General features: G+C 27.4%; 1 long non-coding RNA gene across 1 annotated transcript; it reads right to left on the reverse strand.

Annotated features, from left to right (window-relative positions):
* Positions 1–5,515: 5,515 nt before the first annotated feature.
* Positions 5,516–24,773, reverse strand: LOC139427130 (uncharacterized). Its single transcript, XR_011638282.2, has 2 exons — positions 24,616–24,773; positions 5,516–5,739 (listed from the first exon to the last, which is right to left on the reverse strand). It is a non-coding gene; the product is annotated as an uncharacterized LOC139427130 (long non-coding RNA).
* Positions 24,774–72,089: the final 47,316 nt, after the last annotated feature.

A 72,089-nucleotide genomic window follows, 5' to 3' on the forward strand; every position in this document is an offset into this window, starting at 1 on the left:
TACGTTATAGAAATTGTCTAGCGAACATTTTATTTCCTATTATAGTCTCTTTAATATTTCTTTTGAATATTATCCAAAGAAAAAAACCCCTCAAAATTAAGGGTTTTTAATGCGAAGTTGAAGGGAATATTTTTTTTTCTCAGAATATACGAATTTATTGTTCATGTTTAGAAGTATAAATTTAAAATGTTTTGATGATAAGACCGAAATTTCCATTAAATATATATCTAAGCTATATCAATTGTATTATACATATTCCATTATCTGCTGAAGTATTTTTTTCCTTCAGCATTTTTCTTTTGCTCATTATCTAATGGAAAACATTATAAGTTTAGGTTTTTTAATATAGAGTTGATAAGTATAAATTTTAGGAATAATCGTATTTAAGTGACCGCGAATAAAAATATGACTTAAATGAATTGTGGAAAAAATTACAAGAGGAATTAAATGAAAAAAACTTAATATGAGGCTGAACCATATATTTTTTGTCTTCATAACAATCAAATTTTGTGTCCACCGAAAATGTCAAATAGTTGGTAAATAAATTTAAAAAATATTACTAATGTATCCTAATTAGGTGTAACTATATAGCAATTATAAATCTAAAAAATTGCAAAAATGTAAAAATATAAAACGAAAGAAAAGAGAGTTTACATTTTTAGAACGTTGACATTTTAAAACTATTGTAATTTCATAATTAGTGATATCTATTTGCTAGTAGCTTCGATTTATTCGATATCGTCGCTAAAATGCCTTTTTTTTAAGAACCCTTTCTGCTTGTGGTCAGTTAATCGTAGAACGTAGGAGCGATGATTTTATCTCCTATAGCTTATAAGAGCACTCACTCAGTACATCAAAAAAAAAATTTTTTTTTCTTTAGCTTTTATAGATTGTGGATGCGGATGATGAAATTAGGTTTTTATAACACGTTCATAGACGAGATACCATAATTATGTGTTCTTGCAAGAATTAATGCTTCGAAAAATTGTAATTGGTTTTCAAATAAATAAATAAATCAAAAAGTTAAAACTTGGAATCAGTTTTGCACTCCTGAAGTTTGCAGCATTTGTATTTATAACATAGGACCACGAGGTCAATGTTACAGAATTAATATTAAATATACTTCTGATGCTTCTGGCGATATACAAATGCGATTTATGGAATTTTTCTTTTCTTTTGTAAATACATTATGTTGTAGTTTAATTAAGTTGTACTGTGCGCCAAATAAAAAATAAAGCGGAACTTCCTAATAACAATACTATTTTTGCTAATAACTATATACTTAATTACAATATAATTGAATCTAATTGTTTGACGAATAAATTATTGCTAGTATAAATAAATTTTTGAAAATATTAAATAGTTATTAATAAAAATTCTTTGACTGTTCTGAAATATATGTTTGCTTACGTTATAGCTAAAGGTAGTACTTCCCATAAAGTGAGAGTTTTTTTAAATTTTTTTTTATGTAGATAACAAGTAACTTTGCCAACCAGAAATTACAAATGGTAAACTTTGCTTATCAAATTTCTAAATTTTTAGTGAAATAGGAAGCGATGAAAATAAATTTAAGCAGCATAAATAACAACAGAATAGGACTCCCATAGAAAATATTTAGTTATTTTCCTTTTTCCAATTTATATAGACGCGGATAGGTATTTTTTATTCAAAGTTTAAAACTGAGCAAAATAAAGCTAGTTGATTGTATCTAAAATAATAATAACTTCTGTTGGGAAATTTACCGTTAAATGGGGAAAAAGAGTTTTTTTTTCCTCTAAAATTCTTTATAAAAGGTTATTTTGAGTTTGCGAATTTACATATTTTTATAAGTTTCAAACTTTCTTCGCAAAAAAACCTCTCAGTATCTTATTTTATGCTAAGATAGCTGCCCAACGCATAAAGAAAAGGGAAGATAGATACACGTGAATAACTTGTGAATTAAGTCATCGGATTTTTATGTACAGTTGGGCAAAAAAAAAAAAAAATGGTTCACCCTGAATAACTTTTCATCTAAGGATCAGATCTTCACTTTCTAGGACTCATTCTTAATGGCTCAAGGGGGAGACCTCAAATATGCTAATTAATTAGTGATAACGAAACTTTAAGACACGAAATCAGAATAAACATAAAATCTGGAAAACATACACTTTTTTCAACGGATTCCCATTTCTGATCGCCGAAACATAAGGGGTAGTCGCAATAGATTGCGTGGAAATATGGTCCCCATAGTTTGGTCAAGAGAGTGATTCAAAGTTTGGACCCCTTAATGTCCAAATAAGTTTTAATAAATCTTTATTATTTTTTGTTATTTCATTAAATAATAGTCGAAATAATTTTGAATGGAAGGTATGCAATTTTTTACATCATTTTAAAGTATATAATTTTATATGGTAAAATGCAAAACTTGAGAGAAATTGGTTGAATGGTTCTTTAATCATATTTCCAAGATTACGGCTACCCCCTATATTTTGGGGATCGAAAATCCGAATCCTTCGAAAAGAAAGTTCTGTTCATCCAGAAAAGTACGTTTGTGTGTACGTACGAAACTTAAAATATCGTCTGCACTAATTAGCATATTTGAGGTCACCCCGTCGAATCATCAAGATTGAATCCTGAAACGTGAAAATCCGATCATTAGATCAAAAGTTGTTCTGGGCGGTCCCTTTTTTTGTGCATTGTACATAATAGCATACAATCTGACGTTAAACATTTGAATTAACTAGTCCTGACAAAAATTTGAAATTCAAAATGAGAAAAAAACATCCCTTTTCAATGATTTGTTTTCATTTTTATTTGGATAAGTTTTTAACCGTCAAAGTATCAAAAACAAAGAAGTAGATAAAAAAAATCTGAAAAATTTGTCCCAAGAGTTTGGAAAGGTGATGGCACGAATGTTTTAGCTTTTTAACGTTTTAAAGTTCCTTGATGCAATATAAATGATTTTCCTAAAACTATATAAGCGAGTAACATTTATAATAATAAACACAGTTATAAGGATTATAAGAAGTAACGGCATTCAGTGCGACGGTACTTTTTACCGTGAAATCCATTTTTATCGAAAAATGCTACTGAAGAAAAAAATCTAATAAACCATTATTTTTACAGTATTAATTACCGTAAAATCACTGAATCACTCTAATTAAATAAGTATTACTGTTAAAATGACAGTATAATATTTCACAGTAAGAATGGATTTTACGGTAAAATGGACTTTAAGGATGATTCAAGTGCCTGTTTTTAATATCGTAATTTGATACGGAATTTTTTACATTGCATCTGTAATCAATGCGAAAATCTGTATTTTTTATCAAAAACTTTCATTTTATCACATATATTAGTTAACTTTTTATAAATTTATTATTAAATACCAATTTTGTTATAAGTTGCGAGAATCATATAACTAAGATTTTTACCTCATTTGATACTTTTTATACAGTAAAATAACAAAATACAATCAATTTAATCAATAAGTAATTTGATACGGAATTTTTTACATTGTATCTGTAATTAATGCTAAAATCTGTATTTTTTTAATCAAAAACTTTTCATTTTATCACATATATTATTTAATTTTTTATAAATTTATTATTAAATACCAATTTTATTATAAACTGCGAGAATCATTAACTAAGAATTTTACCTCATTTGATACTTTTTATACTGTAAAATAACAAAATACAATCAGTTCAATCAATAAGTAATTTGATACGGAATTTTTTACATTGCATCTTTAATTAATGCTAAAATCTGTATTTTTTTTATCAAAAACTTTTCATTTTATCACATATCTTATTTAACTTTTTATAAATTTATTATTAAATACCAATTTATTATATACTGCGAAAATCATATAATTAAGATTTTTACCTCATTTGATACTTTTTATACTGTAAAGTAGCAAAATACAATCATAATATACAAACGAAGCAAAACATACGCGGTAAAAATACGCAATTGGCTGATATATAAAACCTACATAAACAAAGAAAAAAAAAATCCCTTCGCAAAACAAAGAGCCCATTTAAATAACAATGAATTTACTCTGCCTCGTTATAAAGACAGGAAAAGAAAAGCATCGTAGTTCATAAAGCCAATCAATCCATATTCACTAGAGCATTCTGGACTTAACTGATCCCGCTTCTTTTCCTATTTAGTGAAATTCTAAACCTGCCAGAGAATGAAGGCAAAAATAGGATATAGACTAGAAAGAAAAAGTGTAGCATGTTATTGAGCAATAGAATAAAAATCGGCTGGGTTTAAGACTTTCTTCCAACAAAGACCGTAGCCATTTAATGAAAAACGTTTCGTTTTTATTTCCGGATTACGATTCTGCTACCACATAGGGACGGAATAAAAATTCCCCCCTTTAAAAACTACATCGGAATGCGATAGGAAAGAAGTAAAGTTGTTTGATAGTGTGGGGAGGAGTTATAAAAGCGCAGTCAAAGTTAAAGAGGCAAGTGGCTAAAGTGCTGCGCCATCATGGGAAATACTGGGTAAAGCATAGGTTAATAACCCCTGCGGGTATTTTTAAGGGAATTTCCACTATTCTGGGGTGAAATCAGATTTTTTATATATTTTTTTACATTATCTGCAAACGTCAGGAAACGTTTGAGTGAAAGTTTGATTCTTTTACGTCTTTCGAGTACTGCTTCTTATGGGGAGAAAAAAAAATTAAAAAGTTTTAGGAGTTTTTTTTTCCCCTTTTTTTTTCTTTGCTGGTAAGGGTGTAAGTGAGGTGAGTATTTGAAAAGTTTCCGATCTCTTCACCTTTCTTTTCTTTAGAAAAAATTGAAGTTTTTCCTTCGAATGTGAAAAAAAGTAGAAAAAATAACGTTCGTTTTTATTTCAGAGTTGGGATTTTTTTTCCAACCTTTTTTTGAATAGGCTCTGTCCAAAAAAGTACATAAATGTCATAATATTCCAAAGAAAGCTTATCACGGTGAATTTTAAAGCCAATTAATCTTTTTGTGACGCTTATATTTCCGGAAAATTTGATAAAAAATGTCTTTTATGCGGAACCATATCATATCCTTATTTAACAAAAAAAAAAAGATAAATCTCCTACATTATATTTCTATAAATATTTCTCACTGAATAAATTTAAAGATACAATTACGGAAATTTTTTTTTGTTAATTTAGAGTATCCTAATTGTTTGAAAATATTTGTAATTGTTTATTTAATGTTTAAATAATAAAAACTCTAATTTTTAATAATGGTTTATTAAAATCTGTGTAAAAATATTCCATCTGAAGTATTTAAGAATTTTTTAAAATTGAGTGCATAGTCAAATAATTATTTTTAATGGAAATTATAAATAAACATTAAAAAATTATTCTTTCTAATTTTGTTCTCCTAAATAGCGTGCATTCTGTAAACATAAATTTAGGATTCCTGATATTTTAAATTTGTAAAGAATATTAATTTAGCCAAAGAAGAACGCGCATACAAACATTTTAGATTCAATATAAACCTAGTTAGTAAATAAAGTAAATATTTTCTCCTTTACTCACATAATATTTCTGTACAACATAAATTTTACTATACATAAGTTATATAAGATGTCTATGGGGCAATTATTCAACCAATCATAGCATGAAGCCTTTCCAGTTTCAATCCAATAGGTCGTTTCTGAAAAGTTAAGTCACTGCAATACTGACCTCCTTGCCTCCATCATGTCGTTGATCACAAAATCGTTGAGTTTCTATATCCATGACAGCATTTGACCCTAGTCGGGCTATTGGGAAAATTCATTACTTATTTATGTATATAATAACTTGCATGGTTATATGTTATATATATGTATATATAATTATATGAATGTACGGTATACAAAATAAATAAATAAATCAATTAAACACCCTGAATAACTTTCAATCTTCTGATCGGATTTTTATGTACTAGTTCGTATATTTTCCGAGAAATCAAATTTTTAATAAGTTAGATATTTCCACCAATTTCGCTCCAATTTTTTATTTTGCCATATAAAATTACCTTCTTCAAAATGATGTAAAAATTTGTATACCTTACGGTTCAAAATTTTTTCGACCGCAATTAAATAAAATAATAGAAAATAATAAATAGTTATTAAATCGTTTTTTGCATGGAATTATTTCCGGATAAACAAATTTTGTAATTGTGTGCAAATTTTTTTTAATTCGCTTGAAAAGTTCTCTAGATGTGGCGAAATAAGCACAAAGTAAAATTAACATTAAGGGGTCTAAGCTTTCGACCGTTCTCCTAATCAAACTATTGTAACCATATTTCCAAGATTGTAGCTAGATTGTATATTTCGGGGGTCAGAAATCATAATCCGTCCGAAAAAAAAGTATGCTTATTCAGAGAAAGTGTGTTTTTGTGTCTGATTTCGTGACTTAAAATATCATCTGCACTAATTTGAATTCACCCCTTTGAACTGCTAAGATTAAGGTCTAGTTCGTAAAAATCCGATCATTAGATCAAAAGTCATTCAGTGCTATGTTTATTTTTTGCACACTTTATGTGCTGTTATAAAAGCAAAATGAATTCCTGAAAAATCAACCTATATTTTTCTCTTCTGTTACTATTTGTTATTTATAATTATTTTAATTTCTCGTACATAGAAAGTTGTTGTTCTTGTCATTATATATTGCAAAAACTTTACAAAATATTTTTTTATTTTAATATGATATTATTGATTGATTCTAAAGATCATAAATCATGACTAATCCATAACTGTTTCTATTAAATTAGTTTTTTAAAGTTTTTATCTTTAAAACTTTGATAGATAAATTTATCCGAAATAAACAACATACCCTTAATTATTAGATCTAATCATGTAGAGAAAATGATGAAATAAAAAATAGAAAATCTGGTAACCAAGGACAATTCCCATTGAAGAACTTCTTATCTCTGAAATTTCAACGCTTACTGTTGATAAAAGTTTATACAAAAACGCAACTTTTTGAAACAAAATGTTCTAGATAGTTTGCCAAAAAAGATTAAAAAGTATCTGCAAATTCTCAAAGTAATACAGAAAGAGTGATTGATAAGTAGATATTTTCTCATCTTTTTATTTAAATATGAGATAAGCAGAATGACCTCTCTGAACCGTTTTTTTCTTTGATATTTGAATACATTCATTTGGTTTAACTGATTATTTTTTTAAACATCAAAATGAAAATTTCGTAACCCTTTTTAACTGTTGAACTTCTTACATACTTTTACGTAGCAATTCATGAATTTATTAATGCAAAAATTATTCTTTATAGTTATTATCTTTCTTCTTTTTGGTTATTCTTTATAGATATTGTTCTTTATAATTAAAAACGGTTTTGATGAAAACGTATACATTTAATTTTTTTAAAAAAACACAGTATGACACAGAACTGTTATTGGGAAGGGCAGAGGTTCGATCCTCACTTGAACCTCAAATTGTATGATACACCATCTTCTATAAGAGTGCTGTTTGCGCTATATAGCGCAGAATTGTCGGTTTGCAGGGCGACTAAATATAAAAAGGTTGGCGACTAAATATCAAAAGGTTGGTTGGCTGCCACGGACAGCCAATCATCATTTGTTTCGTCGAAAATGCACTCCGTGCTCATTTTAGCCCTTTATATCTCAACATTTCTGATTTTAATAAAAATTACTCATACATTAGAATACATCATTCTAAGCATGTAAAAAATAATAAAAAATTTACAACATAAAATAAAAAAAATTTTGGAAAAAAATTGATTGTTGCATTTCTGCAACCTTATGCAAAATGACAAAAAAGTGCTTGTTGCATTCCTGCAACATTGTGAAAAATGGCACTAAGATTGAAAGATTCAAAAATTTTAATTCATATGAAAATTTTTAAAACAGTTGTTACTTTTGTTGTAACAAAGTCCTACTCCACATTTCTCACAAATAGTTTGTGTAAATCCTTTGCATTTTGGATATTTGCATCTGATTCTTTTGTTAGCCCAATTAAGCCAGTGCCCAATATCATCTTGGCCCACTGGTTTTGGCCGACAATCGCCGAAATCGTCCTTCAAAATTTGTTGGGGCAAAGACATAGGCTTTTTGTGTATGTTGCAGATATGCAACAAGGTGATATAAAGGGTTAATACTTTTTTTTTAACGTATATGGAATTATGAATAATTTATAAAATTTAACAAATTACTTTATTTCATGCTTGTTTCTTAAAATGTTTCTTCATTTTAGAAATAAACCTTGTAATGTTAACCGTATTTTGAGAAATGTTTTATAAGAAATGTAGTGTATCTACCACTACAAAAGTACAAGTCCAATTCCCTAGTTTATAAGCTATGTTAACTCAATTCTATGTTGAGGTACCTTTTCCATAGATGAAGGTTGACATTGTCGATAACAACTCTCCCCACATTGGTGACCTTCGGACGTGATGTGAACATGCATACCTTGACAGAAACTCCCACTTCGAAATGAACACGCCTATCTTAACTGTAATAACCACTTCGATTTGAACACGCCCACCTCGATAGATTGATCACATTGAACAGTTGACTTGCTGCTTGTGACTGTGACATTGTCCTCTTCACGTTGTTGCTACTCAGTCTCGATCTCACACAACGTTGGCCTGCGTACACTCGACTGCTAATGGCAACACAGGAGCAACCACGTGAACTTCATACAGCTCTCACGATCAGCAAAAAGCATGGTGATCTTAATACAGCTCTCCCGGCTTCTCAATAAACAGCAATGAATCAACTATTGGTATCCGTTCATCGAATACTATCACGCAAAAAATTCTGGTGGGGGAGTACTGTAGTGTATCTACCACTACAAAAACACAATTCCAGTTTCCTAGCATAGAAGCCATGTTATCTCAATTCTATGTTGAGGTACCTTTTCATAGATGACGGTTGACATGGTCGAATTCTACTCTCCCCACAAGAAATGCCTTATATCACTAATATCAAAAGTTTTTTTAATTCCTTAAAATTTTAAATTTTTGAAAAAGTGACCATTCTTAAAAATGCTAATTGGCCAGTGAAGCAATTTCCACATTTTGCCCTATACTGTGAGCAATTCTGACCACATAGTCACAATTATAGTCTCGGAATTATGTAGCCTTAACCTCCATTTTCGCCCTGGCCTACAACGAGTTGTTGTAAGAATGTACTCTACTTCTTCATAAACTAAGAATTTAATTTTGAGACGGCAGTTTTTGTTAATTAGATGTTTGAAATTTGTTCGTGCTAGTGATTATGTGAGCTCTTTTACAGACTTTAATGTAAGTTTTATGAAGTTTATTTTTCAGCAATATGTTTTTTTTTTTAAATATTGAAAAAAACTCCATTTAAATGATTTATTTATAAAATTAGTTAAAATTTCATTACATTGTTGGTTCCAAAATATCAATGAATCTTCTTAAACAAAGCACTAAGGTAAAAGGTGTATCTAAATATAAATTAAAATATAAATACATTAAAAGTGTTCTTAATAGAAAGCATATTTTTGCGAAAAACTTTACTTTTTAAAAAACCACATTAATGAGCATTTTTATACTTTAAATGAAATGGCTGCAAGGCGATGTTTAAAACACAAAACAAGCATGGAAAAAACTTGGTTTATGTATTCCTATTATATTAATGTTAATCTTACCCCCATCCAGAATTCCCTGTAAAATTTTAGAACATTATGATATCCAGTTTTGAATAATAGGTACATATTATGTGAAAAGTTTTACTTTAGTTTGAAAAGAACATTTAGTGTCTTTTTTAAGTTTTAATAAAATGTTTTCCAGTGGTTGTTTGTTAAATATAGCAAGCTGTTGAAGCTTGACCTATTTGATTTTATTTTGTGTTAATCATGTATTTTGTGTATCATTATCCAGATTAAACACGTTATCTTAAAAAGCATGTATTTTTTTTTAACAAAATTTAAAAACTACTGTATCTAACTCTATTTAGGGGAGAGTCGGGTACCCCCGCCCACTGTCAATTTCATATCGATAGAATATTTTTTCAAGTCAATGGGTCATCGGACATTAATTGTTATATTAAAAAAAGATTATTTTCAAAGTTTCAAGTATTTATGCAGCTGGTAACATGGTAAACAATAGTTTTGAAAATATGTTGAATACAGTAGTCATGAAATTAAGAAAAATTGGTTGAATGTTTCGATTAAACTTCATTTTAATACTAAAAAAAAATTTTTTTTAATTCATAGAGCATTAAAGTATGTAGTCTTAAGTTTAATTTGCACAAAGAAAGAAGTTTGTACGTAAAAATTTGTTCGAGAAATTACAAATTTACAAAAAAATTGGATTTCGGGTAGCCCCGCTTACATGAATGTCGGGTATAACCGCCCAATTTTATTTCGTCGATAAATGTACGGTTCCAAAGATTATTATTTTATTGCTTCAAATTTGAGTGTTATATGCATTTTTAACAGCAAATATATGTTTTAATATTATATGAAACATAAATTTATATATTTAAAAATGAAAAATTAAATATTTTTAAAATGTAATTGATATATCCAAATTAAATTTAATATCAAGAAATCCTAAATATTATGATAAGCTATTTGCTTACTTATTAATTTTCACTTATTTGTGAACGAATCAATCTACAGAAGCATTTGAATGCAATCAAAATACAAAGTGAATTTGTAATTTTATAAGAAGTATTTCATATTAAGTTTATAAGAAGAGATCAACCAAATAAGTTTATATAGAAAAACAACTATTGTTATTAATTATTGTTACTTAAATTAAATTATATTCGTTAAATATTTAATATAAATATATATTTATATTATAATATATTAATATACATTAATAATGATAAAAAGTATGACATTTGTTGTTATTAAATGATAGAATTCACCAAAAGCATATAAATATGTAATAAATAAAATAATTTTGTGATTAAAATGATAAATGAGGTTTATCTATTGTCAATATATTGGTCAGTCTCATTTACACCTGAAAAAAATAGCCAAACAACACAATTTTTGTAACTGGGCGGGGCTACCCGACACATTTTGAAAAGAGCTGAAAAACATGTTTTTTTAAATTTCTATTATTTTAAGTTTAACTATTTTTTTTTGGTTTATTCTTTTTGCATTATTTAATTAGATGATAAAACAATAGAAATATACAAAAATGTTGATTATTACTCAGTATTATACAGAAATATAAGCAATACTCCTTAAGTGAGCGAGGCTACCCGACTCTCCCCTAAATAAAAACAAACTAACATTTTGTCTAACTTTCAAAAATAAAGAAAGCCATTTAATGTTTTTACCATATTTCCATAGTTCCGCAATATTATTTGTGATAAAATACAATTCAATTATACAGTGTTGCAACGCGTATTGAATAACAAAATGTATATTGCAACACATTTATAGCATTTCTCACGTAACGTAAAAGCATAAGCAAAATTTTAATGTATCAAATGTTTTATGCTTAAATTTCACGCATTATAAAAGTAATTTCACGCCACCAGTTGATTAGTTAGTAAGGCGCGAAAATGAGCGTAGTTGTTCGATTTCACGTTTTATTCCTGAACTCATGAATAACGCTTTGCATTAATCCGCCAACTGAAACCGGAATCTATTTATATTTTCATGGAAAGCATTCTTACGTATCTTCGACATTATATTTTTTCCTCAACACCGACGTCTAAAAAACGTCCCATTTTAGAGGATGAATATATTTTTAAAGCATTTGATTACACCGAACAAAGTATTCAGTTATAATTTTTCCTGGGAAAAGATTACTTACACATAATGAACTGAGGCTCCATTGAGTATTTTATTCCGACTGAACTCTTTATTTATTCAGCATCCATGAGAGTTGTTTTACAAGAAATGTTTTTAATTTCAAATCTACAGGGTGGGATAGGTATACTTCTTAATCAGTTTTTTTTTTTTTTTTTTTAACATCCAACGTCACATTTGTAATGAGCTTTGCCGGTAGAAACTGTCCTTTATTAATTCTTTTTCCTTTTATTAATTCTTTATTATTATTTCTTTCATCATATAATATCTAAATTCATGATTATTTGAATCTCTTATCCTTATTGTAAATTGATATTTTCCGGTTCATAAGAGCACAGTACGTTTGAATGACTGATTCGTTTGAATAAATTTATCTTTGTTTTCAGCGCGAGAAAAAAAAGGATAAAAAAGTTTAAGATTAAAAACATAACTTGCAAAAACAAAATAGGCTTACAAATAATGTTTTTATTCTCAAATCTACAGGGTGAGATAGGTATACTTCTTGTAAAGTGAAAAACAATGGGTATAAACACATATAAATTTCAGATATGGACATACTATAGTTTCTGTTCTCTAAACAAGAACCTTCCTCAGTGTCTAAACACCAAATGACGGTGGGAAAGTAAAGAGTGCAAAGTGGTTTAACCAATCAGGACTGTGATGCAAGTTTGAAAAAAAAAAAAAAAAAGAAGGGTGATAAGACATAGGTTTGAGGAGGTTTGGCTGAAACCTCAGAGGATAAAAGATAAAACTAGAAGAGGTTTCCGAATATTGGAAAAGGGTAGGAAATTGGAAAGATTATTAACAAAATTATTAGAATTTTACAAAATATTTACATATTTCCGCCAAACGCCTTCACACATGTTTTTTATCCTTCTTTTTATTAAGTTATTCAAATTTGTTCCTCAGTCCTGTTTGGTTAAACAACTTTGTGCGTCTTTATCTCCTTACTTTTTAAATTTCATTTGGTATTTAAGGAACCAAATGAAATTTCAACTTGGATTCATTTGGTGTTTAACTTGGTGTTTAACTTTAAATTTTAACTTGGATTCATTTGGTGTTTAGACAATCCAAGTTCTTGGAAGAAGATTGATTGATATTGATGGAAACTTGTTTTACTTTGAGCTTGGATTGTGTAAACGATCATCCAAGTACTTGGTCCAAGTCCTTGGACGATAGTAGAGCATGTTCTACTTTCCATCCATGTTTTTCCTCCCTTAACCAATCAGCGTCTTAGGTTTTGTGACATCACCAAGCAGGCATCAGCTTATGAAATTTTGTTGTCTGTTTTCGTATATTTTAGTCCAAATAAATTAATCTGTTATGGTCTATTTGTGTTATTATGATTTTATTTGAATTTGTTTAGTAATTTTAAATTCATGTAAGTAAGATTTTATAATGTTGGATATGAGTAATGAGCATGCGCAAGTTTTTCTTCCGACCAATCAGTGACATTCAAGAACTTGGATAGTGTCGACGAATCATCCAATTTTTTGGACAGAGAAGTTCCTCCAATTTCTCGGATTCAAGAACTTGGACCGTGTAAACCGGCCTTAAGACCCAGAAGAAGGTTCTTGCTTAAAGAACCGAAACTATAATATTTCCATTTCTGCAATTTGTTTGTGCTTTATTCACGTTATTTTTCTCTGTAGTGTACAAAGCACAAAATACACCCTATCTCTTAAGTATTATCAGTAATCAGATTCTTTTTCCTTTCAGCATAACATTTGCAACGAGCTTTGCTAATATAAACTGTCCTTTATTAATTCTTTATTATTATTATTTCTTTTATCATATAATATCTAAATTCATAATTATTTGAATCACTTATACGCATTGTAAATTGATATTTTCCGACTCATAAGAACACAGAACATTCGATTGAGTGACTCTTTTGAATAAATTTTTCTTTGCTTTTGGCGAGCGAAAAAAAAAGGATGGTAATATAAAGGTTTTATGGATTAACGAACATAGTACTAATTTTAAAATTCTTACAAATGTTGGGAAAATTAACTTCTATCGACCAATTCTTTTAAGAGCAATATAATTCCTTTTGAAAAAATATTGGACAAAAAGAGTACGACGTAGAATAAAGCAGAAACTTAAATATGGTGCGATGAAGTTCGTATCGATTATGTAGTTTTGATTTTTGCTAGTTAAAATGGCGAAAATTGTCATGTTTTTCCACAGTATCGACTTCTGTAACTTAAATATAAAGATAGCTCAATGGGGTACTTATGATTAATTCCCAAAATTGTGAAAATTCAACAATATACATAAAATTCCATCGTATAGAGTTTGAGATATTCAGGAGGTTCTTTTTTCTTGGATTGGAATATAACTGTATTTTTATTTAATTGATTAATATTTGTTTATAAAAACCGAATTTATTAAATAAGAGACGTCTTAATCCTTGTATCTAATATTTTTAATTAAACATCTCAAATGAGAAGAACGGACAATAGGAAATTTATATATTAACACTTAGGCTATATAAATTGTAATTTCTGCACTTTTTAATCGAATTCCTTAATCGATTTTAATTTTGTTTAAATTGAAATTATCTAAAAGGTTAGTATATTGTCTTAGAGATTTTTTGAAAGTAAAATTATAATTTTTCGACAGTAAATTGCTTTACGAGCTAGAGTAACATCCTAAGCAACAGTGCGGTTACTTTTCAATAAAAATCCGAAAATCACTTTTTTAATCCTGGATATCAATTACAGAAGTCATAAATGTTGGAAAAAATAATTTGGTGCTGTGACTGCCTCATCTGGAAAATGTACAGTTTTTTGTGGCATTTTTATAACTGGGGTTAAATTCCGAAGACTACAATAAATATCAGTATATGCGCATACCTAGAAGCTCGTAAAATGCCTACTTCATCCTCCAATCAACAATAAAACATCTAATTTATATGCTCAGGGCAACTATTCTAAGTTGCCCTTCAAAGAATTAAGTATCAAAATACCGTCACTTACTAACTTTACAGTTCTGGCGAAAAATCGCATCCGACTATTCGAGCAACTAAAAAGATATAAATTCAAGAATTCAACGGTGTCGCTTTATTTTTTATGGTGATTTTTTTCCCTTTTCCCACAGTTGATTTCAGTTGACGTAAATCTGCTAGTTTATGAGTTTGAAAATGTCTTATAGATGCAACAACAAAGAAATGATTGTGTGCATTTAAAAACGTAGGAGTAACTTTTTAAGAACTTTTAAAAATGAATGAAACAAATGGATTCCCTTGAAATAAAAAAAATATGTACATTTGTACGTCTGTATAAATCAGTGAAATAGTATTTTTTTCATAATTTTTTTCTATATATGTGCTTATATAAATAAAAATTAAAAACTAACGCAAATATCGTTTCTTTTTATATTTCAAAAATAAAATAATTGCCGTCTCCGACTACGTTTCTTAAGATTTTGGTCGCGTGTGCTTTTTATTCTCATATAGCAAAAACTATTTTCAGAAAAAATATTGAACTTTTTATATTCTTTAGGAGAAGTTTAGGGGACATTCTGATTTGGAAATGTTATTGATATGAATTTTGTGAAATAGTATTTTTTCTTAATTTTTTTCTGCGTATGTGCTTATATAAATAAAAATTAAAAAAATATTCTATTAAATTTATTCTCATATAGTAAAAGCTATTTTCAGAAAAAATATTGAACTTCTTATATTCTTTAGGAGAAGTTTAGGGGACATTCTGATTTGGAAATGTTATTGATATGAATTTTGTGAAATAGTATTTTTTTCTTAATTTTTTTCTGTGTATGTGCTTATAAAAATAAAAATTAAAAACTAACACAAATATCGTTTCTTTATGTTTCAAAAATAAAATAATTGCCGTCACCGACTACGTTACTTAAGATTTTCGTCGCACGTGCTTTTTATTCTCATATAGTAAAAACTATTTTCAGAAAAAATATTTTATTCTGAAAAAATATTTTATTCAGAAAAAATATTTTATTCATTACTTTTTATATTCTTAAGGAGAAGTTTAGGGGACATTCTGATTTGGAAATGTTATTGATATAAATTTTGGTTTTTGAGTTACTTTTGTGTTAAAGTTGAAGTTTTTTATTTTATTTTTTATTTTATTTTGCAGCTTAAAACTATAGTTTTTTGCATGTACTTTTGTGCCTGAAGGTGTGTGACGCATCCATTATGTTTAAAAAAAATTAAATTGGTGACAGTTTATGACTGTTTTATTTCATTAAACAAAACCGTTGTTAAAATGGAAAATTAGACGTATCGCACAGAGTGAAAAAAATAATAAACGTACCACTCTGAATAACTTTTGATCTAATGATCGGATTGTCACTTTCTAGATTTCAATCTTAATGGTTCGAGAGGAGGACCTCAAATGTGTTAATCAGATAGAGCTGACGATATTTTAAGTTATGAACTAGCGCTAAAACTAGCTTTCTCTGCATTAACATATCTTTTTTTCGACAGATTTGGATTTCTGATCCCCAATGATCTCGAGAACTTACAAAGCAAATTAAAAAAAATTTCCTCAAAATTATTAAACTCGTTTATTCAAAGATAATTCCAAGCAAAAAAATGTTTATTACTTTTTGTTATTTAAATTTAATAATGGTTCAAAAAATTTGAATTGTAAGATATCGGTCGAATAGTTCGTGAGAAATCAAATTTAAAATCGTCTTGATTTTGTAATTTAAAATATCGTCCGCACTACCTTCAAAAAAGATAAAGATTAAGTCCCAGATCGTGAAAATCTAATTTTTAGATCAAAAAATATTCAGAGTGATCCGTTTTTTATTTTGAGTTCTGTACACACTATATCAATACTCCCATGGGGTCGTATAAAGGAAAATAAAATTTAGAATGACACTTGAAAAAGATTTATTCACTATTAATTACACAATGCTTTAGTTTTACAAGTTTTATGTAGTGTAGTAGTAGTCGCACTAGAGCTGCACAATGGGCTATTGGCGACGGTCTGGGAAACATCCCTGAGGATGATCCGAAGACATGCCATCACAATTTTGGTTATCATCGCTTCGGTAGCCTGACGACCTGCACGCGAAGTCGAGCACTTTTCGGTAGAACAGTTTAATGAGGACAAGTTTTATGAATAATGAACTTCCAAATACAAAAATAGTAAAATTCTTTATTCACTTCCTATTTGATCAATATTTTTCTCCAACTTAGAAAACAATATTTAAATATCATATTACTTTAATGGCGTGGTCTTATTAAAGATTAAAGTTTTTAATTATGACAATTTGTTTTGGTTACATTTCAAGATTAAAAGTTATACGTTTAAACATATCACTTTGATGACATGGTCTAATGAAACATTCATGTTTCTACTAATGTAAATTAGTTTTGAATAATTTTTTAATCTTAAAATTTGTATGTTTAAACACGTTTATGTAATTTGTATGACGTAGTCTGAAGAGACAGTCATGTATCTGCTAATTGTCAATTTCTTCAAAATTAATTGAAGAAAAAATTAGTTGAATGAATTAAGTAATGCCAATTTCTTTTAATTTAAATTCAGGTTTAAAATAAAATATTTAGTATCCTTCTAAAAAGCATAAATGTGTTCACTTTAATATGGAAGTCATAGAACTATATTAACATTTTATTTTTATATCCGTCTTAATTTTTACTAATGTTAAAAAAAAATTTAAAAAAAAAACTTATAACACAAAGAAAGAGAGAGACATTTCCAAATAACATATTTACTCTTGAAAAACATACAATTATTAAATTTCTTCTGATTCAGTATTTTTATTGTTCTAATTTACTAAGACATTATTAGAAGGTAACACTTTCATAGCAGAAGAATGTTAAGACCTTTTAGTTAAAACAACATTACTTAACATTTCAAACTTGAAGCCAAGAGTCAATCTTCCGCTAAACAACAAAATAATATAATACATTCTTTTAAAAAAAAATATCTTAAAGGCTTTTTATAGGCGGCATACTTTGCCTCCTTTTGGCAAATTTCCATTCACTTTATAGTTTCAGAACGAATTCTCAATTGTTTAGGTAAAGGCTGTAGTTGCAAAAGCAAAATAACTGAGTAATAAATAATGTGTATAATTCACGTAAGCATTACTTAATTAATTTATTATTTCTTTAATGTAATTTGCTTGGTTTCGATTAAATAAAAATTGGTTTTAAACATGCTCTGAGGGAAAAAAGAACTACAAAATATTTCTGTAACCTATTAAAAAATGTGAATTATAAGTGAAGGAATTTTATTTATATTTTATTTTTTCTCTAGTTAACCTTTTGCATAGGTTTTAGCTGTTCATTTTTATTTTACACACAAAGGTATCCGAATAAAGTTGCTAAGTAGCCAAAAAAACATTTATTATATCTACATATCATGTTAAATTTTATACATTAAAACGTGAAGCAATATGCTTCATAATAAGGTTAGAATATAGAGGAGAAATGTAAATAAAGCGCACACAACACGATGATTTTTGTCCTCAGAATGAAACCACGTGATTGACGAATAAGGAGAGAAATATTCTTTCATCCGCTTCTCCTTGTTATTTTAATGAAAGAAAATCGATGCTGGAATTTTAAAGCCTAAAATCTTAAAATATGGTGATTTTTTGTACTGCATTTAGTTAAACAGAAAAATTTGTCAAAGGTATGAACTTACACATTTCATCTAACCCTCTTTGGACATTTGTTTTATTTACTATATAAATGAACATGCTGCTTTTCCTTAAAATGTATGAATATCAATTGTTCCATTTTATTCATTCTAAACTCCAATTATATGCCTTTAAAACTATCAACCAAGTGAATATAAACAAACAGGAACACAACAGGTTTTTTTTTTTGAACTTTAGGGCTAAAATGCAGTAGGCGAAGCTTTGGCAACATTTCTTCCTTGCTTTAAAAGATACATTTTTGAAATTTTTAAAACTTTTTACAAGTTTTAAAAAATTCGAAGAAGACGAAGAAAAGTAACAGCGGGATTATAACTCTATGGGTCGGGCCTTGACGTTGAACTTTCATCTCTATAAATCTATTTAATTTTATTCTAAATTGTAGATCTATATATTTTTTATGCTTGTAAACATTGTAGGTATCTACTTACAAAACCTTCTTGAACCATTTTTTTAAATAAAATATCTTTTTTTTCATACAATTGTTATGAATTAATAGAAAATTGATTTTTTACTAGAGAGACTGTTACAAACAAAATATAGTGAAATTCCAATATGAAATTTCATGACCAACAGTTACAAATTATTTTTTTTATTTGAAAATCAGCTTGTAATCGTTTCTTCTACTATTTTTCTTCTATTTCCTTCTTCCACAACAAAAGTTAATGAATTTTGTCCATTTCATGGATTTTTTACTAGGATAACTAAATAAAAATTCTCTACTGTGGGAATTATTGTCAAAAAAAATACAAAATAAAATAAATAAAAATAAATAAAAAAAGACTGCAGCATTTTTTATTAAACATTTTTTAGTTTTATTTTAATCTTTTGAGCGGCATATTAAATATTAGTAAAGATTTAAAAAAATATTGCGCATTTTTTTAAATATTTAAAAAAATATTGCGAAATATCTGATCGTATAGCACTAGTATCTGACACACTGTAAAAAATAAAAAATGGATGCTTAAATTTCATTAAACTTTCTTCTCTTTTGACGAAACAATTTCCTGGTATATGCTCCGAGCAAACATTTCGTCGAAGTGATGAAATAACTGTCGTCACTTCTTCGAGGAAACGAATTTTGTCAAAATTAAACAAGTATTTCGTAATTATATTTTTTCCGAAAAAAAAAACTTGTTGTGCCTAATGCTTTTTCTAACAATCACTTTATCGGGGTCACCATGCAGGTAGATCAGTGTTTCTCAAACAGAGGTAAAAAACACCCATGCCCGAAGCGGGATTCGAACTTCGAATCTTCCAGGTCTGTCGTCTGAAACGTAACTTTATTTTTGATGATCTAGTCTTCATTCTAGTTTCGCCATTCTAGTTACCAATTTCAAACAATGCAACTACGATGAGGTTCCGTCATTAAGGAAATATTTTGTCATATATTAGGGAGTTCGTGTTTCGTCACAAATCACTTGATTTCGTGACGAAATGATTCTTCAATTCGTGATTTCGTGACGAAATGGCGCAAATAGAGTCTGCTTATCAAATTTCTCTTTTCAAATTTAGTAATATTTTATTATATTAAAGGTGTTTTTTGAAAAGCTATTGACTTAACATTAGATGCTGGCTGGTATTTCCAACAATCTGAAAAATTTCCAGTGATTTGGTCAATTTGTTCTCTAGCTGTGTCTGTCGACTTGGAAAATACAAATTTGAAAAATTCAAGTTTAAATTGAACTTAAGGCTATAAGCATAAACAGAATACACTTTAATAATTCAGGTGGACATTAAAAATATTAGAGATTTAATGCTACAAAGACATTAAATTAAAATTTTGTTCATTAAGAAAATAGACTGTTGATATTTAAATGATACTAATTTGAAAAAAAAAACTTCTAAATTATAGACTTTAAGAATAAGTTAAAATTTTAACAAAAGCATGAAAGCTTTCTTTCTTACATACTTTATAAATGACTTAACTTTTGTAATTGGCTATAGCAGGATGTTCAATACAAAAACTAATTTTTCTTAAAAAGGAATCATTTTTTTTCTTTTCGTTTGGCATCACGTCAGACGTTTTTAGAAAACTGTGATAATTCATATTCTCATTTTTATCATCAATGCTTGGCAGCAACTAATCATGGCGGGGATTTAGCTACATTCTATTTTCTTCTCCTTGCTGCGCATGCGTTGTATATTCTGCGCTTTTTTTGACTGTGAATTCAGTTTTAAACGTTTCTTTAATTAAAAATAAAAAAAAAACTCTATTCCATTTCTCGAAAATTGGACTTCAAAACGGAAAATTTTAAGATGGTAATGAATAAAAAACACACAAAAATCGATAGATTTTTTTTTTTTAAAGTAAAAGAAAAAACTTATTTACAATTCGAGAGCGCGACGATCTATAGGGGTTGTTATTTGAGACGAATGACTTCTAGCAGAACAGAACGACCATCAGTTGCACTGGAGATTTATTCAGTGTAGCATGGTAACGTTTGCGGCTTATTAAATTTAAGAATAGAAAAATTTTCGATATTCTTTCTTATGCAAGCGAAAACAAAATGGAATCTCATTTTTTTTAAAGAAGGAGCATCCCAAACACATCGGGAAAATATTTGTTAATATACAGAAAAAAATATGCATCTTATCTTCTTATTAGAGTAAAAACCTAATGCCTGTGAAATCATTATACTAAATTCAATGATCTAATATTAAATATTCTGAATCAGACGTAGAAAACCATTCTGTAGAGATCTATCATCAAATTAAAAAAAATTTTTATATATTTACAGGTAAATTTTTTGTTATAAAAATCATAACACTTACTTGTTTTATAAATTCGGAGAACTGCAAAATGACAAGTTCTTCATTTGAAAATTTTATTTTCAAATAATGTATACATAGATTATCCCTTCATTACATTACGATGAAGAAAACGATAAAAATTTATTAATAATACACACAAGTGATACTATTTCAAGTAATTCGGATGATATAGATACAGAAACATATAATATTCTCTGAAGAAGAAGCATATTCTAGAATTATTTCAGTTCTGCACGTTCTGAAATCCCATTTATTCATTAGAATGAAGTTGTTCAACTTCATCACTAAAGTGAAGACAATATTGACTTCACTTTAATTTACAATGAATTGAAGACAAAAATGTATTTTGCCGTCATACATACATCTGTAACAGAATGGGATCATGAAATCGGAAGTTATCAGATGCATGTTTGTTGATAATGGAAAGGAAAAAGTAAATTGAAAAATTGTTCTGAAATGTTGCACGCGTTATGCTTCCAAACGATTTACCAATATTCTGGGTGGTTTTTGAAGTTCTTCTGCATTTTCCTTAAGGAAATTTTGCTTCTTATTTGCTGCTGAGAAAAATGGCGTCATTCAAATGGCGATAGAGCTAAAATCAATGGCGATAGAGCTAAATAAAAACTTAATAAATAAAAGCCTGAAAAAACCCTCTCCGCTAGAGGGCGTATTCAAGCGTTGCGACTGCGAATAGTCTAATATTAGTCATTGTAAGCAGTTATCGGATAGATAAATTTGAGAATGAAAAGAAGACTTTTAAAATAAATAAAGCTCATCAAAAATATAGTTCGTAACAATACAAAATCGAAATAGGTGTCTACATCCATGAAAAAATTTCGTAACTGTAAGTAGTCCTGCTTCCCCACACACGTCAAAAGACATGGAGTTCTTTATTACATGCAGAAATTCCGCTGAGTGGCAACATTAAAAAGAAATCGTTTTCATTTAAATAATAAAATCAACAATAGCTTTAAATAAAAATTGAAAAGAAACTCAAACGATTGTTAAAGAATATCCAAGTACCAGCTACTGAAAACCATATTATTTTGGCTGTTCTAAGCTTGCAAATGGTTCCTTATTATCACATTAGTCTGCCAACAAATATTCTATTATTTATAATGAAAATTTAATAGTGTTGAATGACTTCAAATTTAAGAAGGTTTCAGGAGGCTTAAGTTTTTTCAAGTATGTAATATCCATTCTGGTTCCAATTATATTCATAAGTTAACTAAAAATAATTTTATTAATAAAATCCCTCGTTGAGTCATTATAGAACGATTTTTGGCCAAATAAAAGAAAATAATGCATAGAAACTATTTACAATAGGAGTAAACGATTTTAAATAAAAATGTAATGACAACTTATGTCAATTTAAATCAAAAATAATTCATCTCACTTCGCTTATTTAAAAAAAGCTCAATATTTCTGAAGCAACAAAAGAAATTCAGTAGTAAATTTTATTTATTTATTATTGTCTTAATTAGCGCTAACTCTTATAAGATAACTCAAAAGATTGTAGTAATTTAAAAAAACATTTAAACTTTTATTATAAGTTTTTTTGAAATTTCTTTCTAATAATATAAAATAATTTTATAAATAAACTTGTTGTTCTAAAATTAGAAATAAATTTTCAACTTATAAATTGAAAACCAAATGCCTATTTAGTTTAAATCAGTACCAGGGAATACGAGGTAGCTTCCATTTAAAAAAAATAATAAAAAAAACTCTTCCTATTTTAATCGACAATTAATCTTATCGGCATACAATCTAACTTTCAATTTTATTAATATATTATTTAACTTCGGCAATAAATAATTTATTTAAATAATCAGATTGTTTCAGAATTAAATTTAAATTATAAATAATACTTGAAATTTAAATCTTTGAGAAAGAAAATTATACGAGAAATATTAAAATATGAAAAGTTTAATTTGATTTTTATTAATTTATTTAGCATATTATTTGTTATAATATTTTTACTTATTAAATTTATTTCAAAATAAATTATATCAAATTTATGTTAAATTATTATGTTTTAAATTTTTACTAATTACTATTTATATGTTTTCTATAAAAAATAATGCATATCCAGCGATGAGCCATAATTTTATCCTAAATGAGACAAAATTTATTTACTGATATGATTATTCTTTTTAAATATTTTTTCGTTAGTGTTTTATACATTTAAAGAAAGTTTAAAAATAGTTTCTTATGTCTTTCAAACTCTTTATCTATTCATCTTACCAAATTATGTTTATTTATTTCTTCTCAGTTTTGTATCTCTTAGAGTGGTGACCTTAATCATGTCATACTTTTTTTAATTTTTCTAAGTTTTCTATGTGCTTGAAAATACAAATACAATTTTACTGCGGAGCAGATAAAACGCAGATAAAAAGAAAGGGGAAAAAAAAGTAAAATGTAAAGTAATATTGATATCGTCATATTTTGTTTTTAATTATTTTTTTTATTTATTATTTTTTTATGAATGTTCACTTTATGAAGAAAAACACTCGCTTTGAAATTTGCAGCTGCGTTAAGTGCAAGCTTTCATGAGCTGTTTTATTAGTGTAGAAAAGGGGTTATCTACAAATTAGAAGACATAGATTTTTTTTTTCGTAAATTGTTTTTACATATATTTTTATTTCTTTTTTCTAATTTGGATTATGGCATTATTGAATGTATACCATTACATTATAAACTGTATATATGAGAACTTTTTTATCAATATTATGAACATAATTTATTATAATGCATAAAACGAGGGACTTATTTCAAACAGCAAGCTAACTGTTTTATTTTTTGAAACACGAAGCTAAGACAGGCAGTAGCTAAAGTCACACTATAATTCCAAAACTTATTAATAGTGCTTTACAAGGCTCCAACCACCTGGAATACCTGGAAGGATATTCAGAAGGTCATTCATGGCAGCTTTTTAATGAGTGCAAGTTAACGCCTTTAACTAGTTAACTAGTTTTAAATAAATGAAAGTTAACGCTAGAAAAATCGACGGGGACAAAATTTATTGTTTTTGAATTTCGAATTTCCATTGTCTTGATATCTTGATAAGTATTACCTTTCTTTATTTATTACCAACAGAAAATGCCGTTTCCCCTGATAAAAAATAGAAAAGATAATGCTATTTATCTTTCAAGATTTGTGAACTAACGAAAAATGAAGAAAAATCTAAGTTCAATACTTCGAAGAACTTATTAAAACTTCCGTTATGTTTTAGAAAGCATGAGACTATAAATAATTTAAATCATTCAAAGTAAATCATTTTAAGCAGAGTTTCCTTTTTCTTTCCTCTATTCTTTTCAAGTAAACAGAAACTGAAACAAATAAGAATACGGGATTCCGAAAAGACGGCAGGGTGTTAAAGCCTTTCAACTAACTGAACCTAGTTAAGTGATATTTCTCGTAAATTACCTTTCTCAAAGACCACACGAGGATGGACCACATGGCTTCTGGTTATTGGTGGCAGGGTCATTGGCAGATGAAGGCGGGAACTGCGAACAAAATAAGAAGCCTTCATTACCAACCTCTGGCCTTAAAATACAACCTGCTTATAAGCTTCAGCCACTATTGATTGTGGTCTTTTTTCCCCTTTGCTATTTATTAACTGTCTTGATTACGTGCCAGGTTGCTGTCAACGCCAAGACGAATTTTTTTTTTAAGCGTTTGTTTTTGTGTAATCCTGAGAAAACCACGATTGTTGGTGGTTAAAAAACTCTTCAAGAGTGATCACGACAAGTCGTGTAATAGAAAAACCTCATATATATATTTTTTTTTAAAAAAAAAAGATCGCTTTTCCCTTCATTCCCCTCTTTGGATGTGCTATGAATGGTCACATAATGATGGGTAGAGAAAAGACAAGGTATTAGCGCGTTAATAACGTTAGCGTGTATTGAAGTAATTAGTAGGAAGGTGATGATGTATACTCAGTATAGGTTTTTTAGAGATCTCGTGACATTGGGATTACAATGTGCTTTCGAATGTTGACTGACAACACTGAGTTAAATTTTTTTTTCTTCTTTACTTCACTAAGGCTTTAATTTTGGAATGGACTTTTTTTTCCTCTTCTCAAGCTTCTGTATTTCTAAAGAATAACCTAAATAGCTGTTTTATCAATTTAAAAAAGAATCTTGGAAGAAATAATTTTACTTCTGAAGTGATTGTTAATTTGGTCAGAGATAAGTGTATGTAGTTGTTTAAAGAAACAAATATCATGCGGGTATAATGAAATTGCTTTAAAGCTTAGAAATTATTTTTTTTTCTATTATTGAGAGTGATAATAACAATTTTACATGGTTCGACTTTCGTGTGGTTAAGTTCATTATAGTATAATTATTTTCAGGAATAATTAAAAATGCTAGATTATCATCTTTTGATTTTATATACTGGCGAGTTAAAAATATATTTCATGGTAGAAAATTTAAATTCAGTATTAATTTATGATTTCTTGCCTATTAGCTTAATCTATAGTATTTTCTATGAGTAAAATAAAATAAAACAACAGTGCAAGTAGACATAAGTAATTTTAAAAAAGAAAAAAAACTATATCTTCAAAGAACATTTTTTTAACGTATTTGATGTAACGTATTATTAATATACTTGATATGTATTATAATGTAACAGTTGTAACTATTAAAATAAATGGTCATGGAATTGAGTCAAGGAAGCAAGCTTGCAAATCTCTAACCACTAGTGCTCACTCCTGTTACCAATACGCTCTTGAGCATTTGGATTAGTTGTCTTGTTGGAATACAAATTTATATTTCCTGTACCTCCTCCATATCGAAATTAGTTTATTCTGTGAAATTATTTAAGAGTCTTTATAATTAATTTATACGAAATAGGGGCTAAATTAAGTTACCCACGTACATTATATATTCCTCAAAACATAATTTCTTCCCGGAAAAAAATTGAAAAAACGTATTTCTTCTCTTTTTGCAAATCCTTTAAATAATATTACTACTAGTCTGGGCAGCCTAAATTAATTTTTTTCACCAAATAATCTATAATGAAATATATTATTTGGAAAACAATATTTTCATTGCATCAAAAATTTATATTTTGATATTTATCCGTGACTAAACGGTGTTCATTTTTTTTTAATTTTGTAACTTTGTGATGAATTTGGAGCAGTTTCTATTTCAAAAAACACACTGATATGATTCTACTTTATTGCTCAAAGAACTCTTTCTTTTGCGACATCAAGGTTTATTTCTCTTCAAATTTCATTAGAAAATATCGACCTACTTGGCTCAGTTCAAATAATATTTCTTTCTTTCCAAAGTTTGGGCTTACTAGAGTGTCCTGCACGTTCATTCAACTTATATTTGCGTTGTTTGGTCAAAAAACTCTAAATCTTACAATCTACAACTTTTATTCTTTACCCATGCACCAAAATGCGGTTATTAGACCATTCTGATTGATTGACTGTTGAGTTCCACAAGTCATGATGTAAATTTGAAATTTCAATTTTTAAGTTGGCCTGCTTTTCAATTAGATATCATAATTAATACAGGATACTTATATTTTTGAAATGGCGTTTTTCTTTCTGAATTTGTTTACTTCTGTACTAATTAAGAATTTTTTATCTTACTTAATTATTGTGTGAAAAATTTGTTAGCCCATATAAATCTGAAATAATAAGTCTATTTTAGGGAAATATAGTAAAAAATTGTGCACAACTTATGTATGTGCTAGATTTGCATACTTTAGCAGGGTGTGTATATTTGTGAGTTAAACTGTACTGTAAGCACTGTGCTGTCACGACCATGTATAAAAATACATTGTAAAAAATATCTCTTAAGGTGTAAATAAATTATTTGAAAAGTTATAATATATGGCTCATTAATACTAATTTTATATTCATTTTTTACATCCCATGACACTAAATCTCGAGATGATTCTTTTTTTTTCCTTTTAAGAATTCAATGACCTATTGAGTAGTAAGTACGAATTTTGAAACATCCCAAAGAGTTTTTTCAAACCCATTATTTTATCGAAATGAGATTCAGTAAACATGCTCAAAGCAAAAGTTATTTTCATTCCAAATCGAGCTTTCTGATCATAAACTTAACTATTTCGTAAATAACACTTTTGATCTAAGACTTCCTATCAATGATATGGAAATTTGAAATGGATTACTGATGGATAGAAAGTTTTCTTTTGGAGGCATTGCATTGAAAGAAAAGTGTTATCTCTTTGTTTTTTCCCGCCAAGGTGTGCCAAGACTGTATATTATGGCAAGGTCAACACGGTGCTGACCCAATCACAATTTTTTGATGCACTAATGTTATTCTTTGAGTCTGTATTTTTTTCTTCATTTAAAGTAAGCGTTGGATTTACAGTAGTAAACTCACTTAATAATCATCACCAGTATGAGAGGGCAGGCTTTTCAATGTGATATAATAACAATACTTAAAGTAGCTTTAGGTGCTGTTTGATGTTATGAGCTTACAGCCTTCGTTTTATCCATGCTCTTAAGTTAGAACATAAGGTTGGAAAGTTTTTATATTTGAACTTAAATTGTTTTTTACTTTTTTTTATTCCCTCACTTCTAAATAAATTTGGAAAAAAAATATTTTTGAGTGATAATAAATGCACAAAAAGCGAGCATTATTTTGTTTCGAGGGTTGGAACTTAAACAGAAGCAACTATTTATTTACAACTCAGACATTTACCAATTACTGGTAGATACCACCTGCAGTGCCTGGTTTGCTAGTATTTTGAACGGTCTATAGCCGGAAGAATCTCTGGAATAGTTCAGAAGGGAATGTTACGAAGTAGTTACTTCATCGTAGGACTGAGTCAAAGTCACAAGATCTTAGGTCAGAAGAGTATGATAATACAGCACTTTCCAGTACTGTCGATTCATTCATAGTCATTAGAGTTAGAGTGACTTGACTCATGTCTGCCACGTTTCAACATCCCTTGTTAAAAAGTTTTACGCACCATCTTTCGAATATTTTTAATGCAATGAAGATTCTCCGCTAATCTCTTGAACATATTGACGGTCACTGTAGTGCTCTACGATCTCTGAGGTTAGGTGCTTGGCGATAGTTGAGGTATTGATAATATACGTCTTTGGCATATCAATCTTTACGGAACTTAGTTTTTCCTCTTTCAAAAACGAAGTAACAACAATACAGTAGACAGTACATTAGACTCTCTTTTCGTCAGAGCGCATGCGTTTGATGTTGGAAGGAAGAGTCTATTTGCTTTGTGGTAATGTTAGTGACTAACTTGTGGTATGAGCAACATTATTTGGTTTCGAGATAGAGTGCCTCTACAGCAGTGAAACCACTATTAAAATATTAACTCTTATATAATAAAAAGAAAGAAGATGGGTTTTATGTGCTTAATATCAGCGATTTTTAATATAAAGATAAAATATGAAATAGGAAAGAAATAAGGGTTACAAAAAATTATTGATCGTGGAAGTCACTTATTTCCTTTTCTAAATGTAATCTGAATAAAAAAATAAAATAGTAATTTAAATAAACAATATACAAAATTCAAACAAATTATTACAAAAGTTGGATCAAAGTTGAAATTTAGTATCAGTGCTTTCGGTAGTAAGAAATTTTTCGATTCAGAAAATATATTTTTAAAAAATATTGAACTTTGCTATGATTATAAATTTATATTTTAGTTTTAAGTAATTTGTTATGTTTCTTTTTATAGTTTGTCAACATCTAAGCAGCTCTTGTTTCAAGATTTTTTAATTTCTGTTAAAAGTATGTAAGGACAAACGGAACACTATTTTTTCCTTAATATTGATCAAGAAGAACTAGTTCAAATTTCATTTTGGAGCTGATTTCACTGTTATGAAGGTAAGAAATTTGCCTCAATTTTTTAAAAATTAAGAATTAAAGCATGATTGCCCCAATAATACTTTTCAATGAAAAAGGAAAGTTTCTATTGTTTTAACTATTCTTCAGACCAAAGTAGTGAAATGTAGTAACTAATTGTAATTGTTACTATAGTTGGATTCAAGTACAAAGCTTTTAAAGAGAGAAATAGAAATGGAAAATTCTTTTCAGTATTTACTGAATGATTAATGGTAATAACAGATAATTTTGAAAATGCAACAATATCAATATTTTTTTAAAAAATTCTTTTTTCCCTTCAAAAGCAGCACATATGTAAGCAATGTCTCATAAAATTCTCAGTGCATTCAGAAAAACTTCTTTCAACATTGACTGAGTATAACTTGCTAATTTTCAAAATTCTTTATTTTGTAAATTGAACCATGTAATAGGGGAAACATGGAGGGCTTGACCAACAGTAGGGAGAAAATGAGCACTACACCCCCACTTTAAAGGACCTCTCTTACTATAGTGTTATGGGATGAGCGCTTCACCCCACTTCACATCGATGACCTCCCGTCTGTACGATGAGCACTGCCCCCCCCCCCTTCCTCAGAATGGATGAGAGTTCAATACCACTGATACGCTCTTAGTAGGTATGGCGTAGCATGGCTTGGACTAAATAAATGCTTTTTTAAAAATTATTATAGCATTTATTTCTTCACATCTGAGGGTATTTTTGAAAAATTTGACGCTTACTTTGCAATCTGAAGCAAGTTTCAAATTAATTTCTCATTGGAAAAGTTACAAATAATTCGCAAAATGTCCTCCATTTCGTTAAAGTGTATATATATACACCGAAGAGCCATTACATTATGACCACCCTCCATCTATAACAATGGGCTCGTCCAGGTTTTCACGGTTTCTCGCCCAGGAACAATGTTTTCATAGGGCACATTAGGACCCATAATCCTCATAGAACAATCCCTGACGTCTGTAAGCTACTTGAACATAGTTGCAGACCAGGTTCACCCATTCATGGCAACAGTTTTTCCTGCGGGGGATGGTGTTTACCAACAGGATAATGCACCATGTCATAAGGGTCGAATCGTTATGGATTGATTCGAAGAACATTCCAGTGACTTTTAAGTCGTGTCTTGGCCCCCCAAATTCACCTGACCTTAATCCAATAGAGCATTTGTGGTCCTACTTGGAAAACCAAATTCGTGCTGCCACGCTACCCCCTCGCAATGTGAGGGAATTGCAGGGCCAGTTGGTGAGCGCTTGGTACCAGATACCTCAGACTATGTATCAGCACCTCGTGGATTCAATGCCACGGCGGGTGCTAGCGGTTTTGAGGGCTAAAGGTGGTCCTACATGTTATTAGCTGGGTGGTCAGACTGTAATGGCTCTTCGGTGTATATATGTATAAATATACATAAAGTATACATGAAGTATAGATGCATAAAGTGTATATATGTAGAGTTAAAAATATAAAGAACGTTTCGTGATTTTTTTATAATTTTTTGTGATGATCTTTTATCAGATTAAATTATCTGCTTTTTCATAAATTCCCATAGATGTGAAGAAGTGTATACCCAAACTTTTTAAGAAGCAATTTTCAATTCAAACAATGCTAGCTTAAGAGCAAGTATATAATTAACATATTGGTCATAACATAACATAACGTAATAACATAATCGATATCATTTTGCTAATTTTTCGTGATTTTTTCCAATGAGAAATTCATTTTAAACTTGTTTCAGATTACCAAGTAAGCACAAATTTTTCAAAAATACCCTTATGTGTGAAATAAAATAATAATAATAAATAAATAAAGATTAAGAAGCATTTGCTTAGTCTAAACCATGCCACGTTAAGAGCATATTCATGATTAGCATAATGGAGGACATTTAACGAATTGTTTATAATTTTTTGCACTGAGGAATTCATTTGAAACTTGTTTCTGATAAAAATTATGTGTCAATTTTTTAAAAATACTCAAAGTTTTGAAGAAATAAATGTTCACCATTTTTATGAAGCATTTGTTTAGTCCAAACCATGCTAAGCATATATAGTTAACATAATGGAGAGCGATTTGTGAATTTTTTATAATTTTTTGCAATGAGGAATTCATTTGAAACTTATTTCAAATTATGAAGTGAACGTCATTTCTTTCAAAAATACCAGTATGTTTCAAAGAATGGTTTACTCACGTTAAGAGCATATATGTATAATTAACGTAATGAAAAACAATTTAAGATTTATTTAAAAAATTATTTGCTAAGAGGAAATAATTTTAATCTTGTTTCATAAGAGGAAAGAATTTTAATCTTGCTTCATAAGAGGAAATAATTTTAATCTTATGTTCAGTGAGCGGCATTTTTTTTTCAAAAATACCCATTGTTAAGAAATTAGTACTCAAAATTTTTAAGAGGCAATTTTTAGTCAAGCATTGTCTAAAGATACGTAAAGATTTTTAAATTCAACATTCTTTTTAAATTTTATAAAGTTCGAATCTTTTTTATCTATTTTTTGTTGTAATTGAAATAAATAAACTGTTACAAATAGCTACCAAAAGATGCTACTATTCTACATAAACTTTATAAAATTAGACTCCATTCAATCGCTTTTGTATTACTACTATTGTAATTTTGTATTTCTACAACAAAAACTAGCTGAAAATACCAATATTCCAATTAAATCTCATAAAAATAAAAATATACGCGTTCTAGTCCTTTTTTTAAAATCAAAAATACTAAATTTCGACAGAAAGCTAACAACAAAGAGGATTATCTTCTTAAATTTCATAAAACTGAACTCATTTTTAATCTAGCCATTGTTTAAATCAAAATTACCAAACTGTGAGAAATTTCGCGATAGCTTTGGCCGAATGATTGATGCGGTTAACTTTTGCGACACCTTTTATTAACAAGCCTTTGTGACAATTTCTTTTTCCAAAGTGTCATAAAGGTGTGGAAAAGGAGGATCTGGACAAGTACTTTTACAAAGTGTGCGCTTATTCAGTTGAGTGAAGCATGAAGTAAATGGGAATGATCATAGAGAAGAACAGTAGCAGATTTGTAATTCTAAACGAAATATTTTTCCAGCAATAAACTACTGCTTCGCCTGGCTAACCAACCGTCTTACTGCAGCGTTTAGCGCAACGATGCACAAAATGTTTTCTTTCAACAGTTTTCATCCAAGGCTGTAATAAAGCTGTTGACGGGTGAAACATTTCCGATTCAATTTATTTTCTGGCTTTATGGAGTGCCTTTTCTGCTGAAAGTAAAGAGCATATTTCTTAAACTCGACACGGGAAGACTTTTTGTCTTATTCCTCTTTCACAAATTTTCTTGTCATTGTTTTTTTTTTCAGGATCACTGCAAAAATACACATTTTTTTTCTAGGAGGTATTTTAGATAATAACTTCTTATTATTGTTTTTTACAAAAAAAGTAAAAAGATAAAAATATTTAAATGGATTATAATAAAATAAAAATTATGATTAAAAAAAATAATAATTTAGTAAAAATTAGAACATTTAATGGAGGGAAAATATAATCTGGTTATCAACGAACACGATTATATCCGCAAAACTTAGTGCTCTCTGTTATTGTATTTAGAAGTTAAAACTAAAGTTAATGAAAGTTTATTAAGCATAGTTTCAAAGCATTAAATATTATTTAAATACTCTGTTGCTGAAAGGCATAATTTATATTTTTTAAAGCATCGAGTAGCTGTACAGTAGTAGTTTCTGAGGCAGCAAATGTTAGTACAGTAAAAAAATGAAGATTCAGAAACTCTTAAAATTTGAAGCACCTGTATCTGTCTAATAAAAGATATAATGTATGCAAATCAAAAAGATGATTATGTGAGAAAGCTATTTGCAAATGTGAAAGAGAAATAAAGGAAAAATGTTGTAGGTAGGATAGTTTTAAGTCTGCTTTTTTTTTACTTTTCTTTTTATACATCTTTTGAAATTAAATTGGCTTAATACTTGCACGGTAATAATTTTAGTTATACATAATTGAAATAATAATTAGCATACAATTACAAAATCAACGTAATGAAAACCTGTATTTTTGACTTTGTTTAATTATTATTTTTGAAACATTGCATTTTAGTATTACAATATAGTACATTTTTAAAACCAAGAGTTACTAAGCAGTGTTCTCCCCAAGCTTTTTTTCTGTGAGAAAGCACCTTGGCCTTTTTTATTCCCAGGAAGGACTCTAGTTGCTATCCTATTATAGTACAGACAAATAAAAACACAAATAATATAAATAAAAAATGCGTAGTTTATAATATTTTCCAATATTTAATATTTAAAGATGAAAAAAGCCCTAGTTTTCTTTCATGACATGCGTAAAATATGGAGTGATTTAGTATCATTCAAAGTCTCTAAGATCGGGAAACTGTTAATTGAAACAATAATTGAACAAGCTTAAAGCGGATGACGCATTAAGTAGGAATTATACAATTTACTTAATTGTTATAGTCAATGAAGCTTTCGACTTCCTGCCAATTACTAAGCTTGAAAATCTATTGAAAAATTGGTGTGGAAAAATGAATAATTAAAAAAATTTAATATTTAATTATCACGATATAATTTTTATAAAACTTACTAAATTGAAACTATTAATATATTCCCAATTAGATATATAGCATAAGTTTAAATACTTATTTTCTGAAATTTAAATTTGCCGCATGATAATATCATATACTTAATCGCATGATCAATAAACTTTTCATTTTCCACCTAATTGTTGTGCTTGAGAATCAATAAATTCGTGTGAAAATAAATAATTGAAAAACAGTAATTATGCATTGATATTTTTTGCATTTTTAAAATCATAATTTAAATTATTACTGTTAAAAATTCGATATTGCTTTATTATATATATTTCTAAAATTTGAATTTAATTACATTTGGCTTATGAAATATAAATCATACCCTTACATAATTGCTCTATTGTACAATGAATCTATTAACTTTTGTATGCTTATGAAAATATTTTTAAAAAAATGTGTAAAAATAATCGAAAAACAGTACATTTCCATTAATATTGTTCTTTTCTTAATGATTTTGCATAACTGAAATTATTGAATAACTTTTAATTAGAAATATAGAAAAAATTACATTTTTTAAAAAGAAATATATAGTTATTTTTAATAACAGTATAAATGCAGAGTTTAAGTGTTAATAATAACACTGTTAATAATGCACGGAGAAAAAAATTCTAGTGCAATTACGTACTGTATGGAAATGACATTTCTGGTGAAGAAAAAAAAACATAATTTTGGTTAATAAAACCTGAAATATAGTTATTTAAACTATTATTTGACGATTTCTCCGTTTATATATGATAATGATTTACCGGAAATTTTAGTTTTCAAAATTATAGTTTTTATTACCATACATTTAGTAAAAAATACAAATCTGAAAAATAAATGTACACGAATACATGGTTTTTATGCCATACTCTGAAGTATCATTGTAAAATTACACCAAATTTTAACTTATTAACTAAATTTTATCACAATAAAATCATATTTTATTATTAATTTTACTAAAATCATTACCAAAGCACTTCGGTAAAAATTACCGAGCTTTTCAACGTTCCCATAGAGATTATACACACGGTAAATGTTTACACATTTTGGTAGTTTTGATCATACTTTTTTTTTACATCCCATTTCTCGTTTTTAATACGATCTGATCTATTTGCAAAATACAACATTTTGCACTCAAATGTATAAAAAAAACTCTACTTATTTTTCTTAACTGCTAGATTTTCTGCTAGAATAAAAAAATATTCTTTTAGTTTATTTTCTAAACATGATATTCGATAATTAAAGCTATAAAGTATTGCGTGTCAACTTAATTTTTTATTTGATTAGTATTTTACATTCTCTGTAATGTCAACGTATTCATGCCTAAAATTAAAATACATATATTTTCATATCTTTGTTTTTAATGAGAATTTTAATTAATGTCATTATTGAAAAATATAAAAAAAGGTTTAAAAACATAGACAATATTATCCGAAAAATAAAATATTCACTTTATTCTTCCACGTAGTCAACATTTTTAATTAATGAACCGTTTTCCTTAGCTTATATAAATAAACAAATCACATTGATTCCCAAGAGTATGTCAGGAAATTAGTAATTTATTTGATTGGACGCAATTTAAAAAAGAAGGTATTTGATTCAAATAATGATTACTTTATTTTATAGAAGAACTACCTCCGTTATATTTACAATCTTTTACAATTTTGCAGTCAAAATATGTATATTTTAATTGATATCTTAATTAACTTATTTCTGTTAAAATGTAATCCAATTCAGCACGATTCTAATATAATTTTCTTAAGTAGATTAACTTTCTACAAAAAATTAGAATTCATTTAAAATTATTAATTAAAAAATACGATATTAAGAACTGATAATGCGTAAAGCATTCAGTGACTTAAAAAAGGAATTTATAATGATTTTATTCTCAAAAAGTGTAAAATGAATAAAAATAAAAAGGAGAGATTAAAATGACCTTCTGATATTTTTAAACAATGCTGTGAAAAGCTTGGATTTAAAATTCTCAGAAATGTTTTTATCTAGTTATACGTGCTAAGACTTCATTATTTCAGATCTAATAGAAAATTAATGAATTTCTCAATTCAAATCTACTAAATAATGTTTTAGTCGTTGAATCTTTATTTATTGGATTTTAAGATTGTGAAAATAAATATTAAATCGAGAAATTGAGTTTTATTTATCTGAACTTGATAAAAGTTATTGAAGTTTCTCTAATTAATCTGATCTCATAATTAATTGTATTTTCCATTATTTTATAAATTGTTCTGATATTTGGCAAGCAAGAGTATAGTTTTTTTTTGTATAAGTGTTAATTTTTACTTAACGAAAAGAAAAAAGAAAATATGCATTGGTTTTTCTGAAGTATTAACATTAGCTGTGCGTATGGGGAATCATGATATGTAAAGTATGATAAAGATTGCGAAAATAAATATTAAATCGAGAAATTGAGTTTTATTTATCTGAACTTGATAAAAGTTATTGAAGTCTCTCTAATTAATCTGATCTCATAATTAATTGTATTTTCCATTATTTTATAAATTGTTCTGATATTTGGCAAGCAAGAGTATAGTTTTTTTGTAACACATTTTGTATAAGTGTTAATTTTTACTTAACGAAAATAAAAAAGAAAGTATGCATTGGTTTCTCTAAAGTATTAACATTGGCTGTGCGTATGGGGAATCATGATATGTAAAGTATGATAAAGACTGCGAAAATAAATATTAAATCGAGAAATTGAGTTTTATTTATCTGAACTTGATAAAAGATATTGAAGTCTCTCTAATTAATCTGATCTCATAATTAATTGTATTTTCCATTATTTTATAAATTGTTCTGATATTTGGCAAGCAAGAGTATAGTTTTTTTGCAACACATTTTGTATAAGTGTTAATTTTTATTTAACTTAAATAAAAAAGAAAATATGCATTGGTTTTTCTAAAACATTAACATTGGCTGTGTGTATGGGGAATCATGATATGCAAAGTTAATGAAAATGCAAAAATAATGATAATGCAAAAATAATAATACAAGCTGGACATAAATTGTAAATTGTATACTGCTAAATGAGTTTTTAGCAAATGAAATTTTTGTTCTATTGACAAATGAAATTTTTGTTCTATGAATAATTTCTATTGGATTAATGAAGCTATTTTTCATAAAATTTTCTTAGAAAAAAAAAACTATGTTTGGAAGTTTTACTGTAAAATAGAGTTGTATTTATCATAGATTTACATATATGCAATTTTCCAATTATTTCCCAATGCAATTGTAATTATCTATTCTAAATTTATTTCATTTTTTTTTCTTGATGCCTTTTTAATCTCCATTAAATGAACATAAAAGTAAATAGAAATTGAATGCTTAAATTTGAAAAAGAATGAGATATACGACTGAAACAACGACGACTTTGCCGTCTCAGCTTATGTGTAAACCAACTTTTAAGTTGCTCCATAAAGTGTTCGCTTCATTCCATTCTAGAGAAGGGAAGAAATTAAGTAGTTGATTGTATGCGAGACAATTATCACCTTTTTATTGCAGTTCTGTGCCTTGAAAGCTTAAGCGAGCTTGGCCAATTTTTCTGTCTTGTGAAAGAAATTCGTCGTCTGTGTCAGTAGAACAGTGGTTTCATGTATTGTGAAAGGCATCCCGCAATAACTTCTTATCTAAATAGTTGCCTTTACTGTAAACAGCCATACAATGTTATATGTAGTACTAAGTTTGTATGTTCAAATCGCGTTCGAGTTACCATTAAGAGGACGCTGTAATGCGGTAAAAAACCTTCTTAGCCAATTCTATTTAAGATACATTAGTAATTAAAAATGTAGTAGAAAGTTAGTTCAGATAAACCAAATCTGACGTTTCAGGTGCTAAATTTTTCTTTTCAAGATGTCAAAATGCAAATAAATTATGCCAATGCTAATCGGGATTGCTCAATGGGGAAGTAATTGAGGTGAAACAAAATTTGTCATGAGAAATCTCCGATTCTATTTAAGTTACATTAGTAATTAAAAATGTAGAAAAAAGTTAGTTCAGATAAACCAAGCATGACGTTTCAGGTGCTAAATTTTTCTTTTAAATATGTCAAAATGCAAACAAAGTATGTTAGTGCTAATCGGGATTGCTCAATGGGGAAGTAATTGAGGTGAAACAAAATTTGTCATGAGAAGTCTCCAATTCTATTTAAGATACATTAGTAATTAAAAATGTAGGAAAAGGTTAATTCCGATAAACCAAGCATGACGTTTCAGGTGCTAAATTTTTCTTTTCAAGATGTCAAAATGCAAACAAATTATGCCAGTGCTAATCGGGATTGCTCAATGGGGAAGTAATTGAGGTGAAACAAAACTTATCATGAGAAGTCTATCTTTCAGTTTAGCGTCTTTTAGAAGGAATAAGACAAGCTGCGTCCCTAATGATGTTAGAACCCCTAAAAATGTAGAAAAAAGCCATGATTTAGTCATCTCGGCTAAAATGATCTCCAACTTTAAGCCCTTATCTATAACCTTAAAAAATCAAAAATTATGTTTAACATCGAAATAAAAATACGTTATACTTAGTGTGAAAGTTTCTTAAAAATTATCACTGATTAAACATTTGGAAAATCCAATCATCAACAAAAATAAATAATAGCAATTAAAATCTGATATTTTATTATAGTTAAATGATTTGATATGACATTATTATGTCAACTACATGCTTTTCATATCGTATTTATTTAAATTCGTTATTGACATTTGAATGAAATCTGATATGAAGTAGAAATACTTTTTATTTGTATATTTATGACTTTTCTCACATTTAATAGTTTCCTCACGATTTGTTTCAGTCATCTAATTTTTCTATGACTCATAGAGATTAATTACAAATTTTCTTGTGGTTAACAAAAAAGTTTTGAAACTGAGAAATATTGGCCACTTCAGTTGATCATTCTTCTAAATTAATTAACATTTATAATTAAGCACGAAAGCAACTAATAAGATGTATTAAAAATGAGAAACTTTTGTAACTTGACCACCTGTAAGAAAATGAAGGAAAGATATTTCAAAGAAATTGCATTGTTTTACGAATGTACTTTTATTATAAATGTAGAAATGTAGAAAGAAATGAATTATAGAAATCTAACAAGAACTCATTTGTAAGTTAACTATGTTGTATTGTCTACTATTGTATTGCAAAATAAATAAGACTCGACTGTTTTTATGATGAATGGTTTATTTTAGTAATACAAGTAATTTGGAAGCAAAAGAACTAAATTTTTATCAGTGCTTGCCAAAAAAATAAATAAAAATTTTTTTTTTTTAATTTTATTTTTTAAATTTTACGACACTAAATTTAGACAATTAGCAATTGAACGATATTATTTGGAGTTTTTTAGGTACAATTTTCATTATGAGAGTACAGAACAGCTAATAGTTACCTATTATTAAAATACGTTTAATATATTTGCTAAATATAACGTCTAAAACTTTTTAAAATTAATTAAAATGTATATAAAAATTATACATTTTACAATTAATCATTTTCAACAATCAGTATCGTATCTCAAAAAAATACACACATATACAAGTTGCAGAGAATGAAGTAAAAAATTCAATTTGTAATTAAATTATAGACAAAAACACCGCATCACGTTTCCATTGACCACATCTATCATTACTTATCATATTAAAAAGTACCAAAATTATGTATTTTTATTGTTTTTTTTGCCAAAAAATAACCGGATTCAGTCATAAAAAAGTAGCTACAAAGAGTTACTTTTTCCGCGTCCTTGGATTTGTTATCGAATAAGGAGAACAAAAGAAAGAAAGAGGGAGTAAAAATTTCGCAGTATCAGGAAAGTGAATTTAATCTCAAGCCATTTATATGGCTAAGAAAAATTTATATTTAGTCATTTCCGTAGTTAAGTGGATTTAATAAGACTGTCCTTGAACATTTTATCGCCTTTTCCATTTCCACAGCATATCCTGTCCATCCAGTTGGTGAGAGAACTTCATTACTACTGAATCATACTATTTCCTTTCGCTAGAAAGACATCTCAAATATCGAAAGGACTAATAAATTATTTTTAAAGAAGGAAACAAAAGGCGCCGGAGGGAAAAAAAGAGAATTAAAAAATAAAAGTGAAATTAAATGAAACTACAATAGCAAGGAGTGTTTTAGGGGAGAAATTAGTAAAACGTGAGAGAGATCTGTATTGTAGTATCTGTAAATACGGCAGATCTACGTTGGCAAAACACCCTGGTGAGGGAACGTAATTAAACATTGAATATTAATTTTGTTCTTATATACTATCTTATTACGAGAAATACGGGGAAAGGAGCATTAGTCTATCATCTTGACCAATGACTGCTTATATACAAAAATGTCTACACGACGAATGTACGGCTTTTGATTTTCGACTCCTATTCAATGAAATGAAAAAAAAGAGAATTAAAAATAAAAGTAAAATTAAATTAAACTGCAATAGCAAGGAGTGATTTTGGGAAGAAATTAGTAAAACGTGAGAGAGATCTGTATTGTAATATCTGTAAATACGGCAGATCTACGTTGGCAAAACACCCTGGTGAGGGAACGTAATTAAACATTGAATATTAATTTTGTTCTTATATACTATCTTATTGCGAGAAATACGGGGAAAGGGGCATTAGTCTATCATCTTGACCAATGACTGCTTAGATACAAAAATGTCTTCACGACGAATGTACGGCTTTTGATTTTCGATTCCTATTTATTGATTTTAAAAAAAGAGAATTTAAAATAAAAGTAAAAGTAAATGAAACTACAATAGCAAGGAGTGTTTTTGGGAAGAAATTAGTAAAACGTGAGAGAGATCTGTATTGTAATATCTATAAATACGGCAGATCTACGTTGGCAAAACACCCTGGTAAGGGAGAGTAATTAAACATTGAATATTAATTTTGTTAATGTTTTACATGAAATTGTGTTTCTTTCTTGCGGAAAAATCAATATTTTTTCTAGATGGTAGGCTCCTGCTGTTGCCATGTCTTTGGAAGGAAAACGTTAAACGCTTGTGACGTTGAATCATCAGCTAATTACTAAATTGTCAATTCTTATACACTGGATATTAGGCTAACTTTTGCTATGCTCAAAAATAGTCTTATTGCGAGAAATACGGGGAAAGGGAAATTAGTCTATCAATGATTGCTTATATACAAAAAAGACTATACGGCGAATGTGCAGCTTTTGATTTTTGACTCCTATTCATTGAAATTTTGAATTCAACACTTAAGACGAGGAAGCATGCTAATATAATGCCATTTGCCCAAATTGCCCAAACTACTAACATTGGTTAGCATCAATGAAAGATGGACGGATTGTTCAAGAACTTCATTACTACAGTAGGTTAGAAGACAGACCACATATCTGATTGATAACTGGAGGTCTTGGATTCGGTTTTAAATTTTAACTAAAAACTCGCTCATTAAGTGTATGTATCGGCCTTGGTCGTTGCCCGTCATTGAAGTGTATGAATACATACACACGATAAAGAAGTTTTAATTTCCGTACTCTTTATAGATTTAATCTTTCACTTATGAGCTATGTTTTGTCTGCAGAGTGAGTTAAAGTAGTTTAGTTCCGACCCTCGCCTGCTAGCATTACTATATCTCATTTATATTGTTTCTTTAAATAAAAGTTGGGTAACCTCAACAAATTTAACTACTGATTTGTTCAATATTATCATTCTAAAAAACAATATAACCAGCAGAACAAAAATATATTCAATCCTTCAAAAATAAAATAATAAATAACTAAAATTTAAAAAAAAAGAAAAGTAAATAAATAATTTATTTTCTCTTGCCTGGTAAAAAAATACATGCCACTGAACTTAGCAAAAATTAATAGTTAAAAAGCGAGTTTATATCATTCTTATTACTATAATTCGAAGCATACTTGTGAGAATATATAAAGTAATAAATTGTGGGGAAAAATCGCCAATAACCCATCCCCTGATCGTGACCAGTTAAAAGTCTGAAATCACGCTCATTTGCAGTGAATGAAGGGATTTCATTTAAACGCAGAGTTTAAGTGTAATATCATGTGAAACTTATCAACTTAAATACACAACATATAAAGAAGCTTTTTTTCGTGATTGTAGAAATCGTGATATGTAATCCGAATCGTAGAAACATGATGAAGATTATATAGAATGAAATCAAATGCATCGATTCAGTTTACTAGAGTAACTCGTGGGTTAAGTTCAAGTTAATGTTATTATCGGTAATATGTGCCAGGTTTCAAATATTTCTTACTGATTATTTTCTCGAAATGGTAGCTCTATGTTCAGTGACTGTTCAATTAATGATGCTTATTTATAGTGTCTCATGTTACTGGCAAAACAAATAGCCCAGATGATAACATTATCAGAAATCGGAATAAGTAGCTTTTTAATATCACCGAGAATGGCATGAATCTTATTTCAAAAACTATTTTCAGCTTTTGCTTGAATTAGTAATTTTAATTAGGTTATTTTTCAAAGTAAAAATTAGTTTAAACGCACGTTCTACGAAGAAACGATATTTCGAAGAACAAAGAGGGAAGCCCAGGATTAAAAACTAACCGTAGCTTATACTGTATATATATATTAAAAAGGTATCTTAAAATATTTATACAAAACTTACAATAATCTGTTATCAATGTAAAAGAAAAAATAAAAGAGTTGGCATATTAGAGATATGCAAAATGATGTGCTACACGAAAAGACAACGCATTTTCATTATTGAAGAAAATTGAGCCATTCCCTTCCCTAGTCATGTAATTTTCCGTTTTAACAATCAGAATTGAACATCCAGATTTTGCGATTTAAGGCCGTAAGAGAATTTTCTCTTTTTGAAGTCTAAGGTTTATGCCAACTACGCCTTGAAGGAGATCAGAGCCATCGTAAGGGTGAGGCAAACGAGGCATTTGTTGTTTTTTTTAAAATCAATGATTTAATTAACTATTAACTGTCTATGCAAATAACTATAAGCTTTGATTTTTGACAAAAAAATTCTTGCTGAATACAAGAAATTAAACTTCAGAAATCACGTTGACACTTTTTTCAGTTATAAATTTATAACCACTTCAAAGTTGATGTTTCTCTATGCCACACTAAGCAGCAAATTATGTACAGAATCTTTCAATACAGAAATTTTTGTGCAGAAAATCATGAACAAAAACTTCGCACAAAATGTAGTTTCAATGCACTAAATGCTTATAAGAACTACATGCTTATAAGAAATTAAATGAAAATTTCTACAATCTCTTAGAGCATGAAAAAGGAAAAGGAAACCTCTTACTTTGCATCGCTTAGTATTTGGGTTAATCTAACAACTATAAAATCAAAAATGTTTAAAAAGGGGCTTATTGATTAATATCAATGATACTCTCGAATTAAAGTGACTGTGCATAAACTATGTTCTCTGTGAAACAATAAAATTAAAAATAGTACAATCTAATTTAAATGCTTTATATATTGAAAAAAAAAGAGTGACACATTCTGCACTGAGAAAAAAAAAGTAAGACAAAATATAGTAAAATTTACCGTATTTCTGGCTCTATGGGAAAACTAAAAAACTCGGTAATCTTTCTGAAGAGCTTTGGTAATAATTTCTGGTAAAATTAGCAATAAAATACGGTTTTATAATACTCGATAGATTTTGATAAATATGGTAAAATTCTGTAATTTTGTAATGTTATCTTAACGCATGGCATTAAAATCATTTATTTGGCTAAATTTACTTTTCAGTTTAGTATTTTTTACTAAATGTATGGTAATGAGAATTATAATTTTGAAAACCAGAATTTCCGGTAAACCTTTAACCGTTACCATATGAACGGAAAAATTACCAAATGAAGGTTTAAATACTGTATATTTCGGCTTTATTAATCATAATTCTGGGTCTTTTTTTACTAAAAATGTCATTGCCATACAGTACGGTAATTTTACCAGAATGTTTCTCTCCGTGTAGGGAGAATGACAATTATGTATGGTACAAAGTTGTTATTTTTATAAGAAGTTCTAGCTAGTTTTGTTCTGGTCATGGCTTTAAGTTTACTGCAGCTTGATTAAAAAAAAAATGATGAAATCTTGAAGTGAATAATAAAAAAAAAAGAACTACTTATTCCATATTTAGTGGAAAAGTAAAACATAGCTTAAGATTGTCGTGTCAATTTTAGATAGAAATGTCTTCTGTAATGCTGTCAGCTACGCCCTTTTTTAACTGTTGACATTTCTGAATGCTTTCAGCATTTTTTCGCAGCATTTATTTCTTCCCCTATTATAAAATTTGTTATTTTTCTTCGATCTTGAGGATTTCGGGCAGTGGCTGAGAGCGGTGACCCTTGTGTCAGCTTTTTGCTGTGTAAAGGGTCAACAACTCTTGACATACGGGAATCCACTTTCGGCGATCAGCAACTATGCAAACAAAAAATCCAGTCACAGGGACAATAAAAGAGTTACGCTTGCCTCGCAATGAATATCTTAAATTGCTTCTTTTTTACTTTCTTTTACTCTTTTGACGGTTCTTTTGCGCTTTCTCTTCCGATGTTTTCCCACCATTTGACGTCATGTATAAGTAAATAGTTCTCAAACTGAATCAAAATCTACAAAGAAGTGAAAAAAAAGTAGTTTCACTCAGCGGTGTTCAACGGAAGCATTGGACATACGATTTAAGTTTTAAGACATGTAGCAAATAATTACTTCCTAAAGAATACAAGTTTAATTAAATTTTCTTTAAATTATAAGATGCAGCTATATTTGCAATGACTCAGGATGAAGTATACTTCTTTGGAAAATTTTAAATGATATCTCCTGAAAATTGTGTTTTTCATCATCGAAGACCCTAGTCAATTTGATTCAACCTTAAACCTTTTATAGAGTTTTCATAGTACAGTGATTTTTTTTTCGTATATAGTTTTATCCGCTAGCAACATTATTTTTCATTTAAAAATAAAACTACCCCTTTTTATTAATGATTTTTAAGAGTGAAAAATTAGGTAAAACTTCTCCACCATTAGAGAAATTTGACCAACGGAAAATGAAAGTTATTAAAACGTATAAAGCAATTGTTAAATGCGAGAGAAAAAATGTTACACGCAAAATTTTGTGTCTAAAAAAAGGATCAAGTTTTTATAGAGAAATAAAAAATAACAAATCTGAATTCAAATTGCTAAATAAATTTAGTATGAATCAGTAAACTGAAATCTTAAAAAAAGAAAAAATATTATGCAATTTTTTTTAAATTCTCTTTTTATGTGTGTTGTGATGTTTTCGATGATTTCTTTTATTTTGTGACTCATTTCGATTTCTTCCTTGTCAGGAGTGTCTGTTGAAATTCATGATTTGGTAAGATGGGTAAAACCACCCTCTTTAACCATGTTATAAAAAAATGAGACTCATTAATATAGAAAGTAAAAGTACGCAATGTTCATACTAGTTTTTAGTGTGTTTTTTGAAATGCATAAAGAAATTTTTTTTTCTGTATACGTCAATAACAGATAGCACAGGTGTGAAAAACTTGCTAAAATATTTTTTTTCTAGATGAAAATTATATCATTGGGAATTTCTCTTTAAATTTACTTTTAAATAGCGGATAAACAGAAACAACCTCTTGATTCTGTTTAATACAATCTTGCAATCTATAGCCAATATCATCGGCTAAATAAATCATCTAAATAAATTCTAACTATTAAAAAAGTAAGGTTGGTCAAATATTCCCTATAGTCAAACCTCTCACACTTTTCTTATTTATTTTTTGCGATACGAATAGAGAAAAAAAATAGTACTGAGCATAAATGCAATGATATGTTTAAATAAATTAAGATACTTCACAACATATACAAAAATGCTTATATTCACCCTTGCTAAGCTACTTTAAAATAATTCTAACACTCTAATTTGAGTTCCAATTACGTAATGTTGAAACGGCATGTGTAAATAAATCATGATTAGTTCTGTCTCAACCGGGGAAATAATCCCATTTCTAAACTACTAAAAATTAAGCAATCGTTCTTTTTCACCATTCTAATATTGAAATTTGAAAATAAAATATATCGCATATCGTTATGAAGATAACTCTGTTAAAATTAAACTTGATTTCTTAAAAATAATAATGAATTAAATAGAAATGAAAAAAAAAATGAATTAAATTAAATGGAATAAAGGAAAAAGGAGTTAAAGGAATAGAATAGAATCTTAAAATATTCGAAACTAAAATGTGGAAACTTTTAAACAGATGTTTAGTAATTAAAAACTGGTTTAATTTATATTAAGAAATACATTCTTTGTAATTATTATTTTTTTTTCATTCACAGTATAAAACCTGATAAGAAAAATCTGATGAAAAAAATAAAAAAGGAGGCTGTGTTGAGTATTTTGAACTTTTAGAAAAATATTTCTAAATGTAATAACCATTTTAGTTCTACTTTTCAACTATATTAATTTTAAGCTACCTCATAAAAATTAAAATTGTCTCGTAAAAATGCCAAAAAAGAAAGATGAAATAAGATAATTAATGAAAAGAAATTTAACTGTACTGTCTTGATGAAAAAATGTATTATGAAATACAAAAAAAAAGATATTTTATTCAACAATTTCTGTTTGTTTAATCCAAAGTAAACAATATATATATAGATAACAAATAGTAGACGGTTTGGAGCATAATTTATCATATCTGACCATATATTTTTGATATTAATAAATTTTTTTCTTTTGAAATCATGCCAATATTTTACGAATAATAATGTAAAAACATTATTTTGCGTAGATTTTTTGTCGGTTCTGTTTCATTAAAGCTCTAAAAAATTTTATTTGCGCCATGAAATTAAAACTTTTTTTTTTGTAAATTGAATTCCGTTAATTCTAATTAAGATATTTTTCTATTCTACAAATCAGCGATGATACAATAAAAACGTCTTCTTTCACAGAAACATGTCTTATTCAGGAAAATAATAAGTTCTTCTACTTTGATAATAAATACAATTTTTACAGCCTCAGGTAAGCATGTTTCACAAAAATTGAGTTAGCGATACTTTCTGATATGCCTCGTGATTTATTATAGAATCGTGATTTTTTCCTTCATCTATCTCTAATTGATCATGAATTTTCCAAAAATTTTATGCTTCTAGCAAAATTATAGATCTTGCACTGGACATTTATCATTAAAATTAATTCTTGCTGCAGGTAAAAAAAGAAAGAATTCAACAAAAAGGACAAAAACGAAACCGTCATAATGCTCTTTTACGTTTTCATAAAAGGGGGTTCCTTTCCCCCGTTGGTACTACTCCTTGTAAAAAAAGGGAGGGTGATAAAGTTCACCGAGTATTCATTTGATAGTTCCCCTATATCACCTTCATAAAAATAAATCATGGGACTTCTTTGTGGGGGCTAGCTTTGTAAAATCAAATGTAAGAAAACGCGAGGTGCCTCGATTATGACAAATGATGGTTAAGTAACGGACCCCTTATTATTCATTGCCTTTTGCTTCGTGATTAGCTTTTAATGGGCGGCCAAATTGTAGAGGAGATCAACTTGAGGCAAATGTGGTATTTGAGATTTGTTTGGTTCGATTCTTTTGGAATGGAATTGGAAAATTATATTTCTTTCTGTTGCTTCCTCCCACGTTTCAGTATCTGCTAATTCGTGAGCTTCATTCAAAGGATGATATTGATGGTTTTATGGAAACATTATTCTTCTTTACTTTCTTAGAAATTCTTTCTTCTTTTTTTTGGTAAATAAGTAGATTATTTATGAATCATCGTTATGTGGTAAACTGTAAGTAGGCTTGAAACAGGTGGATGATTTTTACACAAACATTAGTTAAAAGCTTATCTAAAAATTAGTATTTTATTTTTGCATGCCATTTAAGACATCTCGTTTTGCTGTGGAATTCTAAAAAACTTCTATTCTTGTTGTAGTATACAATGCAAACGTCTTCTTTCACAGATGCAAGTCTTATTCAGGAAAATAATAAGTTCTTCCATTTTGATAATAGATATCATTTTTACAGCCTTAGGTAGGTATGTTTCGTAAAAAGTGAGTTAGCGATAAGTTTTGATGCTAGTGGAAACAGATGGATGAATTTTGCATGAATGCTTGCCAAAGAAGTCGGTATTTTATTTTTGCATCCCAACTTAGGCAGCGTTTCCTTGCTGTATTCTTTTTTTTTTGTTTGGTATCGAATTCAGTTTAAAAAAATTGATTTATTCCCTTTGTTAATAACTTCAAATTGTTTTCAGTGTTTACAATTCCTTTTTGTATTTTTAAATTAAGCTTTTAGTTTCTAAACTGATTATCGATAAGTAGTTATAGTTTGGTCAATCAACTTATACATATTTTTTTAAAAAAAGCTATTTAAAATAATTTTTTTTAATTAATTAAAAATTAAGTATTATAAAAATTTCTTCCTAAGTATTCTAAGCATCCTACATATTTTTACATTCTCATTCTAATAGTGAAAATCTTTAGTTAACTAAAACTTTTAATTTTCGATTCTAAGTTACCTCCAATTCCATCCTGGATACTAAATTTACATAGAAGTGTTTTATTTTCGTTAGTAATCAATCCTACTACCCTCCCCAAGGTTAATTACAAACTTAGATATCAAATTGCTACATCATTTATATTTATTTAACTTTTTTGCTTTAAAATAAACGAAACAATACGATTTATGGACTAAGAATACTTTAGTCTCCAGCCGCAATTTATTGTTGAATGTATCAAATTTCTCACTTCCAATATCCTAAGGGTCAGTAGGCGTGTTTTGCAGATGACCGCATCTATCAAACAGAAGACTGCTCATTTCGGATGCTTAGTGTTTTTCGTGATTTTTTAATTCACTAATAAAAAATAAAAATAATAATTTGCATTTTATGAACATGTTTCGACTTTCAGCAGCTGAAATTTATATCCGCTTCGTCACACCTACTAAGATGAAACATATAGTGAACGAATAACTTTAAAAATTTATGAACATTGTTCTTTGACTTACGGTATTTTACTTATAATAATAAAATATCTATCGTGGTTTGAAAAAGGGCATTGAATAAGATTATTTTACGAAAATTTTATATCAAAATATTTGTCAAGTATCTATACATACAATATTCTGCGTAGTTTTAAAATACTTAGATTAAAACATTATTAGGTGGAAGATAATGATTTTATACTTGATGTAAATAAGTATTGCAGGGAATTAAAACGTTATTTACAGCATGGAAATTATATTTCTGTATTATTCTGTATATAATAATTAATATTTTATAATATCATTATGTAATAGCTATTAAGGCTGAGCATGACTTTAGAAATAACTATTTTTTTACTGTGGAACGGTGAAATTATTTTCCTTAAAAATGAGACAAAAACAATTTTTTTCTTTTATCATAATAATAATATGAGCTATAAGATACACAAAAAGATTTTATAACAACACTATGATTCTATAAAAACAAATTTCTCCATTTAAAGTCATACGACTTATAACTGATTTCTTTTCGCATTTTTAAAGAGCTTATAGTTTGTAAAATAATGCGTTAAAACGAATTTTCAAAGTTTGAACTTTTTTGGCTGCGCTTATTTTGGTTCACACGTGCTGCATGTTATGCAGCAGTAACCAATACAAAATTTAATTTGTTTGAAATTATACTTTTTAACCTTGTCTCATCTTTACCGTCAGCACTAATCCTTCGCTTTTATCTTTTTTTTGAGATTATAGGCAATGGAATTTTTTATTTTATAAAGCAAAATTTGTTTAGCTTCTTTGTTTTTGAAATTTTTTTGATGTTTTAAAAGATATTTTTTAAATAAGGATAGAGAAAAGGGCAATTACTTAAAAACTCATCAAAACAAAATGAAAATTTCTTGAAAAACTTTTTGCAGTGCCAATGAGACAATGTCAGAAATAATGTTGAAAATGTAATGCAGGCTACGCAATCCTATATTCATCGTCAAAACAATTCTGAAAGTTTTGAAAAATATTTTTCCTTTCATTATTTTACTCATTAGAATCTACTTTTTGTTGCTTTTGAAAGTCCTTAAAAGTATCGATATGGCAGTATTTTGCAAAAAAAGAAAAATAAAAAAATAAAGGAATAAATAAATTGCATTTTTTTCATTATAATTTTTAAAATTGTATGTGTGAAACTAACCAAAACTCTCTGAAGAACACCACAAAAACATTTTATTTAAAACTGAACTTTCAAGAAGAAATTAAATTTTTTAGATAATTTGTTGTTTATAGTTATATTTTATTCCAAATTGATAATTATTACTAAACTGACAATTAGCCAATTGTTTTGATCATTTATTATTTTTTCATAATTTTAGTCATTTCTTGCGTGTTAAATTATTCTTATACATTAGTCGTATGTAAGAAAGTTTCGCTCATGCTTATAGGTTGAGATATTTAAGAATGTCTGTAGTTTGTGCTATTTAAAGCTATTATGTTTTGGTTAAAGGTATTAGAAAAACATTTTAAAAACCTATTTAAAAGGAAGAAAAAGGGACTGAAGTTTGAATGTTTAAAAATAAAAATTTATTCTTCGCATTTAGATAGGATTTTAGTACAAGTGATGTATTAAAAGAATAATTGTAACCACATTTTGTATAAGTAATAATTTCAGTCCGGGCTTTTTTCTTCAACCGTAAAATGTAGCAACTTTCTATAGATATATATTGGATATCGATGTTTATTGAATAAATATTTATTGAATATATATATATCGATGTTTATTGATAAAATAGTTTTTGAACACTATTTTCCACCTGTATTTTTAAGCATTCGTTTTCTATTAAATAGTGTAGGATAAAATTTATCGTTTAAGTTAGTGAAAATCGTTTTATTAGCAATATATTTTAATATTATTCTATATCTTATTAGTTTTATTTACTATCATTATATACCTTGCAATAATTAATCATTCGTATTTATAAACATAGCGTTCAAAAGGATGATGCACATGGAATGTTAAAAGGCTTTTCTTCTGTTTCAAGGTAGCTCTTGTTTTTTTAAAAAGTTTTCGAATTGTTATTCAAAATATGATGCTAAAGTTATCAAGAGAATAGTTTTTCTTTATTATCCGACAGAAATAGAGTATAACAAAGTAACTAGGTAAAATAACTTGTTAACTTTATTGCATATCAATAATTAATATTCTTTCATGAATACAAAAAGCAAAATTGCAACATTTCACTTACGACATGTTTTTCATGCATTGTATGAGTCATTTACTCATTGAGTGGATAGGAAGAAATGATGTTAAATTTCAGTTTTAGTTGCAAAAAAAAACTAAAAGTTTAAACGTAATAAATAACTAGTTTACGTTATATGGAAATAAATTACTAATTAAAAACTGGCATAAATTATTTGTCTTCAATGCTGATTGAAAAACCTCAATAAATCATTAAAAAAAATTAATACTTAATTTATGCTACCCGGAGAAATAAAATGTGATCAAAACTACCAGAATATAATAAAAATTTCCGTGTTTCTTACTCTATCACAAAAACCAAAAAACTCGATAATTTTACCCGAAGCGCTTTAGTTACATATGATTTTTGCAAAATTAACAACAAAATATGGTTTTTAAATATATGTGATACAATTTGGTATATGTGGTAAAGTTTGGTACTTTTTTCATGATGCCTTAGTGCATGGCATAAAAGCTATTTTTTGGGTTAAATGTACTTTTCAGTGTTGCATTTTTTACTAAATGTGTTGTAATAAGAATGTGTAATTTTTGAAATCAAAATTTCACGTAAACCGTTTCAATATGAACAAAAAAAACCAAATAAATGATTTAAATACCATACATTTTGGTTTTATTAGGCAGAATTATGTTTTTTCTTTATCAGAAATGTCATTACCATGCAGTACAGTAATTTTACTCCGTGTTTTAAAAGTAATCCTAGTCTAATCGTCGTATTTCTTTATATTAAAATATAAATTTGTGTAAGAGCATGTATTTTTTTACATCCAATGTCTTTTATTACTTCTATTTTGTATGACATGTTACTATAAAATTAATCTGATGTTTAAAGTGGTTATATTAATAAAAAAGTACATTTTACATTTTTATTGTACTTTTATACTAAAAAGAAAAAATAAATTTTTGTAAATTATATTTTTAGCGCAAAAAAAAATAAATTATGTTTTTATTTATTTATTTATTATTTTTTTTTATTTTTTTTTTAAAGGAAGTAAATTTGTATCTTTTTATTTTACAACGAAGCATTTTCCAAAAAGTTTCGAAGCCTGGTTAGATGTTATTTTAAGCGAGTTACAAAATATAAGTTATTAAGAAATAAATTTGTATTTTTCTGAATTGGAAAATTTAAACATAAAGTATGCGATGTGATTTATTTGTTTTCAGCGGATGTCGTCATAAGAGATTATTTGTTTAGTTAGTGACTAGTTTAAAGTTAAATTATTAAAACTGGACTGTGTCACCTTTGAATTGATAGCTTCCGTTTTCTTGACGTTTCTTTTTCCCACATGGCCTTTAAAGAATATACATCCTAGGCCATTTGCATTCTACATTGAAACTTGCAAAAAATAGTTGCTATTTATTTTAGGGATGAAAAGCTAGCCGCACTTTTTGCCCTCTTGACTTCGTCTATCTTTTGGAATAGAAATAATTTCTTCGACTTGAATGGTTTAAATGTTTACACAAAATTGCACTTTGAAGAAAGGAGTGGCTATGTGTGGAAGAAAAAAGCCGAATTAAGGGCCAGGGCTCTTCGATCATCATTATTTGTAATCAAGTTGGAGCATGGCAGAGTGGCAAAAATTATTCCAATCGCGTATTCTTTCGAATGAAATGTAGCTTGTTACCGCCTACACTAGATGAAAGGAAAAGACAGCAAATAAAATACAAACTTAACTATTCCAATGTTTTCTGTTGAGACTTGATTCGAAATTTCAATTAATGCGTGGTGCGGTGGATGCTATTTCATTCTAGTTTGTTTTTATCGGTTTGGCGTTGATGCAAATCACGTAAATCCTTCGCTCAACGATGAAACTTGTTCAATTAATAATAATTTTTCACCACTATTGTCATGATATAATATTTTGATATTATAATTACATATTCACGTTTTTGCACTATGTAAAATTTTATTTAGAATTTAAAATTCTCTTTTTTTTTTCATTTTTATGACTTTAAGAGATTTTTTGAATATTGTTGTAATTGAGTCTTAATTTTTTTCTCGAATCAAAATTTTAAGATTATAGTAAAACTATTGTAAAATCTCAAGAAAATAGAAAAAAGTTTACTAATATTTTTTATTACGCTACACTTCAACGGCTTTTGATCTATTTGGTACAAAATAGTTTTTTTTCTTGATTTATATATTTAGTTTCTGGTGCCCATTTTTTTATCTCACCTTTTCTTTAGAACAAAAGAATAGTAGTTTATAAATTTTATTTTATAATGCTTTAATGTTTCTTCACTTTTATAGTTAAATAACACAATTACAGTTGCTGTTTTATAAAACCTTTTATAAACACAAAGTTAATTAACTATTATTTTTGTTTATATCATATTTCAATAGCTTTAAATCTGTTTGATTCCAAAATTCTTTCTTTATTTATATATTCAGAGTATGGATAGTTTTTTTTATCTAATTTATAAATTTACTTTCGTTTTTAAATAAGCTTAAAAAATAATATGGTAATGCTATCATAAAATCTCACGTGAATGCAAAATTAGTTTCGTATTTTCCCTTATCGTTTTCCCTTCAAATTTTCAATAACTGATTTATGTTGTTTATGTCCACTGATGGACACAGTGAGAATTCATTTTCGTCTATTAATACAAATATCATTTCATACTTGTACATTTGTTTGGATTCATATATATATATATATATATATATATATATATATATATATATATATATATATATATATATATATATATATATATATATATATATATATATATATATATATATATATATATATATATATATATATATATATATATATATATATATATATATATATATATATATCACCAACCGAAAAACATATTCATTAAGTGATAACATATGCATGACATAAATCAGTATGACAAATGAGCTGTGGGGAATTTTAAGACACCGATAACAAAATGCTGGTACAATGGCTATTATGTGAAGAACGGAATTACTAAGAATGAAAAGTTATTTTTAGCAGAAATGACATGTGAGAACATTTGGTTTGTAAACATTAAGAGTAATTTTTAATGTGAAATCAATTTATAGTGAAAAAATTTTCGCAGTAGTATTTACTAAATTATAGTGATTTAGTAAATATTATTGTGAAAATTACAGTATATCAGAATTTTGTTCTCTAAGTTTTTACGGTAGAGATGGATTTTACAGTAAAAAGTATTGGCACCCTGAGTGCTGGAACTTTTTACCATAATTTTTCAGTCTTTTTTTTTACAGTGTATAGAATATGTAATAAATAAGTTTATATATTCTCATAAAAATGTATCTTTTATAATTCTATGACTACTATATTGTGTCTATTATTATTATATATCTTATAATTATTCAAATGACTATTTTTTTTTAAAGTCATGTAATATTATTGTGTAAGTTATACATAGATTGATAAGTGATGATTTGAATTCTGTGGAGCAAACAAAGCAATTTTAAAATTATTTTCTTTAAAATGTCAGATTATCTTATTGCCAATACTGAAATGTGAAAACTAGAATGTAAATTTTGGGATTTAAAGAACAGGAATAAATTTCTGAAACAAAAATTGGACATTTTCGTATTTTTCATTCTACTTTAGTAGTGAAAAAATAAGAAAGGCAACCGTTTCTTTGAATGTATTTAAATTTTTTTGAAATGTATAATATTTAATTATCTTCACAATGGATACTTAAATTTATTAATTTTATTAGCTTATACTACTCATTAGTTAAAACTTTCGAAATATAGCATTTTTGCCACTTAGTAAAATAACTTAAATTAAATAGTAAATGTAAAACTTGAATACAAATTTGTAGATTTAAGAAATGAAAATAAATTTCTGAAACAAAATTTTAATTATAAATTAGGAACTTTTCGCATTTTTAAATCAGCTTTATTAATGAAAAAAAACATGCCAATCGGTTCTTTGAATATATTAAGATTGTTCTGAAATATATCATATATAACTTACGTTACACGCAAGTGAATGTTTAAATTTATTGCTTTTATTGGCTTGTACTGTTCATTAACTAAAATTTTCTATATATCTTATTTTCTTCACTGAATAATAGAATAGTAAGCAAAACTTAAATATAGGTTTCGAGATTTAAGGAATGGGATAAATTTAATATAAATTTGGAAATTTTCGTACTTTGAAGCCAATTTTATAGATAAAAAGCACGTCAATTGTTTTAGGGATTTATTTAGGTTGTTCTGAAATGTATTATATTAAATTAACATCACGAGCAAGTGAATATATAAATTTATTAATCTTATTCTTCTCATAATTCTTATACTTCACATTAATTCAAATTTCCGAAATACCTCCTTTTCGTCACTCATTAATATAACAGCAAACAAAACCTGAATATAAATTTTGAGATTTAAGGAACTGAGATAAATTTCTGAAGCAAATTTTCAAATATAATTTAGGAAACTTTCGTACTTTGAAATCAATTTAATTAATGAAAAACTCGCCAATCGTTTTTTGAATATGTTTAGATTGTTCTGCAAGGTATCATATTTAATTTACGTCACAAACAAGTGAATATTTAAATTTATTAATTTTATTGGCTTATACTTCTCATTAATTAAAGGGATTTAGGGATTTATTTAGATTGTTCTGAAATATATTATATTAAATTAACATCACGAGCAAGTGAATATATAAATTTATTAATCTTATTCTTCTCATAATTCTTATACTTCTCATTAATTCAAATTTTCGAAATATCTCATTTTCTTCACTGATTAATATAACAGCAAACAAAACCTGAATATAAATTTTGAGATTTAAGGAACTGAGATAAATTTCTGAAACAAATTTTCAAATATAATTTAGGAAACTTTCGTACTTTGAAATCAATTTAATGAATGAAAAAACTCGCCAATCGCTTTTTGAATATTTTTAGATTATTCTGCAAGGTATCATACTTAATTTACGTCACTAACAAGTGAATATTTAAATTTATTAATTTTATTGGCTTATACTTCTCATTAATTAAAGGGATTTAGGGATTTATTTAGATTGTTCTGAAATATATTATATTAAATTAACATCACGAGCATGTGAATATATAAATTTATTAATCTTATTCTTCTCATAATTCTTATACTTCTCATTAATTCAAATTTTTTAAATATCTCATTTTCTTCACTGATTAATATAACAGCGAACAAAACCTGAATATAAATTTTGAGATTTAAGGAACTGAGATAAATTTCTGAAACAAATTTTCAAACATAATTTAGGAAACTTTCGTACTTTGAAATCAATTTAATGAATGAAAAAACTCGCCCATCGTTTTTTGAATATTTTTAGATTGTTCTGCAAGGTATCATATTTAATTTACGTCACTAGCAAGTGAATATTTAAATTTATCAATTTTATTGGCTTATACTTCTCATTAATTAAAATTTTCGAAATATCTCATTTCCTTCACTGAGCAATATAACGGCAGGAACTTCCGTTGAATGATTTACTAATTTTATTCTTTCTTCTTCATTCCTCTTTGAACACAGCATTATTTTTTTTATTAGTCTACTGTCGTGTTTTGAATTCTAAAAAAAGAATTTCATGATAGTGGAATTTTAGAGTTCAATAACTGATAATCAATCATTGCACCCTAAGGAAAAAAAAGGAGTGTTTTTTTTAGTCGTAAAAATTAAGAAAGGATTTTTTTTTCGTTATCTCTTGTTATTTTGTGATAATTTTCTGAATGCAGCGTATAATGCATAACTCTAAGCTTTTATTAAAAGAAACAGTTCATAACCTTAGATTATTTTTTTGTGTTTTTATTACAATGTAATTCACACATTAATTAATATTTTGTAATGTGATTTATACATTAATTAATTTTCTAACTTTGATCTAAAAATTAGCTCACTTATTTCTATAAACTAGTTAATTTTTCCGTCTTTTAGAGATGCTTTACGCAATATATGACGCTTAATTACTTTCTTATTGTTTAAATAATTTAAACTTATTATTTAAAGATTTGAAATTTTGCGATTAATCAGTTTAACTTTATGAACTAGAAATTAAGTTTATATGATTACTTAGAGTTTTTGTGGCGTTTAGTTAAATTAAAAAATATTTTTAAATTATTATTTTTTTAAATTTAGACATCCAATTATTATGATTATTTGTTTATTTTTAAATAGTGCAGAATAATACAAATTGTATATTAGCTCACTCAAAAAAGAAATTAATTAATTTTTTTATAAATGCATAATAATTCAACTAGAATATATTATTGAATTATAATTCAAAAATTGGGTAAATAATTCTTCAAAATTCATAATTTAAAAGTCCCGATAGTTTACTGAATTAATAAAACCTTACTCTTTATTTAATAATTTTTAAAAATACAATATAGTCTTTTTATTCAGTTTAAAAAATTTTAACATTAGTTAATGCCATTATTAATATTCATGATCGGAATCAACTTTAAAAAACTCTGGATTAAACTGTGGATTTTTTTATTTTGAAAAGCATCCATTAGTTTAAGAAACATTTAAAACATCTAATTTTTCTTTAAAAAAATTAGTTAATGCCATTATTAATATTCATAATCGGAATAAACTTTAAAAAACCCTCGATTAAACAGTGGAATTTTTATTTTGAAAAGCATCAATTAGTTTAAAAAACATTTAAAACATCTTATTTTCATTTAAAAAAATTAGTTTATACCGTTATTCATGATCGGAATCAACTTTAAAAAAAAACCTCGATTAAACTGTACATTTTTTTATTTTAAAAAGCATCAATTTGCTTAAAAAAGTTTAAAACATCTGATTTGTCTTTCAAAAAAATTCTTGTTATCATAAAATTAAATCAAACATTCTCGTAAATCCATAGTCTTCTGGTAAAATATAGTAATTGCAATTCCAAATAAAATACACAAACAAACAAAACTGAATTAAGTATATTGTTTTCACAAACACACATTTTATTTGCGACGCGTCTCTGCATACTAAACTTCATGAAAACAAAGCAACATCGGAAGCCAAAGGTCGATGTTCGGAATACATAAATAATCTTTAAAATGCGCCAAAAATGAGAAATACTAAATCTTAACTGAAAACACTATAAATTCAAGAATTTTATGTAGTGGAGGAGTGCAGATAAATGTTCCCTGATATGAAAGGTTATTCCGACTCCACCTTCTTTCTATAGAACTACCTATGGTGAAAACGTATGCATTAAAGGGGTAAAAGATCCATTTCTGTGCTACACTCTACCTACTTAATAAATTTTCGACTGAATAAACTCACTTTCAAACAACGATAGTTTTTATTATATCATTGAAGACATTTTAGATAGGGAATAGGACCTCCTGGCTAAAATTGGATTATTTTAGCTATAAAATTATTAACTTTGTGTTGCACATGTGGTATTTATAATAGGTGTTTATTAGATATTTGTAAAAATATTAGTATTATTTAAGTTATAAAATTCATTTTTTACTACGTAGTAGGATCTACATATCGTATTTATTGAGATATTTGTGAAAATATTAGTATTATTTAAGTTATAAAATTCATTTTTTACTACTTAGTAGGATCTACATATCGTATTTATTGAGATATTTGTAAAAATATTAGTATTATTTCAGTTATAAAATTCTTTTTTACTACGTAGTAGGATCTACATATCGTATTTATTGAGATATTTGTGAAAATATTAGTATTATTTCAGTTATAAAATTCATTTTTTACTACGTAGTAGGATCTACATATCGTATTTATTGAGATATTTGTGAAAATATTAGTATTATTTAAGTTATAAAATTCATTTTTTACTACTCTGTATCATCTACATATATTTACTACTCAGTAGGATCTACATAATATGCGTTTAATTAGCTTTTTGGGAAAATATTAGTATTATTTTAAATATAAAATTCATTTCTCATAACGTAATGTTATACATATGGTATTTTTCATGCATATTTTATTAGTTTTTTATGAAAATATCAGTATCATTTAAGTTATAAAATTTTTCACACTTGGTATTTGTAATGTGTGCTTAATTTGGTATTTTTTGGAGGGGGTATTATTTTCGGTTCAGTAGAAGTTTTCTTCTCTCTTAAATGAATAGAGTCAATATTGAAACATAGCAAAACGTGTTAGCAAACGCTTTGGTGACTTTTGGAATGTGGAAATATTACTCTCACCCCTTAGCTCATTCAAATAAAAACAGATTACCTTAAAACAATTTTTCTTAAAATGAAAGCTGTTTTGTAGTTTACTGTTAGTATAAGGTATTTAATTAATTTAATTTTAATTTAACCAGTATTACCTCAAACTCCATTCCGAGAAGCTGGAAAACTCAAACAATATTTCTCATCGAATACGGTGTAAAATATACAGTGATACAATCTTAATTTCTATTCAAATACCTTCTTTATTTCTTGAATAACAAACAATGTTTACTTATGTGTCATTTTAAAAAATAAACAATTTTATATCTCTGTTGTTCTATTCTATATAAAATTTAAGACTTCAAGCATTTTTTTAATTAACTGTTTAAAAGACCAAACATATTATTCAAATTGTATGTTGTAAAAAAGTAGTTGAAATTAGTGTAAGTAAGATCATTTTTTTTTTATTAAGACCGGAGTTGGGATAACCTGAGTTCTATACCATTAAATTTTGTAGATGAAAACAATTCTGACATCAAACGTATTCGTGACTACCTTGGTCAAAAAAGAACTGGGATGAGTTAAAATACAACTTCCAAAACTGTTTTAGTTTCATCGAATAGCTTTCGGTGGTGTTCTGTTTTAACTACTCATTAATTAAAGTTTTAGTTACTAAACCATAATGTAGTGAAAGCTTTTGTCGAACTTAAAGACAACCCATATTATTGTACAAATCTATCTTCTTAAAACTTATTATAAGATACTGTGGAATCCAATCAAATTCTTAGTATGTATATATAAAAAGTCAGTTTGAAGATGTAGCAAAAAGCAGTATGACAAAATTAAAGTTAAATCTGGAAAAGCGATAAAGCAGCCTATTTACTGCGGTTAATCTTAAACGGGCGCTTGATTCTACTTAACGCTTTTTAATTTATTAATTTTTGTTTGCTGTAGACCATTACTTCTTCATACAAAATAACTATGGAAATAATCATTAGTATTGTAACTCTCACAAGTGTAATTAAATCACACTATGTTGCAAAATTGATCACATTTTGTTTCTAAAAATTGAGTAATTGTTTCTTAAAATTGAATAAAAATGTGTCAAAATAGCTGTGAAACAAAAAAAAATCTATGTATAAAAAATATTGAAAAAGCATATGTTCATTTTTGACCATTTCAGTCTCAAAATTTATAAGGAAAAATTGTACGTGCGAATGATATGTTCGTTAACTGCCAGCAGAATTCGAACAAAGGACATTTGGAATTTGTAGTAGGATGCTCTTACCACCTTAGTCTTATATAGCAGTCCAAGGAGAATTAGGAAGCTTTATATAGAAGTCACCGCAATGATGCATCATGATATTCTGATTTCAATGGTACAAACGGTTCCAATTTGGAAAATATGGTTCCAATCGCTTAGAAGATCGGTAATTTTAAGTTCACTTTTTGCTCATATTAAGTTCACTTTTTGCTTACACCATAAAAACTTTTCTTGGACAGGGTTGAACAACTATAATAATAAAAGCATCCTAATACTACCTGGGAGGCTCTTGGTTCGAATCCTGCAGGCAGACAATTTACACCTCTCTCTCCACTCCACTTTTCAGACTATGCAGCTATACTTTTTAGACTATAAAATCAGTATATGCTGTTTTAATTTTGAATACATGTGGTTTTCAAATTTGAATAAAATTTGTTTTGGTGCTATTTTTATACATTTTTTTTGCTAAATTTTGAGAAACCTTTTCTTACAGTGAATAGTTAAACATTTTTAAAAAAAAAATGGTTTGAATATGTTCTATTTTGTATTGTTTTGTTTCTGAACTGCAAGTATGCTTACGTAACATGCGGCAAAGGGGTAAGGGCATGATGAAGTGGGACTTGTGACAAAAAGGGGAGGATGTCAAAGACAATATAAAATATATGTCCTTATTTATCTGAATATTTATTTTTCCGAAAGTGAAATATCTATACAAAAATAAGATACAAGACAAAACACTATCTAGACAATGCAAAACTAAAATCTAAGCAACTAGTTTGGTATGTCATATGCAATAATTTCATTCAAAAGGTATTAAAAGTGACACTGATATTATTTTTAACTTAAAATAAAAAGATTTTAAAAGTCCATTATTTTCCATTACCAAAATATAAATTTTTATAACTTATCATTAATTACTTCAATTTACTGCACATGAAAGATATTTGCACCATCTAAAATATCCTTTATAACGAAATAGGGGGAAATAAATATGATCGTACTCATGTATAAAGGATACAATTTGAGTAAAACCCTTAATCGAATGTAATCGAATTTGGAATATTTAAAAACTTTCTCACCAAATAAAATTGCCTGTCACAGAGAATTTTAGCCAAGCAGATGCTTGAAAAAGAAGGATTGATCACATTATCGAAAAAAATTATGATTGGCGGAACCTCTTTTTGTAGTATCAGTGAAGCTACAAAGGATTTGCCACTTATTCCTATTTTATTTTCTCGCTTTCTTCTTATTTTTTTGTTTTAAGTGATGCAGCTGCAATTCGTTGCTCATTATTAGATAAAAAATATATTTATATATATTCTTTATCTAACAAGTCTTTTGGCGTAGCTATCTGGATCCTTCATTGCTAACCAGACTTCGGTTGATCTCACGGCAGGGTACTTCCGCTTTTAACGATTACTTGTGTTCGGTGTTGTGCAGGTGTTCTAAACAACTGCAATTCTAAAGCATCTTATAATACCCTTGAATGTATTTCTTTTTGTTTTTTTCAAGCCATTATGGATCTGTAGTTCTATTATGGTTAATTAAGAGGTTTACCGCTGGATTTTTAGAAAATAAGATTAAAGTTTTGCATGGAGTGGGAAGCGATATTTTATTAATGCGTATTTTCTTTGTATTAATTTATTTCAAAATTCATTGTTTACTTTTTTATTTGTAAAATTGATATTTATAGTATAATCACTTAATGCTTTAAAAATGAGGCTAGTGCTTTTTGATAAGTTCAAAATATTAATAAAACACAAATCAAAAAAAAAAAAAATTTTTTTTTAATCGAAAGCTTGAAAATAAAGAGAGAAAGAAATCTAACAAAGATTTTAAAAGGTTTTATGTGAATAAAGTATTTTGTTTTTAATAATTGAGGATTTGTGGCTAAAATAATTGAAAAGAAAATTATAAAATTCAGAATTTAAGGAATCCTGATCTCTATTAAAGTTTAAGTAAAATTAAACTCATAAAAGTTAATTCGTAAAAAATTAGTTTAATTAAGCTTAAAAAACTAACAAACAAGTATTTTTAGATTTTTGTATATACGTATAGGAGAAACTAGAATTATTTGTTCCACTATTCAGTTTTTATTTCTTATCTCATCAAAAAATTATCCAAGCAGTTATTTTTTTTTTTGCGTGAAAAATTTTCTACTTCTCGCCATTTATGTTTTTTTTAAAAAATATCTTGTTAGAATTTTTTTTATAATAATTTTTGAAAATAATTTTTAATCTGAAAAAACCGATTTAGTGTAAAGTTTGTAAATAAAATTAATGAAATACATGTTTATAAACTACTTGAATTTAAGGTTACCTAAGTAAATTTTATGAAATATTTGTTAAATTACTATTTCCTGAAATTTTGTTATTTATTTCAGACTTGTGTAAGTCGAATTTTAAAAATATATATTTGAAAGACTTTCCAACGTAGAAAAAAATATAAATAATTATTATTAAGAGTCTAACTATAAAAAAAAATTCAAGTGCATAACTTTATAAAACAATTAGAATAATGCTAGAAATAAAGTTCCTCTGAATTATTTTGATGGTCCAACTTACCTGGTTTTTAGCGAACCTATATACCCCGTGTTCTGAGTATCACAAAAGATTAAAATTATTTCTCTCCTTTTCATATTGATTTAAATAGGCGCGGCTAGTATTTACTAAATTAACACTGTAAAATATTTGCAATTTATTGTATTCGTATAGAAATTTTTTTTTTAAATTTCCAGCAGTACAATTCTAAAAATTGCTTAGCAAGGCTAAAATGTAACTTAATGAATAAAAAAGGCATACTTTATCTATGCCATGCGATTCTCTTATAAGATTTGTAGTACTAGTTGGGAAACATGCTAATGGAAAAATCAAACAAAAATATTTAATAGCATTAAAATAATTGAGCCTAGTCCAACGGGCTGTTAGATCAAACCCACCCCATCTTCCTCTATACTAGATGTTTAATCAACTAACTTAACACTTGTCAAACTTGTTCAAATTTGAGCCAAAATATCGAGTAATTTTTTCCGTTTCAATGCGCCGAATCATAGTATCTATTTATAGTGTTTAAAAAGATTAATTTCCACAGTAATATCTTTCAGTTTCGCACCTTAGAGCGCTTTCCAAAATTTCTATCAGTTTGCGATGGTACTGCGTTGAATTAATATGATAATCGATTCTTATTTCAAAAGATTCGTCTTATCAAAGATCTAACTTTCACTAACAACAATAGAGGTTGCAGTGCTCTAGGAGAAATTAAAAAGTTGTAACCAATATACAATTGAACCTAGTGAAATACATAAGTTCTAAGTTCTTATTTTTAAGCCTACACATTTTAAAATTTTAAGCCTAAATGTAATTAACTTATAAACGTATCCTAATTGTCGAAATGTCTTTTTGAGTACACGAAAATAGGAGGAAAAAATCATATTATTAAAGGATTTTTAATTTTTAAGTGCATTGTAAAAAATTCCGGATAAAAGTACGACAAAATACTGGCACTTTTTACCATAAAATACATTATTACAGTTAGATTTTACGAAGCAAAGAACCAGGTGTATCGTAAATTTTACAGTATTATTTACTGTAGAATCATTGTCAATATAACTGTAAAAATTACGGTATAAAATTTGACGGTAAAGATGGATTTTACGGATGAAGTACTCAGGGTGCCAGTATTTTCCCCGGTAAACTGATCAGGAAATTTTTACAGTGAGAGTCTGGATACCAAAATGTACAAAATTATAAGCTTTATTCCTTAAAAAATAATGCAAATGATTATTTTTCAAATTAGGACGCTTTTGTAATGCCTGTTAAGATTTGGTTATCTATTTTCACCTCCTTTTAAAAAACAAGCAATGTTGAGACTTTAAAAAATTTAAGATTTATCGTTTGAAAGAAGAAATCAAAACACGAATGATTATAAAGAAAAAAGACTTTAAACACTCATAGCATAAAATGAAGACAAATTAAAGTATGAGCATCTCTAATTAAAAACTCCCAAGAAAATATATTATAAAAATCATTTCATTTTCGATTATTACAAAAACTGAAAACATAATTTTTTTCAAATTTTTGAAAAAAAATCTTAAAAGAATTTTAGCATTTTTGTAAGTTAATACTGTAGAAAATATTCAAAAGCATTTGAAAAAAAAATTTAAAAAGTGTGCCCCGGGCCCTAAATAGGATTCTGCAGTCAATGCTAACGTGAATGATACTGAGATTTTGACGCATCAATTCACTGAGAGATTTTAGACACCTGTTTGTTGATGAGAGGCACTCAACAAGTGGTGAATTTAAGTGCCTCTTCCGCCTGTTCTTGAGATAAGAAATCTATAAGGACCACCTTGCTTATTACAATATTGATACGCACAGTGGCCACATTTTATAGTTATTTATCTTGCAAATTAATCTTAAATTTAACTGGTGAAATAGTTTCTGGAAGATGGTTCTATATTTCAATTTAATAAATAAATTTCAACAATAATTTAATATAATATATTGAGTTTTCACAACATAATCTGTTCTTAAAATTATTGATGGTTCATATCTATGGAAATTTGTCGTTATAGGTATTCACTGTATCGTGATATTAGTGATTCATTTACAGATTATTTATATTATTTAATTACAGCTTACTAAAATATATTCTATCTAATATATTTTAGCGAACTATATTTCTATTTTAAGCGTTTACTTAATTTCGATGAAAAAAGAGGTAATTTGACAGATATTTAAATTTCATCTCAGGTTTCCCATTTTTAATAAATATTTATTATAATGCTATTTATTATAGTACTATAATTTATTATAATAGTTTACTAAAATATATTCTATCTAATATATTTTAGGGAACTATATTTCTATTTTAAACGTTTATTTAATTTCGATGAAATAAGAGGTAATTTGACAGATATTTAAATTTCATCTCAGACTTCTCATTTTTAATAAATATTTATTATGATATAAATGCAAATGTGTTGAAAGGTGAGATTTGGGACAAATTGTTGGGTACAGCATAATATTATTTAGATATAAATATTATTTTTATAATAAGTCAAGGAGGATAGGATAAAACACTCATAGTGAAAGTTTTAACGCAAACGAGCTATTTAGAGATATATGTTATCAGTATTTATAATTTACTGAAGAAAAAAATTTTAAGCAAACAAATTCTGGAAAAGTTGAGCATACAGGTAATAAACTCTCCGAACTATATTTATAACGGTTAATTTAGTTTTAAAATATACTATATTCAAAATTTGAAAAGAAATCTGTTGTAATTATTTTTGGATTTAATTCAAATATTTAATTTTTCGCTTCACTTTAATAATAAAACTATAAATTAAAAAAAAAAATCTAAAAATAAGTTTCATAGAAACCTGTTTACTTAATGCATATTTTGTTTTGTTTTGCATTCTAATAAACTATTCTTTAATAATTTCTTTTAAAGATATCAGTGAAGCAAATGCAATTATCAGAATTCTAGATCTTTTATCTGAAGAATCACAGCTCCAATTATACAAATTATGAAAGAAACAATTAAGTTTAACTGCCTAAATTGTTTCCCATGCATTTTATTTATTCGTGCATTGGAATTATAATTAGCTAGATTGTTAAATATGGATTAATTTTAGGTCCGATAAAAATTAAGTAAAATAATTAATTTCGAAATCGAAGAAACGTTTAATTAATGAAAAAAACCACGAGCAGTTATTAATTTTTAAAGTAAGCAATTATTTGTGTTATTTTGATTTGTAATAAATAACTTATAAGTTTTTACTTTCATTAGCAAATTAATAAAAGAAAAACCACTGTTTTTGAATTAATGTCGTATATTATTTTTTTATTAAAAAGGATTTAGAAAACTACAATATAAAAAAAAAACTTTAAATTATCAATACAAAAAAATGTTCTAAAACAATTTGTAAAAATGATTCAAAAGTACTGTCAACAAATTTTTTTCTTGGTTTGAATTTTACAGCAAATTATTAAATTATTTTTTACTTCATATATGAAAATTCATATGTATAAATAATTTACTATTGTTATATTTGGAGTATTTTTACTTTGTTTTAAGATCAAAGCAATATTTCTTGAATGAGGAAGAAAATATTCGAAAGATTTGCACAACTTCATTATTAAGTAAGTAAATAGCAAGTTTAACATGTTTTTGCTTCTCTAACTGAAAATAATACTGTAAAAAATAATTTTACCAGTAATTACGAATCACAATAGATAGTGATTGAGGAAAAAAACAAGCATAAAGGGTAATAATTTAGAAAGTAATTATTTACCCTTCATTAGTTTTTTTTATTATTGTGTGACGATTAAAAAAAAATTATGTTCGCTTAATGCTCTCTTATGTATCTATGATATTTTTTTTCATTACAGTACTTTATTCAATGTGTTTATTGGGAATTTCGTAATGTAAAATAAATAATAAAATTCATTAAATATAATATAACAAAGAAAATTAATGTAAAAAATTTATAATATGTAAAAATAAAATCATTTACGTGTCCCAATTTACACGACAATCCCTTTTCTCTTCAAACCGATGAAAGTTCAACATTTATTATTTTTTTTAAAATTTTAATCTTAAATAATAAAGGCTGTTTTTAGGATAAATTCATAAAAAAAAATACAATATGAATTGCGTGTGGTATTTGATTATCCCAAGCAATTCATACTTTTCTGTGAACTCTTCCTCAATGCAGTGTCAAAAGTCAAGTTTTATTTTGCAGCGTGCTTTCTTAAACAAGCTGTTTAGCGTTAAATTGTGATTAAATCCATAAATGGAAACTTTTTAATCTCCTTTTAAATAAAGGTATCTTTAGGAGCTTCTATCAATGTAATAAGTTAACTATGATTATAAAGGCTTGTCCGTATCTCGAGCATCTACGCATAGGGTGGGCCTCTGGGCCTAACGGGGAGAACGTGATCTCCGTATCTTCCCAAAATGACTTGTTGAACTGGGTCACGATCACCTGAGTCTTCCAGGGGTCGTACTGTTATAAAAAAACGTCTTCGGAAAAACAAACATTACAGGTTCAGCCCATCGGAATAAGATTTAATCAAAAAACTATCTATTCAATGAATGAATGACATATGAATGCTAAAATAACTGATTCATGATTGATTTAATGAATGACTTATGAATGATTTAATGAATAGTTTAATGATTAATTTAATAAATGATTTAATGAATGATTTAATGATTTTAATGTATACACAGTAAAAAAAACATTCCGGACCAAATTTTGGTGCAATGTACCGGCACTTAGGTTGCCTCATCTGTAAAATCCAATTTTACCGTGACAGTAATTTTTACAGTAATATTTATTTAGTTCGAGTGATATATTACTGCAAAAATTACGATATATCAGATTTTTTGTTCCGTAACATGTTCCTGTTCCTGAATGAGTGGATTTTACGGCAAAAAGTGACGGTACTTTGACGGTGAGGTACTTTTTACCGTAATTTCATCCGGGATTTTTTGCAGTAAAGCTGGTGATTCCCCTTATATTAAAGCTGGTACGTTTTAATATAAAGTATGTATTAGGGTATAATTCCATTGTAAGTTTAAAAAATATTTTTCCTTGTATTTACCATAATACCATTCACATAAATTTTTCTACGTAATTGTTATCATAACCTTTATAAAACTTGTTCTAAAAATGTATTTTAAAACTCATATAGATAAGAGAAATACAGCCCTTTTTAATATCGGTTCTGGGATTTAAGAAATAAACTTTCGCGAACTTCAAAAGGTTTTTTTTTTCTGATTTTAAATAAATATGATTCAAAATAATACAGAATATGTATTACACTAACACTAAAGCAATTTTTTTTAAAAAAAAACTCTTATGTGCAACGGACACTATATTAGTATCATTCATGTGGACAGAATTTGGAAAAATTTTATAAACAACTCTAAATTTTCAAAGCCTATTTTACACATAACACTCATATTTGCAATATGACACTGCATATTCTTCATTTAAATGAGTGGCTACTAATAATTTTTGGAAAAGGTCATACGTCCAAAAGGTAATAAATCGACTTTTTAAAGTCACAGCATTTACTCTCATTAAAGTATGAAGGAAATTTAGGAGTTTCGACACACTTTTTACTAAATTCCCTTTCCATTTTATTTCTTCATATTATAAAATGTTTTCCAAGTTGACATTCTTAGAATGTTCTTAATGTTTGTCATCAGTTTATAGTATTAATATTTACTTAATATATAATTTAAATTTTTTGTTAACGAATTTTCAAAAGCGTCAAACCTCAATACTTATGGGTGTTTTGACCAATGGCACTTTAAAAAGTCAATAAAACTTATACAGCAATTATTTGATATCGAAGGAAATGTTACAAGGAATCATCGTGGCGAAAGAAAAATATGAAAACTCAACTGAAATTGGAAAAATGAATTTTATTTCTATGAATAAACTGAACTATCTTGATAATTACCTTTTTTATTATTGTACCTCCTCTTGATTTAATCTTTGTCAAGAATCCCAATCAAAAACACTGACTGGTTATAATGGATCTAAGAGTAAGCAAAAGGTATACTATCTTTTAGTTTCAAGCTAAGTGCATAAGGAATACAACTTTTTCTTTCATATATTTATACGACATAAGAGAACAGAGACAAGAACTTGTGAGAAAAGAAATTCATTTTTCAGCATGATTTGATACCGCATCGGTTTTCTTCTTGATTTTACTTACAAATAGCTGATAGAGAGAGGAACATATGAGATTCTGCTTGATACCAATGATGATGTTACAATCTGATTCTCATCAGCTACAATAAACATTTAAATTTGAAAGGAATTATTATTTTATTAGGAGACTTATCTAAATAAATCGTGGCATGATAGTAACATTTTTTTTAAATATTCTAGGATTCAGTTTTCGATTTCAGTTTATTGCTACTAACAGCTCAGATTATTTACAAGAGTAAAATTTTCAAAATAAATATCCTAGAATATTTTTAAAAAAAATTATTATCATGCCACGATTTATTTAGATATGTCTCCTAATACTACGACATAAGAGAACAGAGACAAGAACTTTTGACAAAAGAAATTCATTTTTCAGCATGAAATGATACCGCATTGGTTTTCTTCTTGATTTCACTTACAAATAGCCGATAGAGAGGAACAACATATGAAATTCTGCTTGATACCAATGATGATGTTACAATCTGATTCTCATCAGCTTAATAAATATTTAAATTTGAAAGGAATTATTATTTTATTAGAAAACATATCTAAATAAATCGTGGCATGATAGTAGCATTTTTTAAAAATATTCTAGGATATTTATTTTGAAAATTTTACACTCGCAAATAATCTGATATGTCAGTAGCAATAAACTGAAATCGAAAACACACACTTCTATTGCAGCATTTAACACGAACTCTAAAATATCTTAAGCACCACAGGTAATATTCATACATTTTAAACACTTAATTAAAAATGAATTTACATTTAACAGGAAACTAAATTATATTTTCTGCTAATGCTATTTTCTTTTTAAAAGCGTTATTACAACAGACGCACAATGAAAGAAAACTTTATTATTCTAACTAACATATAATTTGCAACTTTAGAAAATTAAAAAAAAATAATTTGCATGCGTAAGTAAACAAATTGAATTCATTAAGTCCGCGCATTCAATCAAGTCTAACTTACATTAAGAGTAAGAAAAGTTCTTTTGAGTATCATCTCACATAATTTTTACACTAAATAAAAAACTATTTGAGCCCAGTAATTTATGATAAATGAAGAAATTAGACCTAGGTTAAACGTTTTCATTTATTAAAAAGCACGTTAAACTCTTATTAAAAATATATTAACTCTAATGAAATATTCTAATCATTGGAAGATCTATTTTAGAGCAATGAAAATTAATATCATTAGCGCACTATAAAATATTGCGGATCAAATTACGGTATAAAGTACCGGTACTTAGGGGGCATCATCCACATCATCCATTTTTACCGTTAAATATTATACCGTATTTTTTACGGTAATATTTATTTAATTTGAGTTATTCAGTATTTTTAGGATAATTATTTCTGTAAAAATTACGTTGTATCAAATTTTTGTTCCCTAACATTTCTGTAAAAACAATATATTACGGTAAGAAATTCCCGTACCTTGAATGCCGATACTTTTTACTGTAATTTGAACAGAATTTTTTACGGTGCATGACTTGTAATTATAGCAATAACTCCTTTATCAGTATTCTACGTTGCACAAACCGATTTCTTTATCATTAACAGAGAATTTTTTCAATCTGTCAAAATTTATGTTGGGATTGTAAGATAAAAAAAAAAGACTCAGTGCCTAACAGCGATCAAAAACATTTCAAGAATAGGAAATCGTAACTTACACAAATGATTGAATTCTGCTCAAATAATATTTTTATTTAAAATAACACATTTTTCCTTTAAAGCTGTTTTTCTAAAGCTTCCGGAAAAAATTCATTTTTGCGATTAGTTTTTAACGTAAAAATTTGATTTCCGCTTATACTATTAAGGATAATACTTATGGGTATTGCATTTTAAAATAATAAAATAACCAATGAAATATTTTTAAAAGAAAAACTTAAGAATTGAAAATTTTCTTCTGTGATCATAATCAAATAAAATATTTGGCGCACAAAAATGAAATTGACTTGAAAAGCAGTTTAAGGATTATTACTCGATGTACATAAAATATCTTTGTTCGTTTAAACTAGAAATTATTTTAGAGTAATAAATTTTTCCTTCTTAAATGTTTTTTTCCGAATATAACTATTACTATTCATCATAAACATATGCGTCGTATAGTAGCATTCATACGAATTCATTATATATACATACATACTATATATACGTCGTATTTAATGTTATTGTTTATTGATATTTCATACTTATTGATGCATACTATTATATACGTCGTATTATTTGATGTATAGTAGTATTCTTACGAATATTATTATACTTTATTTGTCTGCTTTAATTTTCCTCTAAAAATTTATTATCCACTCTGCTATGAAATTTTTAAATACAAATATAATTTTTAAAAAGAACTATTTTTTTAAATGGCACTAAAAATAAAATAAGTTTAAAATAAAATGAATACAAAATAAATTAAAAGTAAAATAAATTTAAAAAAAAAAATCTTTTTTCACAAAAAACTTTTCTCAAGAAAATTTTAAGCCCGAATTTATTGCACGCACTTTTTTCGGTAATGTATCTTCTTGTCTGGTGCACCATTAATTACAAGAAAACAATGTGTGAAGTGTTATTTTGCCACTTAGTATATAACCCCCTAAAATGATCTGTTCGGATTTCTTGTCTCACTGATAAAGTGTTGCCACCGGTCTCATTCGACCGTGGGTGGCAAAGCGCGATAAGCCTTCAGTTATAGCTTTTAAGTCCTTCTCGTTGCTCACTTACGTTTATTGGCATTTTATTCAGAAACGAGCATGGCGGTCTAAATATTGAATTGGAAACTCCGTTCTAATTGTAAATCTCTCTTTCTCATATTAAAGATCACTGCTAAAATACACAGATCTTAACGCTTCTTAGCTTAAGGCTTTTTTCTTTTATCTTAGATCTTTATGATCATTAAAACGTTCACTTTTTAGTTTTGCTTTCACCGCAATCAAATACAAGAATGCGCATTTAAACTGTATCCTCTTTGGATGTGCATTTAATGGGATGCAAAAGCAAAATTAACCGCCCCCCACGTTCGATTGTTAATTTTTCAAAAATAACATTCGTCACGAAGGTATGAAAAAATTGGATTGAAATTATATTTCGTCTTTGGTTTTTGCTTTTTGTAATTATGAGATAATCTACTTTTTATTCGCGTGGGAAGAAGCAATA

Source organism: Parasteatoda tepidariorum, chromosome 11 (assembly GCF_982258835.1).
Source record: "Parasteatoda tepidariorum strain Cologne lab strain chromosome 11, Ptep-v5.0, whole genome shotgun sequence".
Lineage (NCBI taxonomy): Eukaryota > Metazoa > Arthropoda > Arachnida > Araneae > Theridiidae > Parasteatoda > Parasteatoda tepidariorum.